We start from the raw sequence: 72,089 nt of genomic DNA, 5'->3' as shown, positions 1-72,089 counted from the left end.
TAGGCTTCAATGAAGTTACTGTGAAAAGCCCCTAGTCGCCACATTCCGGCGCCTGTCCGGGGAGGCTGGTACAGGAATCTAACCGTGCTGCTGGCCTGCTTGGTCTGCTTTAAAAGGCAGCGATTTAGCCCAGTGAGCTAAAGCAGCCTCTGGTTTTGGAGCACTGCTCCGAAAGCTATTGTTTGAACATGTTTAGCATGTTCAATCCACCTACCCTGCACATCTTTGGGTTGTGGGGGTGAAACCCACGCAAACACGGGGAGAATGTGCAAACTCCACATGGACAGTGACCCAGAGCCGGGATCGAACCTGGGACCTCGGCGCCGTGAGACTGCAGTGCTACCACTACGCCACCGTGCTGCCCGGGGAAATCCCATGTTGGGGAGTCAGGGAAGGTGTTGGGAGTGCCCTGGGGGGAGGGGGTTGATTAGTCCGGCGGCGGGGCTCCAGGGTGTGCTGGGTGTCCCGTGTGGGGCTCAGTCTGGGTGTTAGGCTGAAGTTATGCTGAAGTTAGAAGTGTGTTTATTTCTTGTATCTCTTTCTGAGTAACTATCAGTGTAACTCTAGCAGAACCAATCCTAGTTAGCAATTCAAATCACTTTGTCAGATGGTTCCCGGCCAAGCACAATTGTCCAGGGAAAGGTTGCCCTTCTGGACCCTTACCTGGGGATTTCCCAGAGGGATTCCCCTGCACATTTTGGGTTGCCCCCTCTATCCGAAGCTGGGGAGCCAGGAAGTCTTCCCACGTGATGCCAAGGATCTGTTTTAGATACTGGAGATGGAAGTTATTGAGCCTTTGTAGGTTCAAGTTTTTGAGGTTGTGCTACCATACAGCAATATGCTGAGGTTATCAGCCGTGTTAATAAGTATCGTGGTGCTGTGTGACAGTTTGTTGTTTTCCATGTTATCAGTCAAAGTCAGTGGTTGCCCGTCCAATCGGTGTGTTGAGCCCCTTGTCAAGAGACAGGTTGTCTCTAACCATAGATCTCCAGTGGTGTGTTGTTGAGTCTGATCACAGGCAGAGACATCCTGTCCGCCCATAACTACAGTTTTCTTGACACAATTGTTATGGGCCAGGGTTTAGAGAACCCCAAAGTGTGTCATGGAGTTCATCTGACCTACAACTTTTAATAGATTGTGGTTATGGGGAGCACAAGGCCCACTCTACAGGTATGGTACAGCAAAAAATGGACCAGTGGTTCTTAAAACAAAACAATGTTTATTCCATGAACTCAAGTTAACCTTTCTAAAACAAACTGAACATCTTAGCAACCAGTAAATCAAATACACCCCCCAAAAAATTCAAAACTAAGTAATCTGTATGCTGTTCTTTTAACGTCCAAAAGACTTAACAAACCTCAAAACAGGAGCACATCAGGGTTTACATTCAAGACTGAAAACATTTATACTTCTTCTGAATTCACCAAATGATCCATAGATAGTTTTTGGATGGCAGAGATCAACAGCAGTGCAGCTCACAGACATACCTAAGCTTTTCTCAAACTGAAACTAAAAAAGCAGAAGTAGAGCTCAGCTCCATCCACACTTTGATATCACTCCAGTAACATGAGCAGCTCCATTTCTTAAAGGTACATTTCTTAAACACCCATTTCTTAAAGGGACTCTCACATGACACAATGGCAAGAGAGAACATGATACAGGCACAAGTCAGAAGATCTATAAGCCTTTGGAACTGGTCTTTTGTCTGGGCACTGGGTGCCACATTAACATACAGAAATTCTCTGATCAGGACATGCTGCACCTTTGTCTCAGCTTTCAGTTGTGGTGTTTCCCATCTGATAACATATGGAGCTGCACTTTTCCATGTCAGCAAGGAAAGTCAGGGCAGTAAGATAGAGACAACGATGCCACGAGGAGCGGCTAAGTCACAGCCCTGTTTCCTCCCATTCTTGATCTCAAAAGTGTGAGAGTTGGAGGCACGAACTGAGTGTTGCCATGCTTGTTGTCATGGAAAGACTGTGTGAGGCTGCAAAACTTGGGAGGAGAGCCAATTTTCTCTAGTATCCGGTAAAGGCTTATCCTGCTGACGGCGTCAAATGGCGTATGCTGCTCTCTGTGAGCATCTCGTGAGGTTGACGGGGAGAATATCATGTTTCCCCTGGATCTGCCTGTTCTGAAACGTCTACAGCGCTGAGAAAGACACCGCTAGGTAACGGCAATTTGCTGAGTTTTTTGGCCTTGTCAAGGAATGTCCCATCCAAGCTTCGCTTGACATCATTTCCTGTACTGATGGTCTCAGCTTGCCAGTGCAGGATGACGAGTCGTGGATCGGGGCACCATTTTTAAATGCCACCGTGATCTTTTGGCCCCCTCCGCCACCCCACCTCGGCCACCAGACTTTCCCACCGCACTCAACGTACCTCCTATGGGGTGCTTGAGCACCCCCCCCCCCCCCCCCCTCTACTGGAAGAATCTAAAATGTAAGGGGGTCACTAATTAACAATTTAACGTGGGAATGATGGCTGATTTTCTTTTCTCTTCCGAGAGTACGCAAACAACACCAGTTTGTACTTCCCACTGAGAGCCCAGCTCAGATCATTTCACTCAATATAAAACAGGAATTCATTTCTTGACATCTCACGGAACTTCAAGTCCTTCCCTCCAACCACTCGCACCCTGATGTTGGGGATTGTGAGATGTTTGGAGAAACATTAATAACAGATTAACTGATCATTCATCGCATTGATATTTGAAGTAACTTATCCGAATGTCCCTGTGAAGTATTTTTAATGTATGAAATTAAATAAAGTCACCATAATCCCAGATGACCATAAGTCGCTTTCTCCTTTGAGGGGGAGAGATGACTGGTGGTGAATTAACTTGAGGTACACCACACCTCAGGCGAGCTTGAGCCTTCACAAATAAGGGGCGGCATTCTCCCCTACCCGGCGTGACGGAGGGTGCCGGAGTAGGGGAGTGGCGCCAACCACTCAGGGGTCACGCCTCCCCAAAGGTGGGGAATTCTCTTTGGGGGCCAGCCCCGCGCCGGAGCGGTTTGCACCAGAAGACTGGCGCAAACACCCGGCGTCCCCAGCAGCGGGGCAGGCCGAAAGGCTTTCGCCGGTCGGCGCATGCCGCGATGTGGTGTTCACTTCCGCTTCCGCCATGGCGGAGGCCGTGGCGGTCGCGGAGGAACATAGTGCACCCAGGGCACTGGCCCGGCCCCTGATCGGGGGGCCCTGATCGTGGGCCAGGCCACCGTGGGGGCACCCCCCGGGGTCCGATCGCCCCCCACCCCCCCAGGACCCCGGGGGCCTGCTCGCGCCGCTGAGCCCGCCGTTCCAGAGGTGGTTTAAACCTCGGCGGCGGGAGAGGCCTCCCAGCGGCGGGACCTCGGCCCATCCGGGCCGGAGAATCGCCGCAGGGGCCTCTCCGATCGGCGGGGCGCAATTCCTGCCCCCGTCACTTCCCGGGTGGCGGAGAATGTCTGCCACAGCGGGGGCGGGATTTTAGGCGCCCCCAGGCGATTCTCCGACCCTGCTGGGGGTCGGAGAATTTCGCCCAAGGTCAGGCAGTGCAGGATTGTCTCTGCTTTATGAACCAGCTGTCCAGCCAACTGAGCTAAACCAGCCCCCACAGTGTAACTGCTGTTAGAATACAGGAAATGTAAAGTGATGTAATGTAGTTTTTGGGTTCTTCTCATGTGTAAAAGCGGCGTTGCTTTTTCCCTCAGACAATGTAATTTGTTATATGTGAAGGACGTTTCTGAAAGAAGTGATAAGCTCCTAAGTAAATACAATCTCAACATTTTATTCAATGATGGCCCTGGAAGGTCACTCATATGGCTATGGCGTCAGCCAAGTGCACAATTGCATTTGGCTGTGATACAGTTGAGGGGTGCTACAATAATGTATGCTCTAGCAGAATAACTGCCGGGGTGACCACTGGTGACTTCCTGGCTTGTTTCAGCATTTATGCTCAGAGGAAGGTTTTATACACTCATCTGCTTTCACTTTTGATGGGAATCCAAGTAGAAACCCTCAGCTGAACCCCACCTGTGGCTTTAGACCCACTGCATTGACATTGTGCTCCCAGAGTTAAGGAAATTTGCGGAGCTACAAGTTCCTCCCTCTAACCACTTGAACTTTGACGTTGGGGATTGTGAGATGTTTGACGAAACAATGACCTCGACCTGTCCAATTCTAACTCCTCTGCTGCACACCCCACTGTATTTCATTCAAGCTTTGTAATAGGAACATGGCTACTTCTTGGCAATGCTTGCACGGAGGCCAACCAATTTACATAGAGTCACATCCAATAGTCACCCCATCCAGAGTGTAGGGAGGAACTCCTCTGCTAATCTACAATGGCTCCTGGCACTTCAAATCCCCCACTTTAAAATGATCACTCTCATGTTGTAAACTTACCGTGTCTTTGCCCCTCCCGATCTCTGTAATTTCCTCAAATCCTCTTCTGCCCCAAAAGTGCTGTCTTCCTGTTGCTGAGAAGGAGGCTCTGATGATACCAAAATAACTGCAGCATGTCATCACGATGGCTTACACACAGAGGTGCGTGTCTGACACAGAGATCATCATCACGATGGCCTCCACACATTGCTGATTGCAGGGGACACGTTAATTCAGATGTTACTCGGTCTAACGTCATTTAGCTTTGACACCACAGTTTGATCCTCCTCCTTTCCCGCACTTGCAAATGAATAGGCAGAGCCTCAAATTAGTACCCATCATTATCATCAATCCATTTTGCCTCATACGTGAGCATCTGAGTGAATGAGTTAGCAGTAAACTAATGCAGTCTTTCCTATATGACCCCATGGTATGATGTATATATATAAATCTCAGCTGTGTCTCTCATATTTTAAATTCAAATGGCCTTATTGGCTAGAGGGGCAATTAGAGGTGCTGAGTATCTCCAAGAGGCAAGAGCTTCCTGTCCGATGCCAGAAGCAAAGTCAGGGGCAGCCATTTTGGGGGCTGCTGTTGCCTCTTTGCCGGGGTGAACAGGCAGCTCCTTGGAGGGCAGCAGCATTAACAGGGCTGGAGGAGCCATGAAGAAACCATGAAGGTCCTGCACTCGAACTGATACACACTGGTCCTGGAAAAAACATTTTGAACAAAAAGACAAATAAACTTCATTTGCCTCGCGATGAACCTTATGCACACCACATTGCTCAGGTTCGCCAAGACAAAGTTTAAAAATAGAATTCCCCACTGAACACACCACTTACCAAACTCCTTAAGACACTTAATGGGCTGTTATTGGTGGCATGAGAGTTTCCCGCTCCCTCTCCCTTTACCAGTCCTTTGGAATTTACAAACTGTCCCAAACTGAGATTGCAGGATCATGAGATGATCACCAGGACTGGGATTTTGAAAGCCAGCACTGGGTTCTGAATCTGGACCCTGTTGAAAATCAGATTCCATTAATCTCCTGTTTACCCACATGTGCCTTTCCATTACCTAGTCAAGTGCTCCATTGCAGTGCTGTCTGAGAGCCTTGTGTGAGGTGCTATGCTTTACCGAAGGATCTTTCCCCCTGTGTCAAAGCAGTTTGTTGCTGGCATTGAACCACTGCTGGTTGCATTTCTGGAGAGTGCTCCTGAGCAGTCTGCCCACACTGCCACATTTCACTGACATGGTACTCTCAGAGACAAAGGTCACAATGCCTGGAATGAGCTGCTTAGAGACACTAACATCAGCTATGTGTACTCAATTTATTGCCATCCCATTACTGGGAACAGCTCAGTTGTGCTTCTGTTTGCCGAATTGGTCACTGAGCTGCTATCCTCTGGGTCCTGATGGTACTTGACTGGTTATTATTTAGAAGATTGATATCAATTGTGTGTCAAAGAGCCAGCACGGTCATGATGGGCCAAATGACCCCATTCTGTGCTCCATCACTCTCCTATTGTATGAAGACATTCAGTCAAGTTATGTGAGAACAAAGAGTGCAGGCAGAATCATCCTGATTAAGATTGCATAGCATTTTCCACAGAGTTCAACTCCAGCTTTTAAGTAAAGGATTACATTTTAGAACTGTTTGCTATTGCAGGATATGATCAGTATTTTCCTAAACAGTTCAGGAGGGAGAGTCAAATACTGTATACAATAGGCAAAATAAGTGACCACCTCCATGTTTTTGTTCAAACAGCTAAGCAACTATTTGGGATAGAAAACTGGTTGGCAGAGAGGAAACAAAGAGTAGGGATTAATGGGTCCTTTTCAAATTGGCAGGCAGTAACCAGTGGCATGCCACAGGGATCAGTGCTGGGACCCCAGCTATTCACTATATATATTCATGATTTGGATGAGGGAACAAAATGGAACATCTCAAAGTTTGCAGACGATACCAAGTTGGGTGGGAGGGTGAATTGTTACGAAGATGCAGGGATCCTACAGCATGACCTGGACAGGTTGGGCGAGTGGGCAAATCAATGGCAGATGCAGTATAATTTGGATAAGTGTGAAGTTATTCACTTTGGAAGCAAAAACAGGAAGGCAGATGACTACCTGAATGGTTGTAAATTGGGAGAGGGGAGTGTGCAGCGGGACCTGGGTGTCCTTGTGCACCATTCGCTGAAGGTAAGCATACAGGTCCAGCAGGCAGTAAAGAAGGCTAATTGTATGTTGGCCTTCATTGCGAGAGGTTTCGAGTATAGAAGCAGGGATGTGTTGCTGCAATTATACAGGGTCTTGGTGAGGCCACATTTGGAGTATTGTGTGCAGTTTTGGTCTCGTTCTCTGAGGAAGGATGTTCTTGCTCATGAGGGAGTGCAGCAAAGATTTACCAAACTGATCCCAGGGATGGCGGGACTGTCATATGAGGAGACATTGACTCGGTTGGGATTGTTCTCGCTGGAGTTCAGAAGAATAAAGGGGATCTCATAGAGACTTATAAAATTCTAACAGGACTAGACAGATGCAGGAAAGATGTTCCCAATGATGTGTGTGTCCAGAACCAGGGGTCACAGTCTGAGGATTCAGGGTAAACCATTTCGAATAGAGATGAGGAGACATTTCTTCAGCCAAAGAGTGGTGAGCCTGTGGAATCCCTTACCACAGGAAGTAGTTGATGCTAAAGCATTGGGCGGGATTTTCTGATCCCGAGGCTAAGTGTAGACGCAGTCGGAAACGCCAATGCGTTTCTCGACGGCATCAACACAGCCCCAGGATCAGCAATTCTGGCCCCTACAGGGGGCCAGCAGGGTGCTGAAGCGGTTCACGCTGCTCCAGCTGCTGATCCGTTTGTGGAATGAGCGCCGGGGGATGCGCGCATGCGCAGTGGGTCCAGCGCGAACCCGCGCATGCGCAGTGTCTCCCTTGTTCGCGCCGGCCCCAACCCAACATGGCGCAGGAGTACAGGCGCCAGCGCAGAAGACAGGAGGCCGGGAGACAGAGGAGCCGGCCTGCCGATCGGTGGGTCCCGATCGCGGGCCAGGCCACATCGAAAGCCACCCCCGGGGTCGGACACACTCTCACCCCCCCCCCACAGGTCGCCCCTGGACCCTTCAACGCTGAGGTCCCGCCGTCTCAGAGCAGGTTAGAACGGCGCCGTCGGGGCTCTTTTTTTTAAATGGCCGCTTGCCCCATCCAGGCTGGAGAATTGCGGGGGGTCCGCGTAGAGCGGCCCCTGACTGGGGCCACACTGACCACGCCGGCCCCAATGGCACCGCAGAGAATCGCGTCCCAGCGTCGGGGTTGCGTGGCGACATTCGCGCGACTCCCCGCCGATTCCCCGACTCGGCGCAGGGTCGGAGAATCCCACCCATTGAATATATTCAAGGGGTGGCTGGATATAGCACTTGGGGAGAATAGGATCAAAGGCTATGGGGAGAAAGCAGGATTAGGCTGTTGAGTTGAATGATCAGCCATGATCGTGATAAATGGCGGAGCAGGCTCCAAGGGCCAAAAGGCCTCCTCCTGCTCCTATCTTCTATGTATCTATGTATCTATGCACTCTGTTTTGTTACCGAGAGTCAATGACCATTTGTAAATAATTTGGAATGTCAAGCGCCCATATTGACACAAGTCACGGTGGCCTGGTCCGCTATCTGGGCCTACTGATCGGCCGGCGGGCCTGTGCCGTGGGGGCACTCTTTTACTTCCGTCTTCGCCATAGTCTTCACCATGGCGGAGGCGGACATGACCCCCTCCCCTGCGCATGCACGGGATGACGTCAGCAGCCGCTGACGCTCCGGCGCATGCGCGGACTTCCGTCGGCCAGTGAAGTCCCTTCAGCCCCAGCTGGCGTGGCGCCAAAGGCCTTCCACGCCAGCCGACGGAGTGCCAACCACTCTGGCGCGGGCCTAGCCCCTCAATGTTAGGGCTTGGCCCCTAAAGGTGCGGAGGCATCCGCACCGTTGGGGCGGCCCGAAGCCGGAGTGGTTCACGCCACTCCGACACGCCGGGACCCCCCGCCCCGCCGGGTAGGGGAGAATCCCGGCCCGGTGTTCTTTCAGTAGATGTATTATAATCATTTGTATTCAAGAGTTTCAAAGCAGCAATTTTATTATTCTTACCAGGGTCTGACCACGAACCTACTGTTGCTCTCTGACTGATGTTGTTATCATTGAACAATACAACATAAATACTGACTGCAATTGAGTGCAGTTGTAGTAGACTGATGTTCAGGATATTACAGAGGTGACTGACAGTATATAATCTTAACCACTCAAAGGCATTGCTATAATCAAAGAGCACCAGACTGCACTTTACAGTCACCAAATTAAAGTTGGTAATTTTCATATCCTTGTATCACATGTATTTAAAACAAAGAAAGACCACATCAGCCCATAAAGGCAATAGTTTGGAGACTGACCATTATTTTGCTTGACTGAAGAATGTCATAAGAGGACGTTAAATATTCGTGCATTGACATCACATTCATTTGTGCTAGTTGTGGAAATGATAGAAGGTAGGCATAAGAATATAAGAGCAGGATTAGGCCATTCAGCCCCTCGAGCCTGCTCTGCCATTCAATTTGTCTAACTGAACACCACCTTCCCGTGCCATATCCCTTGATGATATCTTTACCATCAAGGAATTTATTGATCTCAGTCTTGAACACACTCAATGATCAAGCTTCCACAGCCCTCTGAGGTAGAGGATTCCAATGATTCGCTGCCCTCTGAGTGAAGACGTTTCTCCTCACCTCAGTCTTAGCTGACTTGTCCCTAATTCTGAGACTATTATACTGGATTCTGGACCCTCCTCCTCTCCCCCCCCATCCCGCTAGACTGGGGAATCATCCTTTGTGCATTGACCCTCTCGAGGCCTGTAAGAATGTTGTAACTTTCAATTAGATCCTCTCTCATTTTCCTAAACTCGAGAGAATACAGGCCCAGTTTCCTCAATCTTTTCACATAGGATAGTCCCATCATCACAGGAATTAATCTGGTGGTCCTCAATTGCACTCCCTCTATGGAAAATCCATCCTTCCTTGGATAAAGAGGTCAAAACTGTTCACAACACTCCAGATGCGGTCTCACCAAGATTCTCTTCAAATGCAGCACGGCATCTTTACTCCTGGGCAGGGATTTTATCCTCCTCTATTCTTCCTACCAAAGTGGATATCCGGTCCTATCTTAACGTATCCGATATCAAGGTTGGATTGGGTTTGTTTATTGTCACGTGTACAGAGGTACTGTGAAAAGTATTTTTCTGCGAGCAACTCAACAGATCATTAAGTACATGAAAAGGAAAGGAAATAAAAGAAAATAAATAATAGGGCAACACAAGGTACACAATGTAACTAAATAACACCGGCATTGGGTGAAGCATACAGGGTGTAGTGTTAATGAGGTCAGTCCATAAGAGGGTCTTTTAGGAGTTTGGTAGCATGCGTGTTCTCAGACTCTTGTATCTCCTGCCCGATGGAAGAAGTTGGAAGAGTGACTAGGCTGGGTGGGAGGGGTCTTTGATTATGCTGCCCGCTTTCCTCAGGCAGCGGGAGGTGTAGATGGAATCAATGGATGGGAGGCAGGTTTGTGTGATGGACTGTGCTGTGTTCACGACTCTCTGAAGTTTCTTGCGGTCTTGGGCGAAGCAGTTGCCATACCAGGCTGTAATGCAGCCAGATAGGATGCATCTGTAAAAGTTTTTAAGAGTTAATGTAGACATGCCGAATTTCCTTAGTTTCCTGAGGAAGTATAGGCGCTGTCGGGCTTTCTTGGTGGTAGCGTCGATGTGGGTGGACCAGGACTGATTTTTGGAGATGTTTACCCCTAGGAATTTGAAACTGCTAACCATCTCTACCTCGGCCCCTTTGATGCTGACAGGGGTGTGTACAGTACTTTGCTTCTTGAAGTCAATGGCCAGCTCTTTAGTTTTCTGGCATTGAGGGAGAGATTGTTGTCGCTGCACCACTCCACTAGGTTCTCTGGATGCCAATCACGAGTGGAAGGACCAACTGCCAAATAATTCATCCTGGCATCCTTCCATTTATGAAAAATCATGGACACACAACAAACAATCCATTTCAGATGGGGTGTCTTCATCTGAAGCACCTTTGCTGATGTCTGAAGAGGATAGTGCTTGACAGGCATGTTCTGTCACAAATGCCACATATGAAGCAGCCAAGTGTGACTGTGGGTTATTGGTTTCGGCGCTGGTGTCTTTGCCAAGCTGCTGTAGATACCGGTCACCGTTATGGTGATGCCAGCTCACAGGAGATGTCACCATCTTTCTCTGAAGTCAGCGAGTGACTCCCAGGTGTGATAATCAACATGGCTTAATGCCAAATACCAGCCCTTCACTTTGTTGCTAAAATGATTGCCACCCACCAAAGGTTCACCAGGACGTGCCGATGCTGCTTGCTATGAAACTTGGTAGTCACTTAGCTCAATCATTGATCTGTCCATGATCTTTCATAAATGGAAGGATGCCAGGATGAATTATTCGGCAGTTGGTCCTTCCACTCGTGATTGTCAGAATTTGGTAAAGGCTGAACCCAGAGCAGGATTGGTTTTAGGCATATTCAGCTGAGGTGACATCTGTCATTGATGCAAAAAACAAAGCCCAGATGATGCACAACATAAAGCCAACAGCTACAACACTTCATGACCAAATAATAGCCAAGACAGTTATGCAGGAGATAGGGAGGTACTGTGGAATTAAACACTTGGGGCGCGATATACTGACAGCGTCCCGCCGGAATTGGGGCGTGATGTGGCCGGTAGATCCTGGGAGAGGCCTCCCCCAGCCTCCGACAGCCGTTACACTTTGCAAGATCGAACCAGATCTCACAAGGTGCCACGATCTGGGACCCGCCCACAATGCCTGAGACATAGTGTTGTGCGGCTAAGTGAGTTTAAAAACCCACTTAGCCGTGCTACTGCCGGATTGAAGAGCCACCCGACATCTAGCGGCCTCGCTGAGGCGACCACAGCCATGCACCACTCAGCACTGGTCCCCACAAACGGGGACCACGCGAACGTCACTTGGGAAGGGGGGGGAGGGGTCTCCCAGGTGATCGGAGGTCTCCGGGGAGGGTGGTACCCTGGCACTGCTAGTGCCATCTGGGCACTGCCAGCCTAACACCTGGCACCCTTGCAGTGCCACCTGGATTGCAGCCTGGCACAGCCGGGGGGGGTCGTGAGATCGGGGCGCCATTTTAAAATGGCGTCCCAATCTCTTCCTGCACCGAGCAGCTCTGCTCGGCAGATCTCCTCAGTTCAGGGAATATACTAAATGCAGCATCGGGGGGGGGGAGCGTTCCCTGGCCCAGCCACCAAAAACAAACTGCCAAAGCGCCGTTAGATAGCGGGGTCATTCCCGGTGCTACAAGCACTGGGAATAACTCCGCTAATCCCACCCAGAACGGAATATATATTTTTTTAGTTTGATCGTGCCCTTGATAACCGTATGCCAAGAAATCCAAACTGCCTCTGACAATGAACAGCTACAGATATGAAGTCATCAAGACAGCGCTTGGTCCTATTGTCGCCAAAGTTGTTCCTCTGACGCCAACAGACACGCAGACACGGGGAGAAAGTGCAAACTCCACAATCATACCTCCTTAATCACCAAGCCCTCACCTTAAGCAAGCTGCCAAAACTCATGGTAAAGCCAAGAGCAGGAAAGGTTCCATAGTAGGATAACAATGATGCTCGATTGCAGCCTGATTATCATATTTTAAAAGTCCCAGCCCACCTCCTTGGAATGGAATTGTTCCCCTGCCCGCCGTCCAGCCTCTGTTACAGCTGGAAATGGATGGGTTTGGGTGGAGAAACAGATTTTTCTGATTCTAACCCCACCCCACCCCTGAACCCTAAACCCACCTATTCAAATTTTGCCCCAAGTGTTGTAACCAAAGAACAGCAAAATTAATTTGAAACATTTTCGAAATGAAACATGAAGCTTTAAACTGTTTGCCAAAGGACATGCCAATGTCAGGACTTCTGTGAACGTTTTTCAAAACTATCGGCTCTTAGTTCTCCTTTCTCGTCTGCAATGAAACAAATCAGGTCCATATGTTGTTTTTTTTTACTCCCCCTTGTAATCTCAGTAACAGCACATTGACTTAAAACATGTTTGCTTGTTAGAAGTTGTGCGTGGCCGGTTTGAGCCGGGGCTGTGGTAGGAGCGTTATAATTGGCCTGAACATCCCTGGATTACGGAGGAGAAAACCAGGCTTTCCTCCTCCAGCTCTTCTAGAAATGCACCAGTGTTGATGTTGGGTGAAGACGGCAGTAGGCTTGGCTGTGATACAGTAAACAGATTGTTTCATGGAAGGACAGGAGTAGGGGAAACGCAGGCAGACTTGACAGGAAAGAAATTCCTTTCATGTATTGAACCAAAACAGACCTTTTGTGAGCTTAGCCCTCAGACAGACGGGTGAACTCTGCCATTGGGCAGGTACATTGTAACAATGAAGAGGACAATTTGACTCGGTAGTAACAGGCCTTTTTTAAGCTCCCCCCACCGCCCCCCCAACTTTTCCGATCCTTGATGGAGTTGCCTCATGTTGTTCGTGACCACAGACGAGTCCGAGGCGAGTAGATAAAGAGAAACCAGTTTCATTGCCAATAGGAACAATCCTCTTCAGATCCCAGTCGGGTCTGAGGTGACGGTTCCAAACCAGGCCCACTTTTATATTAAAGGCTATTAGACTGGTCATGGGCTCCCCGCCCCTCAGTGGGGGAGCTCGTACTCAAGGAAGTTCACGGGGAGACTAATTGCTTCAACCCCGTAGGTCTTGTGCGGGTGTCGAGTATAACAGTGTCGGCCTACGGACCTGAGAATGTTGGGAACTCATCGAAGGGGTCATTTTTCACGTTAAGTGCTTTTGACAGTGTGTTTAGAAAGCTGGTTAACCGGGAGGAACATCGTAGCCACACCTGAACAGGTCTTCACCTGACACCCTTGCGTGCATTATTAAACAGGGGGTCACTGGGCCGAGATCAGGAGGAGCAATCTTGATTAATTTTACCCTGCTTAACACAGGGGCACTTCAGACAATACTACCCTTTTCCAGCTGAGATAAGCTAACACAATGCAGACCAGAAATGAAACACAAAGCTTTTGGGCCTGGATGGCTGACTGATTCACTGGATAAATCCTCAGCCAATATGTTTATGTGCAATATTCTCCTTCGAGCGAGGTCAGAAACCTGGCATTTGAATGGGACACCTCACTGAGAGCTCCCAATATTCTGGAGGACCACTCTGTTGATGTCTCAGTAGGTAAATGCTTTGCACATGGTGCTTATTGAGCCACTGAGTGTTAGTGTTATCCTGGTCAGTGTCGCAGCAGGAGATGCCACCACAATTAGCACCAGTGTCCTCAGGCTGCATCGTGCAGGGGGGGTTATTGGTTGAGGGGGTGTTAAGAAATCCCACCCTTGATTTCTACTCACTGCTCCTTGCTGGAAAGGTACTTGAACATTCGGTGTGGACATAGATCGGTTCAGAGAGTAAAACAGGAGCACCAATTCTCTGTCAATTGTTTTGTGCTGCCGTCCAAGTCATATTTCACCTTGATGGCTGTGAAATTCCTGCGATGGTGCTTACAACTTATGCTCATTGTGGGAAGCCCATCTTTTTCTCTTATTCTGAAATTCACTCGGGCTTGGTGTACCTTCGTCTTCCCTCACCAACCCGCCCCCCCCTCCCAAACCAACAAACAAGGCAGAATTGGCAGCATGATACCGCCTATCAGGGATCTGTCCCATCTCCAGTGTCCATGACTGCATACAGGGATAAGATCCTGATGGATGGGGGCTCGAAATGGGCAGACAGTGCTGACTTCCAGCAGTCAGTCATGGATCAATCCAAGTGACAAGTTAAAATTGCAACTTCTTCCAGTTTTTCAGCCACAATGGGCCCAGAGTGCCCCCCCCCCCCCCCCCCCCCCCAATCCCTCGGCCCCTACTTCCCTAATAAAGTAGGAAGGGGCCAGTGAAAAAAACTGAAAAGACCCGGGTATCAACAAATCAGGCACAAAGAAAGCAACAACGGGCTGTAGCTGGATTTTAAAATGTTACTTTTTTTCCCAAGGTGGCACTGGAGCGCGGCGACTCTCTGCGAGCTCTCCCCTGCAGATCCTCTTCCTACATCTTTCATTCACCTGAGGAAGGAGCAGTGCTCCGAAAGCTTGTGATTCAAAATAAACCTGGTAGACTTTAACCTGGTGTTGTAAGACTTCTTACTGTGCTCACCCCAGCCCAATGGCGGCATCTCCACATTACATCTTTTATAACCGTGATGATAGTATGTTCTATAATTAGTAATTATTATCGTATATTCTATGAATCTCTGTATGGGGCGATTTGCCAGGAATGTACGCAGAACAATACTTTTCACTGTACCTCAGTACACGTGACAATAAATACATCAGTCAATGAATCAATTCTGAGATTTGAAAGGGGAGAGAACGAAAATCCCACACCCTATCCCGAACCCATTCCACCCACCTCTCTCTCCTCAACAGAGGGGACCCAGGAGGTCTGGAACTGACATATGTAGCAATTTTACTGTATATTCCAAATTGCTCTCGAACAAAAGTTCATTCCCAAGAAGACATTTTCCTCACCCTGCTCAATTTCCATCTCAAAATAAGTCTGGAAACCGAATGTAAAAAGAGGCAAATGAATGCAGTGATAATTGCAGCACTGTTAACAGCCGGGCGCTTGAAATATCCCAAAACACTGCACAAACACAATCTGTACTTCTTATTCTCTTGCAGAAACACACCTTCCGCAAGAAAACAGCTGGCGGCAGCTTGAAAGACACTTTGTGGACAGACATGACTGCATCAGCAGATTAAACAGCACTCAAATGTCAGACTCTGTGATCAGACATACATCTCAGAAGCAAGGCTTATAATTAAAACTTCAGTAACAAGCTGTCGAATGGCAGCAACTAGTGAAACAGCTTGAGCCCAACGTATGGGGCAGGGTTTATAAGCAGATATTACAGGCAGCTCCTCTTTCTGGGGGTTTGATTAAGCCAAAATGTCACATCCCTGAAAAGACTTCACCTCGCTGCTCTGTGTGAAGCTAACATGAGAAATCAACATGAAACATGTAATTACTTCTTTTCTCTCTCACTAAAATGCCCTTTCTTCCTTTGTCTGTCAATTTTGTTTGTAATAGGCAGGGCAGCTGTATTGGGGAAGGGATAAGAAGGAGCCTGTTCCTGCCTCTGGGCAGATATGTACAACTACATCTGTCTTTGCTTTGCAACATTATTAACCCTTTTTTAGATGGTAGCTTTCTCTTATTAAAGTTCACTGCTGGATTCTTCGCTTTGCATTTGGCAACACAGACAACTGCTGTTTCTGAGGAGACACTATATCCCTTTGTAGTCTGACATCGACTACCTTCAGTAACAACTAACCACACAGCATCCTCCTCCACTTGTCTCACTTTAAGATCTCACACTGCCAATAAAAGTTAGTCAAAGCAGATGACGGAAATTCTGCAAACATTGGTTGTCATCTTGGTTTAATAGAAATTACACAGTCTTGCTACAAGGAGCAGTGTACACACACTGTCAACTTCAATAGCATTGAAAACATACTCAGTCGATGCATAATTTTTCTTTTGGGGATGATCATCTATCGCAGTTTCGCAGAGAGGCAGTGAGAGAGTGTGTACTCAACTGGTCTATACTGGATACTGTTAGAAATGGTCATCAGTCTCTGCTTGTTGAAGATACCCAGTTCAGCAGCTACTTAAAAAAATCAGTACTCCCACCATACTGCTTCCTTAAAGAATGCTCCAAACTAAAAAAAGCACATCAATGCAAGTCTTAGGTACAAAACAGTTATTTTGATTATGAACACCAAGTTACCAGGATACTCCATGTTAAATTCCTTTCAGATAAACATAGACAGAAGAAACAAATTTGGAAAGAACTACGTTTAATAACATCTTTCATGACTTCAGAATGTCCCAAAGCATTTTATGTGAAAATGCAGTTCAAGAGCTTGAGTGAAAAATAACATTGGGATTAACACAAAACAATTGGCTGTCATTCCATATGAAAGATTAGCTATCATATAATTCTAATTAGCTTTACAACCAACTAAATACTGTTGTAGTGCAGTCACTGTTGTAGTGTAGATCTTAAATTTGCCATTTGGGAGTAAACTGATGACAGCAGATTGGTCAGACATAACTGACTGGACTCTCCGTCCAGCGATGATGAAATTGGGAAATGCGATCATGCGGAGAATAGCACGTCAGCCAAGAATCGAGGCTGGCACCGGGCGCCGACGGAATGCCATGCTCTGGTGCCATGACAGCGGCATCAATGTGTTCCACGCCACACGCTGGTGGGCATGCAAGTTCTACAGTAAACGCCGCTGGCAACTCAGTAACGGGCCTGACACAGCAATTTCCGGGTCTACCGCCTCCGCCAGGAGGAATTACCGATGGTGAGGTTCACCAATTTCATCGTCGCAGGGTGGAGAGTCCAGTCGGTTATGTCTGACCAATCTGCTGTCATTTAAAATCAGGAAACATGCACTGTGGCTACTGAGGACAAGAGGAGGGTTATGAAAAGTGTCCAACATGCTGTACAGTGTGCTGATAGCTGTGCCGGTAGCCAGACCCTTCTGCCAGGGCCGGGGGGCAGTAGCGTAGTGGGTGGCCAGGAGGTGGGCTGTGGCATCGGGGTGGACGGGCACAGACCATCATTGCCACAGCCTACAAGGCAGCCATGTGACTGCCCACTATGAACAGGTCATATGGGTGCCTCCTCAGGACACCCCCGAGGTATACTCTGGCCCCAGCCAACCCATCAATGGGATGGGCGTGCTCCAGCGCAACCAGTGCCATCTTCGTAGCTGGAATGAGGGTTTGTGGGGAGTGGAGTGCCTGTATACAGCTCCTGCTTGTCAGGCTCTCGAGTGCCAATCTTGACTCCAGCGAAGCACACGCCATTGGAATTGCACAAGTTCCACATGGCGCCTGTGCTAGCCCGTTAGGATGTCCTGAATCATTCCGGGACCGACGCAGCATTAGGGACCGTAGAACTCACACAATTCAGTCCCAGCGTCAGCACTTAGTCTCGGAGATGGAGAATCAATGGCCAATATACCACCTGAATTTCCTCTCAACGTGTTCTCAATGGTGAGGGTTATTAGGCAGAATATACCATGGGCAGTTGATTGGCCCACCACCAATGATGACAGTTGTTATCGATCCTCTAGTCTTGGGAGTTACCTTAGATGGATATCCTTTCTTGATATGTGTTAATGATCTAGACTTGGAAGTATTGCGAACTGTGAGAGGATAGTGATATACTTCAAAAGTACCTGTACAGGTTAATTGAATGGACAGGCACATGGTGGATGAAATTAAATGCAGAGGAGTGTAAGGTGATACATTGTAGTGGGAATGAGGAAGGCCAATATAAAATAAAGTGTATAATTCTAAAAGAAGTACAGGAGGGACCTGGGGACATGTGTGCACAAATCATTGTCAACGGCAAGGTTGGGAAATTGGTTAATGAAGGCTTTGGGATTCTGGGCTTTATAAATAGAGGTACAGAAAACATAGAAACAAAGAAAATAGGAGCAAGAGGAGGCCATTCGGCCCTTTGAACCTGTTCCACCATTCATTATGGTAATGGCTGATCATCCAATTCAGTAACCTGTTCCCGCCTCCCCCTACCCCCCCCCCCTCCCACCCCCCAATATCCTTTGATCCCTTTAGCCCCAAGTGCGATATCCATCTCCTCCTTCAAAACATACAAAGTTTTGGCCTCAACTGCTTTTTGTGGTAACGAATTCCACAGGCTCACCACTCTCTAAGTGAAGAAATTTCTCCTTACCTCAGTCCTAAATGGTCTACCTCGTACCTTCAGACTGTGACCCCTGGTTCTGGACTACCCAGCTATCGGAAACATCCTTCCTGCATCTACCCTGTCTAGTCCTGTTAGGATTTTATAGGTTTCTGTGAGGTCCCCCTCATTCTTCTAAACTCCATCAAATATAACCCTAACCAATTCAATCTCTGCTCATAAGTCAGTCCCACCATCCCAGGAATCAGACTGATAAACGTTCTCTGCACTCCCTCTACAGCAAGAACATCCTTCCTCAGATAAGGAGACCAAAACTGCACACAATATTGCAGGTGTGATCCCACCTGTATAATTTGCATAAAGACATTCCTGCTCCTGTACTCGAATCCTCTCGCTATAAAGGCCAATGTACCATTTGCCTTCTTTACTGCCTGCTGTACCTGCATGCTTACTTTCAGTAACTGGTGTACAAAGAAACCCAGTTCTCATTGCACATTTCCCTCTCTCAATCTGTGGCTATTCAGAAAATAATCTGTTTTCCCGTTTTTGCTACCAAAATGGATAACCTCACATTTTTCCACATTATACAGCAGCTGCCATGCATTTGCCCACTCACTCAACCTGTCCAAATCACACTGAAGCATTTCTGCATCCTCCTCACAGCTCACCTTCCCACCCAGTTTTGTGTCATCTGTAAAGTTGGAGATATTATATTTTGTTCCCTCATCTAAATCATTAATATATATTGTGAATAGCTGGGGTCCTAGCACCGATCTTGACGGTAACCCACTAGTCACTGTCTGCCGTTTGGATAAAGGTCAGTTTATGCTTACTCTTTGCTTCCTGCCTGCCAACCAGTTTTCTATCCATCTCAATACACTACCCCTAATCTCATGCGCTTTAAATTTACACATTAATCTCTGATGTGGGACTTTGTCGAAAGCCTTCTGAAAGTCAAAATAAACCACTTCTACTGGTTCCCCTTGGCAACACTACTAGTTACACTCTCGAAGAATTCCAGTAGATTTGTCAAACATGATTTTACTTTTGTAAATCCATACTGAATCTGTCCGCTCCTGCCACTGTTTTCCAAGTGCTCTGTTAATAAAACTTTTTAAATGGATTCTCGCATTTTCCCAATTATTAACATCAAGCTGACTGGTCAAAAATTCCCTTTTTACCCTCTACCTCCATTTTTAAACAATGGGGTTACATTAGCTACCCTCCAATCTCCAGGAACTGTTCCAGAGTATATAGAATCTCGGAAGATGACTACCAATGGATCCACTATTTCTATGGCCACTTCCTTAAATTCTCTGGGATGCAGATTAGCAACCCCTAAGGATTTATCAGCCTTCAATCCCATCAGTTTCCCAAACACCATTTAAAGGTAAAGGTAAAGAATCTTTATTGTCACAAGTAAGCTTACATTAACACTGCAATTAAGTTACTGTGAATCTTCAAATTAGACTCCACTAACTAGACTCCACATTCCGGTGCCTGTTCGGGTACACAGAGGGAGAATTCAGAATTCTCAGCTGGCATGGGAATTGAACCAGTGCTGCTGGCCTCTTTCTGCATCACAAACCAGCTGTCTAGCCTACGGAACTAAACCAGTTTCCCTACTAATACTGATTTTCTTCAGTTCCTCCCTCTCATTAAATCCTTTGTCCCCCAACATGTCTGGTACATTATTTGTATCCTTCTTTGGGAAGACAGAACCAAGGTATGTATTCAGGTGATCAGCCATTTCTTTGTTCCCCTTTATAAATTCCCCTGTTTCTGACTGTAAGGGACCTACACAAATCTTGCTTTCTTCACATAGCAAAAGCAATGAAGGTTTGATGAGCCTTTAAAAAACATTGGTTCGGCCTTAACTGGAATGTTGGGCGGGATTCTCCCGCAACTGGCCGGATGGCCCGACGCCGGCGCCAGGAGTGGCACGAACCACCCCGGCTTCGGGCCACCCGGAAGATACGGCGGCGGAGGGGTTGGCGCCGTGCCAACTGCCGCCAAAGGGCCGCCGTGGGCCCGCGCGAGTTGGTGCATGCACAGAACCGCCAGTGTGTTTCCTGCGCATGCGCAGGGGGTTTCATCTCTGCGCCGGCCATGGCGGAGCCCTACAGAGGCTGGCGCGGAGGGAAAGAGTGCCCCGATGGCACAGGCCCACCCGCTGATCTGTGGGCCCCGATCGCAGGTCAGGCCACCGTGGGGCCCCCCCGGGGCCAGATCCCCCCGCGCCCTCCCGAGGACTCAGTTGGACGGCCGTCAAGCCAGTTCCCGCCGTGATGGACCATGTCCATTTCACGCCGGCGGGACTGGCTGAAAACGAGCGGCCGCTCGGCCCATCGGGGACCAGAGAATTGCCGGGGGGTGCTGCTGTCAACGGCCTCCGACCGGCACGGTGTGATCCCCACCCTCGCCTGAAAACCGGCGCCGGAGAATTTGGCAGCCTGCGTCGGAGCAGCGGGGCGGGATTCATGCCGCCCCCTGGCGATTCTCCGAACCAGCGGGGGGTCGGAGAATCCCGCCTATTGTGTCCAATATTGTGCACCCAACTTTAAGAAGAATATGAAGGAATCAAGGACAGAGAAGGATTCCTGAGAATGGTTCCAGGGATCAGGGATGGGGGTGCAGGTTTCAATTACATAAATAGGTTGGGGAAGTTGGGGCTCTTTCTGTTGGACAACAGAAAATTAAGAGCCGATTTGTATAGAGACCAAAAGACGTAGGAGCAGAAGTAGGCTATTCTGCCCATCGTGGTTCCTCCACCTTTCAATGGGATCATGACTGATCTGATATGATAATCTTCAACTTCACTGTCCCTCCTCGTCACCAAAACCCTTGACTCCATTATTGATTGAAAATATGTCTATCTCAGTGTTGAACATACATCCAGAGGTGAGCAGACTTGTGCAGGATCTGGATTGAGTAGATGTCGGCTGAAAACTGTTGGCATTGCCAAAAGGAGTGAGAAACAGAAGGCACCAATTTAAGGTGATTGGCAAAAGAAGCAACAGCAACATAAGAAATATGTTATTTATGAAGCAAGTGGTCAGGAACTGGAATGAGCTGCCTGAGGGTGTGGCAGGAACAGATGTATTTGTGGCATTCAAAAGGGAATTGGACAATTATTTGAGGAGAAATGTCTAGCAGGACTATAGGGAAAGGGCAGGGAAGTTGGATGAGGTAAATGGTTTCTTGCAGAGATCCATCAACAACAAGATGGGCCAAATGGCCTGTATCTGTACTTGTGCTGTAACTATTGTACAATTCTTGTGTTAGGTGTGAATTGAGCCAGCAGTTTTCAAGACTCAAATTTATTATTTTTTATTAAATGAGAGTATTAAAGTTTATGAGTCGAAGGCAAGTAAATGGCAGGAGATGGTTCTTTTCCCATTGAATAGAGGACCCCTGGAATAGACTACTGGCTCATGCAGTGCACATTGAGTCACTGGATTCCTTCAAGTGAGAGTTGGGCCTGTTTCTGGCTGGGGCAGAAATCATCTGAACAAAAGGTAAGCAAAGGGCAAGAGTGACCTGCTGCATTGATTTCAATTGCCTGAGGCTTGGAAAGAAATGCCCAACTCTTTTTTAAATTAATTGTTCTGTGTTTTTTGCCTTTCCCAGAAGTTCATATGCATTTCAGCTGGAGTGGGGAGTGCATATGTTGCCGTGACTTCGATTTAGCAGTGGTGTGGAACAGGTGAGATGAACCTGCTCGAGTTTATTCCCTTTCCACTGTTGTTTGTATGTTTGCAAATAAGTGTGAAGTGCCGATCAGTCAAGACTGAATTGAACGCTGCAAGACCTGAGGTCTATGTGCCATCTAAAATGCTTCATTGTAAAATTGTTGCCAGATTGATACATTTCTTTTGATAGTACTTCTTTCTGTATAACGTTCCCTCTTCTCTTTTCTCCTTCTCCCAGGTTGATAACTCCACTCCATTGATTCTGTGCTTTCCCCAAGGCGGAATGGTCCAGTGCATTGCTACTACAGGTTATTTTCCTAGGTAGATCCTCCAAATTTCCTGATTGTTTGATCATGGGATCATAGAATATACAGTGCAGAAGGAGGCCATTCGGCCCATCAAGGTAGCACCGGTCCTGGGAAAGAGAACCCTACTTAAATCCACGCCTCCTAACATGCACATCTTTGGACAGTGGGAGGAAACTGGAGCACCCGGAGGAAACCCACGCAGACACGGGAAGAAAGTGCAAACTCCACGCAGACAGTCACCCACGGTCATAATTAAACCCAGGTCCCTGGAGCTGCGAGGCAGCAGGGCTAACCAATGTGCCACCTTACCGCCCTATGATGCGTCTTGTATGGATTTTATAATGTTGCACATGATGAAATGTTTCAGTGAGGCACTGGACGGCACTTTGCACCTTTGGACTATGAAGCAAAAGTCAGAATCCTCAAGAGAAAAGAGGGGAATATTGGAGGACGGGAACTCAAGAATCTCAAGATAGATTTACCGCTTTCTATTATATTGTGGTTCCTTTAACTGAAGATTTATTCCTGATCAGAACAAGTGTGGCTAAAAGCAACGGTTATAGTTACACTGTTCTACTTTCTATCGTGAACTATCTTTTGAAAAAAAATTTCCAACTAAGAGAAAAGTTAGCGTGGCCAATCCACCTACCCTGCACATCTTTGGGTTGTGGGGGTGAAACCCACGCAGACACAGGGCGAATGTGCAAACTCCACATCGACAGTGACCTGGGGCCGGGATCGAACCTGGGTTCTTGGTGCCATGAGGCAGCAGTGCTAACCACTGCGCCACCGTGCTGCCCTTCTATTATGAACTATCAACCTCATTGAGGCTTACCTTGTCTTTCTGTCACATATTGCGCAATTTGCCTTCTACATTTTCCAACATAAGAACTTCAAAAATGGCAGCACGGTGGCACAGTGGGTAAGCTCAAGGCACCAAGGTCCCAGGTTCGATCCCGGCTTTGGGTCACTGTCCTTGTGGAGTTTGCACATTCGTCCCGTGCTTGCGTGAGTTTTGCCCCCACAATCCAAAAATGTGCAGGCTAGGTGGAATGGCCATGCTAAATTGGCCCTTAATTGGAAAAAATGATTGGGTACTCTAAATTTATTTTTTTTAAATAATAACTTCAAAAATGTTTCATTGCCTGTGGCATGCTGTGGGATTTGAGAATGTGAAAGGCACGAGGTAGATACAGGTCCAACATATAATACTCTCTCCCATTAGTGAAAATAAAATGGCAACATTTAAGAGTATTATACTATTTAAACATACAAATACGCAACATTCAAACCGTGAGGCCTGTGGCAGCCATAATAGTGAGAAGTTACAACTGAACAACATGGTTTGTCAAAAACATTTTATCCTGTTGTCTGATACCATAAGGCTCAATAATTTATGGAGTAATATCAGAAAATGTCAATGGGTCTGAAGAAAGTGTTCCTGCACTGTGATATAATGATGGAATATGCAAGGATTTAGTCAGGGTGAATGAAGATCCCACACATGGAACAATGAAAAAATAATCTGTTTGATAACCTGCATGAATAACTTTGGTTGAGTGAGAAATGTTGACCAGGTCACCAAGGAGAACTCTCCCGCTATTCTTTGAATTATGTAGTGGAATGGTTTATATTCTAACGGTGCTGAGGACCTGAGTTCAATTCTGGCCCCGGGCCACTGTTCGTGTGGAGATTGCCACATTCTCCCCATGTCTGAATCATAGAATTTACAGTGCCATTCAGGCCATCGAGTCTGCACCGGCCCTTGGAGAGTGCACCTCCACCCTATCCCCGCCTAACCTTTCTGGACACTAAGAGCAATTTAGCATGGCCAATCCACCTAACCGGCACATCTTTGGACTGTGGGAGGAAACCGGAGCACCCGGAGGAAACCCACGCACACGGGGAGAACGTGCAGACTCCGGACAGACAGTGACCCAAGCTAGGAATTGAACCTGGGACCCTGCGGCTGCAAAGCAACAGTGCTAACCACTGTGCCACCACCACAACCCAACATGTGCGGGTTAGGTGGATTGGTTACACTAAAATTGCCCCTTAATTGGAAAAAATAATTGAGTACTCTAAATTTTTTTTAAAAAGGGATAGATGGGAATAAAAACAGTAATGCTAGGAAACTTCCACGAGTACGGTGTTGAGATAGAGAATCAGCCATGGTCATATTGAATGGCAGAGCAGACAGGAAGGGTCCAATGGCCTACTCCTGTTCCTATTTTCTTTGCTTCTATGTTCTAGGTCTGGCAGCGTCTGTGGAGAGAGAAACAGAGTTAACATATGACATTTTTTCAGAGTAGATTGGATGTTGACTTAATATTTCATCCGAAAGCTGTCACCTCCAGGAGTGTAGGATACTAGGGCAGCACGATGGTGCAGTGGTTAGCCTTGCTGCCTCACAGCACCGAGGTCCCAGGTTCGATCCCGGCTCTGGGTCACTGTCCATGTGGAGTTTGCACATTCTCCCCGTGTTTGCGTGGGTCTCACCCCCACAACCCAAAGATGTGCAGGCTAGGTGGATTTGCCACACTAAATTGCACCTTAGTTGAAAAAATGAACTATGTACACTAAATTTTTTAAAAATAGGTGTAGGATGCATTCTGTACTGCAAGGAGGCGTCAGCCGAGATTAAGTGCTCAAGTCTTTGGAGGGGGACTTGAACCAATTTGACTCAGAATTGAAAGCTTTACCTTTGAGCCATGAAGGGAATGGGTAAGCAAATGGGACTAAGTACTTGACTCTTTCAGACAGTCACCACAGACACAAGGAATTGAATGGCCTTCTCTTTGCTGGAAAACTCTATGGCTCCTAAAACGTTATGCCTTCAACCGTGTCTTCAGCATCCCACTAAATTGTTCCCTTTCCTACACAGTGTCTACCTCTTGACCTGTAAAACGGTCTGATGCATGTTTTTATAAATACCAGCTGGCTGCTTCTGCTGTTTGTTCGAGGACCACTTGGTGAAGTATTCATCATGAGGGGAAGAATAACTGACCTTGCCTGGGTAGCTGTGCTTGGATTTCATCTCCAGTGCACTGTCTGGTGAAGTCTGTTGGCCAGATTGTCTCACAAACCCAGTGACGGAGGATGTGGAATTAGGAATGCAAACGACAACTGAAAAACGCCCCAGCACACTCATTCATGACTCCTTTCGTATTCCTTGCATGGGTTTGTTGCGTAATTGACATCCACTTGTTACGTCTACATTCCTGTCCTTCGCTTAAATATAGTCCCTCAAAACCACATGCCCTGCAGTCAGAAATACCTGTAACATCTATGACTGACTGCAGTAAAGGGGCTGAATGATAAAAAAAATCTTTGATTATGTTGCCCCTCATGCACCTTGTTAAGCCTTGTCCATTCAGCTTTTTTAATAGTCTATTTAGCCACAGGGAGAAGCAGCAGGGCACAGCGCAAACTAGCAAAGACACACAAACATATGGAAGCACTTAGGATCTCTGCAGTAGTTTCTCTTTATAGTCTCAAACAAGGAACAGATTTTTCATTACAATTTGCAAGTCAGGATATGTTAGAGCTAAGGATGGTTCAGGGAATAACAGTTTCAGACTCTGCGATGGACAACAATTCAGCCCTCACACACAAGAAGGTTCAGCAAAGATTTGCTTCAAGATCAGGAGTTACAGCCACAACTGCCCCATTCACAAAATGCCTCTCTAGGTGGAGATCTGATTTAACAATTCCCATTTCCACATATCGCCACATAATTAAATCTCGCTTCAGACTGCCACTTAAGGCACAGGTTTTTCCTGCTCTGAGTCAGATTTTCAATGCAGATTTTACAAATTAACACTTTGGACGCAAGGCTCTGGTGCAGAGATCAACCATTAATTTTATGCTGCACTCTGTATTTGGAGAACTAATTCACACTCTCCCCACATGATCTAGAACAGGGATTTTCAAAGTGCTTGTCCGGGTCACGGGCGGGTGTCGGGAGGGTCGGTCGTAGCGTTCCCGCGATGGTCCTTATCGCAGGAGAAGCACCCATTGGCCACTATCGGCAGTTTTACTGCAAATTGTGGCCATTGCTTCCTTTTAAATGAGAAGGAAATGAGGCTGCATGCAGTCTTCCGACCAGAAGCGGCAGCAGTGAGCACGTCACACGCCCTGCACGTACACAAGGGGGCAATTCTCCGAGCCCCGCATCAGGCCGGAGAATCGCTGCAACCGCGTCACGGCGCCCCGACGCCGGCGCGCAATTCTCCGAGGTGCGGAGAATCGGCGTCATTTGCGCCGGCTGTGGGCCGCTGGAATCCCGGATGGGCCGAGCGGTTGCGCAGATACGACACAGTCCCCCCGGCGCCGTTCACCCCTGTTTGTTGCCGACGGGAACTCTGCGGGAACGGTCGGGGGTGGCCTGTGGGGGGGGGGGGGGGGGGGGTGAGGGCGGCTCCTTCACCGGGGGTGGCCTCCGATGGAGTCTGGCCCGTGATCGGGGCACACTTTATGGCACGCGAGCCCCTGAACACCGACTCCATGTTGAGTCGGGGCCGGCGCAGTACAGAAGTCCCCTGCGCACATGCAGGTTGGCACGGCCCAACTGCGCATGCGTGGGTTGGCGCTGCGGAAAGGAGGCTGGAGCGAGGTGAACCGCTCCAGCGTCATGCTGGCCCCCTGTGGGGGCTAGAATCAGTCGTACCAGGGCCCGGTTCCTGCCGTCGTGAAACGCTACGGCGCTCACGACGACACGGACACTTGGGCTCCATATCAGAGAATCGCCCCATGACATCAAGCACCCGATATGTACATGCTTTTGGCGCCAAATCACAGAGGCAAGCTCCTTCCATTTTCTAGTTGCTAGCAAACAAGGCAAAAGACTGTAAAGATGGATCATTTTGTTGCAAGAAAGAGATGGCCAGAGACACACATAGGCAGAGTACCTACTGGCCAGGACCTCACATCTGAATCTGCTAGAGAGAACTGCACAGGAGAGTCCAGGGCAGGACACAGCTTGTGTTAGCTCTGTACAGAGCTCCAGGGTCTCTGTTTAACAGTCTACAAAGAAGAAATTTGACTCAGGGTCAAAGCGGTATAAAGATATTTTTTGAGGTGTGGTTTTATCAATTGTGCCAATGCAAATGAGGATGGAAAGTCCATGTGTGTTATATGCAGGCAAATGAGAGAGGTTTCAGACTTTGAAAGTGAAGTGGTGGGTGAAGGTTGAGACATCAGAGTCAGTTATTAACTTACAGCTACTCTTGGGTTGGTGTTATTTGTTCTGTTGTTTGTTCCTCTTGAAAACTGGTGTTAAAATTACATCTGCTTTAATAAAATATTTTTTTTGTAAACTTATAGCTGACTCCAAATGAAAAGGCTACACTGCTGTACCTGAGCTGTGACAGCACATTAAAAACGGCAAAAGTCCATGAGGCATGTCCCAGGAGTATCCAGTGCTGAGTAAAACAAGCATTTTGCTGCTATTGCTCTTCACAACGACCTACATGTGCGAGATTGGATATTCTGTTCTCACAACGATGAAGTTGGCACAAAGGAACTGGCTGAAGTCTGCACCTGATGTGTGCATTGTCCTCTCCTCCTGTGAACCTGATCGTAAGGACCAAGCGGACTCACTTTTACATTGAAGGTAAGTGAATGTGGCGTGCATCGCGAAGGTTGGCGGGCATTGTTCCCGAAGGTCAGCCGATTTGAAAAACACTGATCTAGAGGACTCTCCAAAGTAGTATGTCAAGTCTAGTGCATTGTCCAAGCTTCTGTCCTTTCATTTAAACTAAAATCCAACCCACCTGTTCAGTTGGATGTTAAAAGAATTATTGAAAGAAAGGAAGAAAATACGCCTGGGAGGATAATTTTCCAATTTTGCACCACAGGTATGGAGGAACTCTCACCCACTGACAGCTAATGCTAGAAATTCAGCTGCACTGTGCATGATCATTGGACAATTTTAAATAATGGTAAAGTTTCCCACTGTGCGCACAAATCTGGAACATGTTAACCCATTACTGTCTGGTTAAGAATCCATCCCTCCACACATAAACAATCACTCATAAATCCTGAATCCAATCACTGGCACCGCCGAACAACTAAGTTTGCCAGCACAGACCTGGATGGGCTGAATAGATGGCAAGGTGGCACCGTGGTTAGCACAGCGCCAGGGACCTGGGTTTGATTCCGCGTTTGGGTGACGATATAAAGTTTGCACATTCTGCCCGTGTGTGCGTGGGTTTCCTCCGGGTGCTCCTGTTTCTTCCTGCAGTCCAAAGATGTGCAGGTTCGATGGATTGGCCATGATCAATGTGTGGGTTTACAGGGAAGGGGCGGGGGCATGGGCTGAAGTCGAGTACTTTTTCGGAGGGTCGTGCAGACTTGATGGGTCAAATGGCTTCCTTCTGCACTGTAGGGATTCTATGATTCTATGAATGGTCTCCTTTCATGGTATCATGATTCTATGCGAAGTGTTACCTGTCCAACGTGACTGCTCAGCCTGCCTATGGAACTGCATTCACGTTGAGAAGTTTGGGAAAGATAATCAATAAATGTAGAATTCCTGCACCAACATATGAATGGCACAGACACGATGGCCCTCTTTCATAGAACATAGAACATAGAACACTACAGCGCAGTACGGGCCCTTCGGCCCTCGATGTTGCGCCGACCTGTGAAACCATCTGAAGCCTATCTGACCTACACTATTCCATTTTCATCCATATGTCTATCCAGTGACCACTTAAATACCCTTAAAGTTGGCGAGTCTACTACTATTGCAGGCAGGGCGTTCCACACCCCTACTACTCTCTGAGTAAAGAAACTGCCTCTGACATCTGTCCTATATCTCTCACCCCTCAATTTAAAGCTATGTCCCCTCGTGTTGGTCATCACCATCCGAGGAAAAAGGCTCTCACTGTCCACCCTATCTAATCCTCTGATCATCTTGTATGTCTCTATTAAGTCACCTCTCAGCCTTCTCCTCTCTAACGAAAACAACCTCAATTCCCTGAGCCTTTCCTCGTAAGATCTTCCCTCCATACCAGGCAACATCCTAGTAAATCTCCTCTGAACCCTTTCCAAAGCTTCCACATCCTTCCTATAATGTGGTGACCAGAACTGCACGCAGTACTCCAGGTGTGGCCGCACCAGAGTTATGTACAGCTGCAGCATGACCTTGTGGTTCCGAAACTCAATCCCCCTGCTTATAAAGGCTAGCACACCATATGCCTTCTTAACAGCCCTATTAACCTGGGTGGCAACTTTCAGGGATTTATGTACCTGGATGCCGAGATCTCTCTGTTCATCTACACTACCAAGAATCTTGCCATTAGCCCAGTACTCTGCATTCCTGTTACTCCTTCCAAAGTGAACCACCTCACACTTTTCCGCATTAAACTCCATCTGCCACCTCTCAGCCCAGCTCTGCAGCTTATCTATGTCCCTCTGTATCCTATAACATCCTTCAGCACTATCCACAACTCCACCGACCTTCGTGTCATCTGCAAATTTACTAACCCATCCTTCTACACCCTCTTCCAGGTCATTTATAAAAATTACAAACAGCAGTGGCCCCAAAACAGATCCTTGCGGTACACCACTAGTAACTGAACTCCAGGATGAACATTTGCCATCAACCACCACCCTCTGTCTTCTTTCAGCTAGCCAATTACTGATCCAAACCGCTAAATCACCTTCAATTCCATACTTCCTTATTTTCTGCAATAGCCTACCGTGGGGAACCTTATCAAACGCCTTACTGAAATCCATATACACCACATCAACAGCTTTACCCTGATCCACCTGTTTGGTCACCTTCTCAAAAAACTCAATAAGGTTTGTGAGACATGACCTACCCTTCACAAAACCGTGTTGAGTATCGCTAATCAACTTGTTCTTTTCAAGATGATTATAAACCCTATCTCTTATAACCTTTTCCAACATTTTACCCACAACCGAAGTAAGGCTCACAGGTCTATAATTACCAGGGTTGTCTCTACTCCCCTTCTTGAACAAGGGGACAACATTTGCTATCCTCCAGTCTTCCGGCACTATTCCTGTCGACAAAGACGACATAAAGATCAAGGACAAAGGCTCAGCAATCTCCTCCCTGGCTTCCCAGAGAATCCTAGGATAAATCCCATCTGGCCCAGGGGACTTGTCTATTTTGACATTTTCTAAAATTGCTAACACCTCCTCCTTTTGAACCTCAATTCCATCTAGCCTGGTCGACTGAACCTGAGTGTTCTCCTCGACAACATTGTCTTTCTCCAGTGTAAACACTGACGAAAAATATCCATTTAATGCTTCCCCTATCTCCTCTGATTCCACACACAACTTTCCACTACTATCCTTGATTGGCCCTAATCTTACTCGAGTCATTCTTTTGTTCCTGATATACCTATAGAAAGCCTTAGGGTTTTCCTTGATCCTATCCGCCAACGACTTTTCGTGTCCTCTCCTCGCTCTTCTTAACTCTCCCTTTAGGTCCTTCCTGGCTAACTTGTAACTCTCAAGTGCCCTAACTGAGCCTTCATGTCTCATCCTAACATAAGCCTTCTTCTTCCTCTTGACAAGTGCTTCAACTTCCTTAGTAAACCACGGCTCCCTTGCTCGACAACTTCCTCCCTGCCTGACAGGTACATACTTATCAAGGTCACGCAGTAGCTGTTCCTTGAAAAAGCTCCACATTTCGATTGTACCCATCCCCTGCAGTTTCCTTCCCCATCCTATACCTCCTAAATCTTGCCGAATAGCATCATAATTGCCTTTCCCCCAGCTATAATTCTTGCCTTGCGGTATATACCTATCCCTGCCCATTGCTAAAGTAAACATAACCGAGTTGTGATCACTATCACCAAAGTGCTCACCTACATCTAAATCTAACACCTGGCCGGGTTCATTACCCAGTACCAAATCCAATGTGGCCTCGCCCCTTGTTGGCCTGTCTACATACTGTGTCAGAAAACCCTCCTGCACACACTGCACAAAAACTGACCCATCTATAGTACTCGAACTATAGTATTTCCAGTCAATATTTGGAAAGTTAAAGTCCCCCATAACAACTACCCTGTTACTCTCGCTCCTGTCAAGAATCATCTTTGCAATCCTTTCCTCTACATCTCTGGGACTATTCGGAGGTCTATAGACAACTCCCAACAGGGTGACCTCTCCTCTACTGTTCCTAACATCGGCCCATACTGCCTCAGTAGACGAGTCCTCAAGCGTCCTTTCTACCGCCGTAATACTTTCCTTGATTAACAATGCCACACCCCCCCCTCTTTTACTATCTTCTCTGTTCTTACAGAAACATCTAAATCCTGGAACCTGCAACAACCATTCCTGTCCCTGCTCTACCCATGTCTCCGAAATCGCCACAACATCGAGATCCCAGGTACCAACCCATGCTGCAAGCTCACCCACCTTATTCCGGATGCTCCTGGCGTTGAAGTAGACACACTTCAAACCAGCGTCCTGCTTGCCGGTGCCCTCTTTCGAACTTTTAACCCTATCCCTGACCTCACTACTCTCAACATCCTGTACACTGGGTCTACAATTTAGGTTCCCATCCCCCTGCTGAATTAGTTTAAACCCCCCCGAAGAGCACTAGCAAATCTCCCTCCCAGGATATTGGTACCCCTCTGGTTCAGGTGAAGACCATCCTGTTTGTAGAGGTCCCACCTACCCCAGAATGAGCCCCAATTATCCAGGAAACCAAAACCCTCCCTCCTGCACCATCCCTGTAGCCACGTGTTCAACTCCTCTCTCTCCTTATTTCTTACTTCGCTAGCACGTGGCACGGGTAACAACCCAGAGATAACAACTCTGTTTGTTCTAGCTCTCAGCTTCCACCCTAGCTCCCTGAATTTCTGTCTCAAATCCCCATCTCTCTTCCTACCTATGTCGTTGGTACCTATGTGGACCACGACTTGGGGCTGCTCCCCCTCCCCCTTAAGGATCCCAAAAACACGATCAGAGACATCACGAACCCTGGCACCTGGGAGGCAACACACCAACCGTGAGTCTCTTTCGTTCCCACAGAACCTCCTGTCTGTTCCTCTAACTATGGAGTCCCCAATGACAAGTGCTCTGTTCCTCTTCTCCCTTCCCTTCTGAGCAACAGGGACAGACTCTGTGCCAGAGACCTGCGCCCTATTGCTTACCCCTGGTAAGTCGTCCCCCGCAACAGTATCCAAAACGGTATACTTGTTATAGAGGGGAACGACCACAGGGGATCCCTGCACTGCCTGCCGGTTCCCTCTGCCTCCCCTGACGGTAACCCATCTACTTTCTTCTTTTACCTGAGGTGTGACTACCTCCCTATAACTCCTCTCAATAACCTCCTCCGCCTCCCGAATGATCCGAAGTTCATCCAGCTCCAGCTCCAGGTCCCTAATGCGGCTCTCGAGGAGCTGGAGTTGGGTGCACTTCCCGCAGATGTAGTCAGAAGGGACACGAGAGGTGACCCTTTCCTCCCACATTCTGCAGGAGGAACATTCAACTGCCCTAGCCTCCATTCCCACTGAACTAACTTCCCAACTACTGAAAAATAAAAAATAAAAAAAACTTGTTAGTTTAGCAATCCAACGGACAGAGCTTTTTTTTTTGGTTAGAGGAGGAGGATGGGTGGGAGACACTACGTAAGTAGTGTTTCGGGTAAAGCTGTCACTCGAGAACAGCCCCTTCACAAACCACCTTCAACTTACGCTGACCGCACTGCACGTATGCAAATCTCCCCGGAACAGCCAATCAGAAGCTCTGCTCTGCTGCCCTCTGCTGGATGCTCACCTTCCGTCGAACTCCTCGGGTCACTGATGCAGGTGCACCTTCAACTTACACTGACCGCACTGCACGTATGCAAATCTCCCCGGAACAGCCAATCAGAAGCTCTGCTCTGCTGCCCTCTGCTGGATGCTCACCTTCCGTCGAACTCCTCGGGTCACTGATGCAGGTGCACCTTCAACTTACACTGACCGCACTGCACGTATGCAAATCTCCCCGGAACAGCCAATCAGAAGCTCTGCTCTGCTGCCCTCTGCTGGATGCTCACCTTCCGTCGAACTCCTCGGGTCACTGATGCAGGTGCACCTTCAACTTACACTGACCGCACTGCACGTATGCAAATCTCCCCGGAACAGCCAATCAGAAGCTCTGCTCTGCTGCCCTCTGCTGGATGCTCACCTTCCGTCGAACTCCTCGGGTCACTGATGCAGGTGCACCTTCAACTTACACTGACCGCACTGCACGTATGCAAATCTCCCCGGAACAGCCAATCAGAAGCTCTGCTCTGCTGCCCTCTGCTGGATGCTCACCTTCCGTCGAACTCCTCGGGTCACTGATGCAGGTGCACCTTCAACTTACACTGACCGCACTGCACGTATGCAAATCTCCCCGGAACAGCCAATCAGAAGCTCTGCTCTGCTGCCCTCTGCTGGATGAGTCTTTCAGTGCTGTAAAACTCAATAACTCTATGACTCTATGTGGAGGAGGGTGGGAAATTACCACCATTCACCATTTATAATGCCAAGTTTAGAATTTCGATACAAAGCAGAAGACTTCCCTCAGATTTCTATTCGAAGGGCAGCAAAAAGGCAGACAAGTTCTGGAGAAAGGAGAGGGTAAATGACACAAATCAGATGGATGTTTCTGAGGGCCAGCGGACGCACCTTTAGTTAAATGGTCTTGGGCTGTGCTGTAAAATTCTGTGGCTCTGAAATTCCATGGGAATTTTCAACATAATTCTGACTGGAAACTGGTGGAATCTGTGAGTAAAATGGTTAACTGGTTGAAATCAGCCCAGGACACAGCCTGAGGGAGCAGTTGGAGGGAGGCTGAGGTTGTAGTGAGAGTCAATGCTGGAGCACAGAGCAGATGATAAGTTAAACATATTCTCATACCACTCATCAGTGTGAGTGGAGGTGCAAAGCCTGGCAAGAGGCAGGCATCAAAATAGTTGCTTTCAGAGGCTTATCACTTTGTAAAATAGATTGGTCTCCTCATTATATACGAGCAGTTTGACTCCAGAGTTTATATCCTCTCAACCTTAAAACCTGCAGCTTCCAATGGAGAGCTGACTAATCCTACAATTAAATTGTGGATGGGCTATCAGAGATTTACATTGGGTGAAGTCACTGGTTGTTGAGAGACAGGGTTATACAGAACATGAATGGTTCCAGGGCTTTCTCCTTGATATGCGCTAAGTTAGTTGGTCTCAATTGGGTCTGTAGTTGGGCCTGCTAGAGCTGGCTTCAGGTTCACCGGTCTAATGAGAGGGAGAATTAACAAGGGTTTCCTCTATTTTTCTTTTCCAATTTTCTCCCTTCCCTTGCTGCTAAAAGAGCTGCAATACAATTAAAAAAGATAAAGACTTACGTTTATGTACTGCCTTCAGGGCATTCGATTGGTTACAGCCAACGAATAACTTTTGAAACATTGGGCGAGATTCTCCATTTGGGAGACTATAGGCGGGATTCTCTCAGCCCACGCTGGGCTGGAGGATCGCCGGGCTGGGCGCGAATGCGCGACGTCGCCCCGACGCCGGTCTGCCGATTCATCCAGGGGCAGCCTGTTGGGGGGTTCCGAACCCCGGGGGGTGGGGGGGGGGGGGTGGCCTCCGGCCTGGCCCTCGATTGGGGGCCTACCGATTGGTGGGCCGGCATTTCGGGCTGGGGGCCTCTTTTACTCCGCGCCGGACCCTGTAGCCCTAAACCATATTGCGTCAGGGCCGGCGCGGAAAAGCGAGCCACCGTGCATGCACGCAATCGCGCCGGTAGCACTGCGCATGTGCAGACCCTTGGCACCCATCTGACTCCGGTATCGGCAGCTGGAGCAACCTGCATCACTGCAGTGCCGTGCTGGCCCCCTGTAGGGGTCAGAATCGCTGCACCTGGGGCCAAGTTGACACCGTCGTGAATCGCGACGGCATTTACGGCGGCGTCAACACTTAGCCTCAGGATCAGAGAACCCCGCCCTATGTGCTGGACTCTCCGTTTCGGAGACTAAGGGCTGGGTTCCACGATTTGGAGGCTATGTGCTGATGCCAGCAAGGGAACTGTGGTGTTTTCCCACTCAAAAATCAGCGCTGAACCCTCACCCATCCTGCAACCAGTAAGGAGCTAGCAGCCGCACCACATAAATCTCTCGGCTCCCACGACTAAAACGGCTGGGGAATGGCCGGGTCCATGGCCATGCATGCGCACGCCGATGGCTTGCAGAAGCCGCGCTGTAAAACATGGCGCCGGCCATGTGTAGACCTGACTTGCCATATACTGCCTCCCTGGGCACCCCCTGGCCACCCCCCACCAGTCCCCCCAGTCCTCGCGGAAGCCCCGCCGGCCAGCAGCATGGCTTCCGGCAGACTGTGGCGGTCCTGACTGCTGAGAGCACACGTCAACCACGTGGTCGGGAACTCAGCCCATCAGGGAAGGAACATCGGGGATGGCATTCAGTTGACATGCTAATGTTATTCCAACGGCGTGCCGTGTGTGGCGCGCGATGCAATGACGCCATTTTGGAGGAGGTGGAGGTTAGAAAATTGGCACGAAACCGCCGCCACCCCCGATTTGGTCGGCGGAAGGGATTCTCCGCCCGATCGGCGATCACAGTATTGGTGTCAGGCAATGGTGAATCCAGCCCTAAGTGTTTTCGACGATACAGGATTCCTGGGCTTTCACGACAACAAAACTGGTGCCAAACCTGGGTCGATTCAGCAACTGTGGAGGGGCTAGCACTGGTGCCACATGGAGCACAATCGATTCCAATGAACAACTGCGGGATTCACCGGGTCTGAGATTGACACTCGGGAGGTTGATAAGCTGCAGCCGCACATACACATTACACTGCACAGACACATCATCCCAGCCAACAAGTTGGCACTGTTTGTACTGGAATGTGCCTATATAGCTGATGGGTCAGCTGAGGTTAGAGGATAACTAGGGGGTGGCCTGGGGGGACACCTATACGACCTGTGGCACTACGTTCACAGTGGGCAGTCAGCGGCGTGTATAGCTGCATGGCTGCCTTGCCGGCTGCAGCAATGGTGTTCTGTGCCCGGCCACCCCAACCCCACAGCCCACCTCCTGGCCACCCACCACTACTGCTACCAGCACTGGCAGAAGCTGCCCAGCCAGCAGCATAACTATCAGCAAACTATGGCAGTGCATGGAGTTTGCACATTCCCCCATGTCTGTGTGGGTTTCACCCCCACAACCCAAAGATGTGCAGGTTAGGTGGATTGGCAACACTAAATTGCCCCTTAAATGGAATGAAAAATAATTGGGTACTCTAAATTTATTTTAAATAAACTATGGCAGTGCTGGAAACTTTCCGTACACCCTCTCTCTCCCTCAGCAGCCACGACGCCAGTTTCACGATTTTTAAAAGCACAAGTAGAACCATTCTGTCAGGAATCCGGCCCATCGGAGGTGGAGCATCGCAGAGGCCCCGGAGAATACCGGGTCAGGCCTGCTAATGATATGCAAATGGTGTTTTCTGCTCGTGTGTTCTGGACCACATTGACGCCTCTGTTGAGGTGATGGAGAATTGTGATTTGGCCTCAAATTGGTGCCAGTCGCGACTTTGCCATTGCACCCTATTCTGTCCCCATCATAATATATACCAATATATCATGGTGCAGACACACACTGATGGACACACACAGGGACCAATCAACATGTCCAAACACCACAGCCAATCACCAGTTAGAATACAGACACTATAAAGGCAGAGGGCACTACGGTTCCTGCTCATTCTGGGTGCTGCCTCTGAGTGTAACAGGAACTTATTCAGCCCAGCACGGACTTACAACATGTGCTGAGAGAATCAACTGGTTCGGACAAGGCTTAGGTCTCTAGTTCAAGTTAGCATTATTTAGACCCACGGTCATCGTGTGTTAGTTAGTTAGAAGTAGTTAATAAATCCTGTTCCAGTACCTCCCCATCCTTATCCCGAAGGCCTTTTTCAGGTGGCTTAACAGGAGCATTACGGGATTTGTGTGGGTGCACGGGACCCCAAAGGTGAGAAGGGTGTTCTTGGAGCGGGGCAGGGATAGGGGGGGGGGGGGCTGGCACTGCCCAACCTCTGTGGGTATTATTGGGCTGCCAACGCAGCGATGGTGCATAAGTGGGTAATGGACGGGGCAGGGGCAGCATGGAAGAGGATAGAGATGGCGTCCTGTGTGGGCACGAGCCTGGAGGCGCTGGTAACGGCGCCGTTGCCGCTCCCTCCAACGAGGTATACCACGAGCCCGGTGGTGGCGGCTACCCTCAAAATGTGGGGACAATGGAGACGGCACAGGGGGGAGGTGGGGGCCTCGATGGGGTCCCCGATACGGGGAAACCACCGGTTTGTCCCGGGTAGAATTGATGGCGGGTTCCTGAGTTGGCACAGGGCAGGTGTTAGGAGGTTGAGGGACCTGTTTGTAGACGGGACGTTTGCGAGCCTGGGTGAGCTGGAAGGGAAGTTCGGGCTCCCCCCGGGGAACAGCTTTAGGTACATGCAAGTAAGGCCGTTTGTCAGGCGGCTGGTGGCGGAGTTCCCTCTGCTGCCGCCGCGTGGGGTCCAGGACAGGGTGCTCTCGGGGGTGTGGGTTGGAGAGGAGAGGATCTCGGCAACTTACCAAGTGATGCAGGAGGTAGACGAGGCCTCGGTGGAGGAGCTGAAGGGTAAATGGGAGGAGGAGCTGGGTGAGGAGATTGAGGAGGGGACGTGGGCGGACGCCCTAGGAAGGGTGAACTCCTCCTCTTCTTGTGCGAGGCTTAGCCTCATACAGTTTAAGGTGCTGCATAGGGCTCACATGACCGGGACAAGGATGAGCCGGTTTTTTGGGAGCGAGGACAGGTGTATTAGGTGCTCAGGGAGCCCAGCAAACCATACCCATATGTTCTGGGCATGCCCTGCGCTGGGGGAATTTTGGAAGGGCGTAGCAAGGACGGTGTCGAGGGTGATAGGATGCTTTCTATGGTGCATCTGTAAAAGTTGGTAAGGGTTAATGTGAACATGCTGAATTTCCTTAGTTTCCTGAGGAAGTATAGGCGCTGTTGTGCTTTCTTGGTGATAGCGTCGACATGAGTGGACCAGGACAGATTTTTGGAGATGTGCACCCCTAGGAATTTGAAACTGCTAACCATCTCCACCTCGACTCCATTGATGCTGACAGGGGTGTGTACAGTACTTTGCTTCCTGAAGTTAATGACCAGCTATTTAGTTTTGCTGGCATTGAGGGAGAGATTGTTGTTGTTACACCACTCCACTAGGTTCTCTATCTCCCTCCTGTATTCTGACTCGTTATTTGAGATCCGGCCCACTATGGTCGTATCGTCAGCAAACTTGTAGATGGAGTTGGAACTAAATTTTGCCATGCAGTCGTGTGTGTACAGGGAGTAGAGTAGGGGGCTAAGTACGCAGCCTTGTGGGGCACCGGTATTGAGGACTATTGTGGAGGAGGTGTTGTTCATTCTTACTGATTGTGGTCTATTGGTCAGAAAATCAAGGATCCAGTTGCAGAGTGGAGAGCCAAGTCCTAGGTTTTGGAGCTTTGATATGAGCTTGGCTGGGATTATGGTGTTGAAGGCGGAGCTATAATCAATAAATAGGAGTCTGATGTAGGAGTCCTTGTGTTCGAGATGCTCTAGGGATGAGTGTAGGGCCAGGGAAATGGCGTCTGCTGTGGACCGGTTGCAACGGTATGCGAATTGCAGTGGATCAAGGTGTTCTGGGAATATGGAGGTGATGTGCTTCTTGACTAACCTCTCGAAGCACTTCATTACAACTGACGTCAGGGCCACCGGGCGGTAGTCATTGAGGCATGTTGCCTGGTTCTTCTTTGGCATCGGTATGATGGTGGTCTTCTTGAAGCAGGTGGGGACCTCGGAGTGGAATATAGAACATAGAACAGTACAGCACAGAACAGGTCCTTCGGCCCTCGATGTTGTGCCGAGTAATGATCACCCTACTCAAACCCACGTATCCACCCTATACCTGTAACCCAACAACCCCCCCCTTAACCTTACTTTTAAGGACACCACGGGCAATTTAGCATGGCCAATCCACCTAACCAGCACATCTTTGGACTGTGGGAGGAAACCGGAGCACCCGGAGGAAACCCACGCACGCACGGGGAGGACGTGCAGACTCCACACAGACAGTGACCCAGCCGGGAATCGAACCTGGGACCCTGGAGCTGTGAAGCATTTATGCTAACCACCATGCTACCGTGCTGCCCCCGCAAGTAGGGACAGGTTAAAGATGTCCGCGAAAACCTCTGCCAGCTGGTCCGTGCAGGTTCTGAGTGCACCACCAGAGACCCCGTCTGGGCTCGTCGCCTTCTGATGGTTCACTTTCAGGAACGCTGATCTGACTTCAGAAGCTGTGATGGTGGGTCTGGGTGAATTATGGCCTGCTGGGGCACTCAACAGCGGATTGTTGGTTACCTGCTCGAACCGAGCATAGAATGCATTGAGTTCATCGGGGAGGGATGCGCTGCTGCCAGAGATACTGCTCGGCTTTGCTTTGTAGCCCGTTATGTTGTTTAGTCCTTGCCACAACCGCCGAGAGTCTGTCTGTGACTCTAGCTTGGTTTGATATTCTCTCTTGGCGTCTCGGGTGGCTTTGCAGAGGTCGTACCTGGATTTCTTGTATAGGTCAGGGTCGTCTGCCTTGAATGCCTAAGATCTGTCCTTCAGTAGGGAGTCAATCTCACGATTGAGTCATAGTTTCCGGTTGGAAAACGTACGTACTGCTTTCATTGGCACGCAGTCGTCCACACATTTGCTGATGAAGTCTGTGACGGTGGTGGCATATTCATTTAAGTTGGTCACTGAGTTCTTAAATATGGACCAGTCCACTGTCTCTAAGCAGTCACTTAAGAGCTCACGTAAGAGGATGTGAACTGTTTGACCACATTACACACCAAGTTGTAATTATATTTGGAACTTTTGAGTTGTTAAGTGAAGATTATTCTTGCTGTTTATACTCAAAATATTCACGCTCAGTTCAAACCATAGTCGCCTCGATGGAAGCAAATGTTGTAAATGCTAGATGTTTCTTTTGCAGAAAGACACCCACTCATGGGATCTTTCAGGTGTTGAAAAAGTCCAGCTTTACATTGCAAGATTGTTTCAAGTACACATGCTTCCGTGATAGCCTTGGCTGCTGTTACATTTATACTGTACATGGATTAGATAAAACTATACAGCATATCCAGCAGTACAGCAGGTCATTGGCCTAACTTGCCTGTGCTTATGTTTATACTCAATGTGATTTCCTCCTATTCCATCTTCTTCATCCCAGCCTTTCAACTTATCTTTCTGTTCCCTTTTCTCTGAAAGCCCTATCTAGTAAGCCTTTTGAAAGCACCTCAGCTATTCTCCTCACCCACCTTCTGTGGAAGCAGGTTCCACATTCCAACCACGCAGTAAAGTAATGTCTCCTTATTTCCCTACTGAAATGAAATGAAAATGAAAATCGCTTATTGTTACAAGTAGGCTTCAAATGAAGTTACTGTGAACAGCCCCTAGTCACCACATTCCGGTGCCTGTTCGGGGAGGCTGGTACGGGAATTGAACCGTGCTGCTGGCCTGCATTGTGTAGTAAAACCCCTAGTTTTGGATTTCCCCACAAACGAATCTCTACATTTACCTTATTCGATCCATTCTTTAAATCTTCTCTTTCTCACGTGCAAAAAGCCCCAACCTGTTCAACCTTTCCTGATAACTGTAATCACAGTTCTGGTACTATCAGTTTTATATGCCCTTTTTATAGTATGGAGACCACTACACCGCCTAATCGGGGTCCCAAAGACATTCAACATAACTTCACTAGTTTTGAATTCTATACCCCTTGAAATAAACATCTGTCGCTGCATTATAGGAAGGATGTGAAAGCATTGGGAAGGGTGCAGAGGAGATTTACCAGGATGTTGCCTGGTATGGAGGGAAGATCTTATGAGGAAAGGCTGAGGGACTTAAGGCTGTTTTTGTTAGAGAGAAAAATGTTAAGAGGTGACTTAATTGAGGCATACAAGATGATCAGAGGATTAGATAGGGTGATCAGTAAGTGCCTTTTTCCTCGGATGGTGATGGCTAGCACGAGGGGACATAGCTTTAAATTGAGGGGAGATAGATATAGAACAGATGTCAGAGGTAGGTTCTTTACTCAGAGAGTAGTAAGGGCGTGGAATACCCTGCCTGCAACAGTTGTGGACTCGCCAACATTAAGGGCATTTAAATGGTAATTGGATAAACATATGGATGATGAGGGAATAGTGTAGATGGGCTTTAGAGTGGTTTCAAAGGTAGGCACAACATCGAGGGTCGAAGGGCCTGTACTGCGCTGTAATGTTCTATGTTCTATGTTCTATTTGCCTGTGAAGTGTTTCGTTTGACCATCAGCATCAAAGAAAAAATGTCAAGGTCCAGAATGTTGCCATCCATCAGAATTGATAATGTGATGCTGGAGGTTGTTGATAGCTCCACATATCTACATTCCACAATCACCAGAAATCTGTCACTTGACGCTGGAATCAACAGATAGGGGCTGGTTTAGCAGACTGGACTAAATCGCTGGCTTTCAAAGCAGACCAAGGCAGGCCAGCAGCACGGTTCAATTCCCGTACCAGCTTCTCCCGAACAGGCGCCGGAATGTGGCGACTAGGGGCTTTTTACAGTAACTTCATTTGAAGCCTACTTGTGACAATAAGTGATTTTCATATTTCATAGATACATCACAAAAGGTGTTGAGGTGAATTCTCCACCTCCCCAGCCACACGTTTCTCAGTGGCGTGCTTCCGTTCCCGCCGCTGGCCAATGGGATTTCCTATTTATTTTAATGAATTTAGTGCACCCAACTCATTTTTTCCAATTAAGGGGCAATTTAGTGCTGCCAATCCACCTAGCTTGCACATCTTTGGGTTGTGGATGCGGAACCCACGCAAACATGGGGTGAATGTGTAAACTCCACATGGACAATGACCCAGAGCCGGGATCGAACCTGGGACCTCGGCGCCGTGAGGCTGCAGGGTTAACCCACTGCGCCACCGAGCTGCCCTTGGGATTTCCTGTTGTAGGCACTCCATGCCCTGGGTGCACTGCTGGAGGAACGGAGAATCCTTCTGGTGGAGAATCCACTCTGCTGTGTCTAAAGTCAGTGAGAGTGTTGAACATTCCAACTGGAAATGCCACACGATGAGTCTACCAAGCTTGCATCCTCTGCACAGGCCTCTACAGTGGTGAGACCTAGATAAGATGTGCTATGCAGGATGAAAGGCTGATCAGGTTCCACCTTCACTGTCTTAGACATACCCTTAGCATCTCTTAGCAGGAAATCTTCACCAACTCAGGGGACCTGGAGCATGGTAATTCCGTCAACATACACTCATTGCTAAGCTAATGATATTGGTGCTGTCTCAGCCATGTTCAAAGGATAGGTGATAGTCATACACTCAAGAACCTTCTGTATGGTGAATTGGCCACTGGATCAGACCTCCTGGATGTCCATACCTCGACTACAAAGCATCTGCAAGTACAATATGAAAATGGCAGACCTAACAACTGGGAGACAGTTGTTGCTGGCCATGACCTCTGGACGTTGACTGCTTGATAGGGCATTTGGAAAGCAGAAATTAGAAGCTTGGCTGGCTGCAAAGAGGGACCAGGGGAAACGGGAGCCAATGGATCCTGTGCCTCCTCGGTGCAGTGTTTTACTCGAGCAGACAGAGATTGCCATGCCAGATTGAGGCTCTTGAGTTACACCAGGCAATGATTATGTTACAACCTAGTAAGGAGGGTCGAACCGGCACAGTTTTATTCAGCTTTTTCGTTTGATCGCGACAACGGTTTTAAAATTTACTTTCCATGTAGATGCCTTTCCCAATTCAAACTATTTATTTTTTAATGAGGAGCCAATCAATCCCTGTTTTCTTGGGGCAAAGAAAGTGCAATTTATTCATCTAGTAAACCCGAAGAAAAATGACATACCATGCAGATACCATAAGTAATACAGGTTGGTGTCCAAATAAAAGTTAAAAGAATATGTAATTAAGTCATTTGCTTGTCCGAGAGGCATAGATTATAGTCATAGGGTCACAGAAGTCTGCATCACAGAAAAGGCCCTTCAGCCCATCGTGTCTGCGTCAATCAAAAACCACCAACTAACTATTCTCATCCCATTTTCCAGCTCTTGGCCCATAGCTTTGTGTGCCTTGGCATTGTAAGTGCACATCTAAATACTTCTTAAATGCTATGAGGGGTTCTGCCTCCACCAATCTTTCAGACAGTGAGTTCCAAACTCCCAACATCCTTTAGGTGAAAACGTTTCTCCACACATCCCCTCTAAGCCTCCGGCTCTTACCTTAAATCTAGGCCCCTTGATCATGGATCCCTCCACCAAGGGAAAATGTCTCTTCATGTCTGCCCTATCTGTGCCCCTCACAATTTTGTGCATCTCATTCATGTCCCCCCTCAGTCTCTTTGCTGCAAGGAAAACAACTTTGGCATTTAGACAGGCAAGGGCTAATTAGGGAAAGTCAGCATGGCTTTGTAAGGGGAAAGTCATGTCTCACCAATTTGATTGAGTTTTTTGAAGGGGTAACCAAGAAGGTAGATGAGGGCAGTGCGGTCGATGTTGTCTACATGGACTTTAGCAAGGCCTTTGACAAGGTACCGCATTGTAGGTTGTTGCAAAAGGTTAAATCTCATGGAATCCAGGGCGAGGTAGCCAATTGGATACAAATTTGACTTGGCGACCAAAGCCAAAGGGTGGTTGTGGAGGGTTGTTTTTCAAACTGGAGTCCTGTGACCAGCGGTGTGCCTCAGGTGCTGGGTCCACTAAGGGCCCAGCACTCACTAAGGGCAATTTATCATGGCCAATCCACCTAACCTGCTTGTCTTTGGACTGTAGGAGGAAACCGGAGGAAACCCACGCAGACACGAGACGATGTGCAGATTCCGCACAGGCAGTGACCCAGCGGGGAAATCGAACCTGGGACCCGGGCGCAGTGAAGCCACGGTGCTATCCACTTGTGCTACCATGCTGCCCATAAAGCACATCTTCAGCTGCAATGGTCTCATTCACACAAGAAGCCATTTCTAAGCACACAACATGGTGTGTTAAGACACAATCCGCTCTGAACCCAAGTGAATGTCTGTGAATCCCCCCCACATGATTGTCACATGTGAGTTTCCAAATGCCGCTCTCAAAATCACACTTTAGATTCTTCTCATAAAAAAGCTTTCCCTTTTCTGAAATCTCGACCAGGTTTTCCAAATTACACTTTAAAGCAAAGCTGCCACTCCACTTTGAACAGTGAATTCAGTCCAGGATTTTATACCAACCCTTTTAAGATATATTTGTCTTGCAACTGCTCACAGTTGCTTCAACTCTGCATTCCCAGAGTGTATTAAAATGACATCAAATATTTCATCTACCTCTGAAGTCTGCTGTCCCATTTTAAATCCAGTTATTGTAATTGTCTCTTTAACTCAGAACACTGTTCATTCTTCCTTGAGTTCTTCTGAACAATACCTGGGTCTTTGTTCTCTTGCCTTGGTGTCTTAAATGATCTTTCTGTCCCAGTTCCCTGGTTATCTGGATTGTACCCTGTTCCTGAAGAAACTTGCATTTTTGCAACCCTTCGTTCTGGCCAGCTTCTCTTGACGATGTTGAGAGCTGTTCACTCCCCGGTGTATTTTCTTCAACTGCTCTGGCTTCCACTTAAAACTAAGAATGAAGGAAACCCTTACCTCTGGAACATGGCCTCCTGTTGTTAAGCACCAATTTACTTCTATTTACTCCTCGTGTCGTAACTCTGTCTAAGCACAATAGAAACACAGTTGGAACTTAACCAACCCCCAGACATACAAACACCTTTCTCCAGCATGAATCTAGCTATAGGTTTTATCCTTCCAGGCACAGAAACATTAAATTAAACCCACTTAAAACTATACCTTATTTCTAATATTTACAGAGACAAATATATATCCCGTAAAACTACTTTTAGTTTCCTAACACAGGAGATGGGGTTACTTTATCCCCAATAGAGGGGTTTGAATATCTGGTGGGTGTATCTGGCTAGTTAGCAGTTCCCATTGTCTTTACTGTTGGTTAAAGTTCAGCGCTTCACATTTTTAATCTCTTTCATAGTTAGAGTGTTGGATTTTGATGCCTGTCGGTTTCCTTTGAAATGTCTCCCTCTTCACACTTCCTTTGAGGGGGATCTTGTTTGCTTTTCTCACCTGGAAGGTGACTTCGCCTGTTTGCTGTTGCATTTTTAAAGTACTGAGTTTCCAGACAGTTGAAAGATTTTAAAAACTAATTTTTTGAAAATCATTTTCTTGACACTTCATGAAGTCTTGATCGATTTGGTGCAAATTATCATCTGACAAGATTGAAGGGTTCCATCAAGTACTACTTATGGACAGTGTGAAAAAGGTATCTGGTATACCAGTGCTGTTCAAACGTTTTTTCCGGGACTCATTTTTACCAATCGGCTGACATTCGCAACCCATACCAGATGATCTTCGAGACCCACACCGCCCAAACTTCACGACCCACCATTCTCGCTTACCTTTAATGTGATAAGTGAGCTTGTTTGGGAGCATCTGCGATGTGGAGAGTGTTGTGGATCGCACATATAGAGAAGTGATCACACTGCAAGCTAAGACTCCACAGGCAGAAAGGGAATGGGTGCAGAGCAAGAGGACTGGGCCGGCACAACCTCTAGCGACAAGAGTCCTGTGAGAGGAGGTTGAATGAGTGGAAAATAACTGCCTTTTCCTATTATTGCTCCAACAAGCGACGGGGTGGGAAGGGGTACACTGGCTGTGGAGAGGATAAGCCCAAGCCCTCCAGTTAAGTGTCCACCTCCTGGAGAATCATTGGCAATATAAATATGTCATAGAGCCAGAGAGCCATAGAGTACAGCAGAAGCCCTTTGCCCCTTTGAGTCTGCACTGAGAAAATTGCAGTAAATCTACTTGAATCCCACTTCCCAGCACTTGGCCCACAGCCCTGAATGTTACAACATTACAAATGTTCATCCATATACTTTTCAGTGGTTGTGAACTTTCCCACCTCTACTACCCTCCCAGGAATATAAGAACATAAGAACTAGGAGCAGGAGTAGGCCATCTGGCCCCTCGGGCCTGCTCCGCCATTCAATGAGATCATGGCTGATCTTTTGTGGACTCAGCTCCACTTTCCGGCCCGAACACCATAACCCTTAATCCCTTTATTCTTCAAAAAACTATCTATCTTTATTTGAAAAACATTTCATGAAGGAGCCTCAACTGCTTCACTGGGCAAGGAATTCCATAGATTCACAACCCTTTGGGTAAAGAAGTTCCTCCTAAACTCAGTCCTAAATCTACTTCCCCTTATTTTGAGGCTATGCCTCCTAATTCTGCTTTCACCTGCCAGTGGAAACAATCTGCCCACATCTATCCTATCTATTCCCTTCATAATTTTATACATTTCTATAAGATCCCCCCTCATCCTTCTAAATTCCAACGAGTACAGTCCCAGTCTACTCAACCTCTCCTCGTAATCCAACCCCTTCAGCTCTGGGATTAACCTAGTGAATCTCCTCTGCACACCCTCCAGCACCAGTATGTCCTTTCTCAGGTAAGGAGTCTAAAACTGAACACAATACTCCAGGTGTGGCCTCACTAACACCTTATACAATTGCAGCATAACCTCCTTAGTCTTAAACTCCGTCCCTCTAGCAATGAAGGACAAAACTCCATTTGCCTTCTTGCACCTGTAAACCAATTTTTTGCAACTAATCCACGAGCACACCCAGGTCTCTCTGCACAGCAGCATGTTTTAATATTTAATCATTTAAATAATAATCCCTTTTGCTGTTATTCGTATCAAAATGGATAACCTCACATTTGCCAACATTGTATTCCATCTGCCAGACCCTAGCCCATTCACTTAACCTTTCCAAATCCCTCTGCAGACTTCTGGTATCCGCTGCACTTTTTGCTTTACCACTCATCTTAGTGTCATCTGCAAACTTGGACATATTGCCCTTGGTCCCCAACTCCAAATCATCTATGTAAATTGTGAACAACTGTGGGCCCAACACTGATCCCTGAGGGACACCACTAGCTACTGTTTGCCAACCAGAGAAACACCCATTAATCCCCATTCTTTGCTTTCTATTAATTAACCAATCCTCTATCCATGCTACTACTTTACCCTTAATGCCATGCATCTTTATCTTGTGCAGCAACCTTTTGTGTGGCACCTTGTCAAAGGCTTTCTGGAAATCCAGATATACCACATCCATTGGCTCCCTGTTATCTACCGCACTGGTAATGTCCTCAAATATTCCACTAAATTAGTTCGGCACAACCTGCCCTTTATGAACCCATGTTGCGTCTGCCCAATGGGACAATTTCCATCCAATTGCCTCGCTATTTCTTCCTTGGTGATAGATTCCAGCATCTTCGCTACTACTGAAGTTAAGCTAACTGGCCTATAATTACCTGCTTTCTGCCTACCTCCTTTTTTAAACAGTGGTGTCACGTTTGCTAATTTCCAATCTGCCGGGACCACCCCAGAGTCCAGTGAATTTTGGTAAATTATCACTAGTGCATTTGCAATTTCCCTAGCCATCTCTTTTAGTACTCTGGGTTGCATTCCATCAGGGCCAGGAGACTTGTCTACCTTTACCCCCATTAGCTTGCCCATCATTACCTCCTTATTGATAACAATTATCTCAAGGTCCTCACCTGTCATAGCCTCATTTCCATCAGTCACTGGCATGTTATTTGTGTCTTCCACTGTGAAGACCGACCCAAAAAACCTGTTCAGTTCCTCAGCCATTTCCTCATCTCCCATTATTAAAACTCCCTTCTCATCCTCTAAAGGACTAATATTTACCTTAGCCACTCTTTTTTGTTTTATATATTTGTAGAAACTTTTACTATCTGTTTTTATATTCTGAGCAAGTTTACTCTCATAACCTATCTTACTCTTCTTTATAGCTTTTTTAGTGGCTTTCTGTTGCCCTAAAGATTTCCCAATCCTCCAGCCTCCCACTAATCTTTGCCACTTTGTATGCTTTTTCTTTCAATTTGATACTCTCCCTTATTTCCTTAGATATCCACGGTCGATTTTCCCTCTTTCTACCGTCCTTCCGTTTTGTTGATATAAACCTTTGCTGAGCACTGTGAAAAATCGCTTGGAAGGTTCTCCGCTGTTCCTCAACTGTTTCACCATGAAGTCTTTGCTCCCAGTCTACCTCAGCTAGCTCTTCACTCATCCCATTGTAATATCCTTTGTTTAAGCACAAAGCACTAGTGTTTGATTTTACCTTTTCACCCTCCATCTGTATTTTAAATTCCACCATATTGTGATCGTTCCTTCCGAGAGGATCCCTAACTATGAGATCATGAACAATCCTGTCTCATTGCACAGGACCAGATCTAGGACCACTTGTTCACTCGTCGGTTCCATTACATACTGTTCTAGGAAACTATCGCGGATACAGTCTATAAACTCCTCCTCAAGGCTGCCTTGACCGACCTGGTTAAACCAATCGACATCTAGATTAAAATCCCCCATGATAACTGCTGTACCATTTCTACATGCATCAGTTATTTCTTTGTTTATTGGCTGCCCCACCATACTGTTACTATTTGGTGGCCAATAGACTACTCCTATCAGTGACTTTTTCGCCTTACTGTTCCTGATTTCCACCCAAATGGATTCAACCTTATCTTCCATAGCACCGATGTCATCCCTTACTATTGCCCGGATGTCATCCTTAAATAACAGAGCTACACCACCTCCTTTACCATCCACTCTGTCCTTCCAAATAGTTTGATACCCGTGGATATTTAACTCCCAGTCGTATCCATCCTTTAATCATGTTTCAGTAATGGCCACAAAATCATCGTGATTCACGATGATTTGCGCCATCAACTCATTTACCTTATTCCGAATACTACGAGCATTCAGGTAAAATACATACATTGTGGTATTTTGTTACTATCTTGACGATCTACCACTATTTACCTTACCATAATTTTGAAGACCCCGTTAAGTCAGTCTTTAACCTTACCAGCTCATCTGAAGAGCCTAAAGTTCCCAAATCTCTCTTCATAACTAATTCCACATCCCTGTTTCCAGAGCCCATTTCACTAGATGGGTAAGTGCTCCCATCTCTGAAGGCACAGATGTGAAAAGCAATGAGAAGCAGCTCAGCTTCTAGAATTCAGATGAGACAACATTCCCTCGAAAAGATGCTGACTATCTGCGTTTATTTTTATGCAGTCTTGTTTTAAAGGAACTGCAACTCTTTGCTTGAGAATAAAATGCATCTCCTCCCCATCATCAACTACACTAAAACCAAAAAACAGAAAGAGAGTGTTGGGAGTTCACAGTATTAATCCTGCCTCAGGCAGACTGACAAAAATGGCTTAATGACACAACTTGACACATTGGTGCAAAAAGCCTTCAGAAAGGTGTGAAAATTCCCTTAAAGTGGTTGTTGAACTATTAACTGTGTGTTAAATATTTGAAGAGCATTAGATAGCAGGCTTTTCTGCAAATGAAACAATACCCATTACGGAAGCCCTGTGATACTCTATAAAAACACAACAGGCCAACTTCTATCATTGTTTAGGAATTAGCTTGCATTTCAATTGCCTCTGAAATAAACAGCAAGCCAACACTTATCCCACTGAATCGAATATGTTAACATGCTCGACAATATAATAAACTAGAAATAAATGCCCATTTGACAGGGGTTTAATTCTACTCCAAGTCCCCACTCAGTTCACTTCTATATTCTGGAATTCTTCATCCAGGTCAAACAACTTCCATCACTCTTCAACCACAGTGAAATAAATGCTGTACCAAACACTAGTCAGGCCACATCTCAGGCACAGCATAATAATACCAATATACTTTATTAGTGTTACAAATAGGCTTACATTAACACTGCACTGAAGTTACTGTGAAAATCCCCCAGTTGCCACACTCTGGTGCCTGTTCGGGCACACTGAGGAGGAATTTAGAGATGCTTGTGACCCATATGCGGCTAAAAACATTATCCCTCTTGAGAATGTTCAGTGCCAGGCAGATCGCTCTGTTACAAGCGATTATTCGCGACATACCAGTGTCTCCCAGTCTTTAAGCTGGCACAGTCCTCACAGAACCCAGGAAAGGCCCACAGGTTTGCATGTTTGTGCGGAGTCTGCATGTTCTCCCCGCGTCTGCACGTGCTCCGGTTTCCTCCCACATGTCCTGAAAGATATGGGGCGCAATTCTCCGCACTCACGACGGTGCGGAGAATAGCGGGGGTCGTAAATTTTTACGGCCACGCTAGTCTAACGCCCTCCCGCTATTCTCCCCACCCCCCTGCGCCCGACTCCCGACACGAATCGCTGCCGCCGTTTTTTTTACGGCGAGCAGCGATTCTCAGCTGGCCGATGGGCCGAAGTCCAAGACCTTTACGGCCGTTTTTACGAACGGCAAACACACCTGGTCTGGCCGTTCGTAAAAACGGCCGTAAAGTTCGGATCTTGGCAACCATGGCACCGATTGGCACGGAAGTACCACGGCCGTGCCAAGGGTGCCATGGGCCCGCGATCGGTGGGCACCGATCGCAGGCAGCGGGTCCGATTCCCGCGCACTCTTTGTCCTTCCGCCGCCCCGCTGTATCAATTTGCGGGGCGGCTGAGGGGCATCCCGGCCCGCGCATGCGCGGGTTTTGCGCAAATGCGCGATGACATCACCCGCGCATGCGCGGGTTGGAGTCTTCCAATCCGCGCATGCGCGGCTGACGTCATGTGACTCGTCAGCCGGCGCAAACTCTGGCAAGCGGGCTTAACGAAATTTGTTAAGCCCGCGATGCCGGAGTTCACGGCCGCGGCATACTAGCCCCAACCGGGGACCAGAATCGGTTCCCGGTCGGGGAGGGGGAGGCGGGCGTCAAACCCGCCCGTTTTTGACGCCAGCCTTACGATTTCTCCCTGTTTGGGAGAATCTCATAGAAACTTACAACATTCTAACAGGATTAGACAGGGAAGATTCAGAAAGAATGTCTCTGATGTTGGGGGAGTCCAGAACTAGGGGGTCATAGTTTGAGGATAAGGGGTAAATCTTTAAGGACTGAGGTGAGGAGTAATTTCTTCATCCAGAGAGTGGTGAATCTGTGGAATTTGCTACCACAGAAAGTAGTTGAGGCCAAAACGTTGTGTAATTTCAACAAGGAATTAGGTGCAGCTCTGGCGATCAAGGGATATGGGGGAAGGCGGGATCAGGATATTGAACTTGATGAACACCCATGATCATAACGAATGGCTGGTCAGGCTCGAAGGGCCGAATTGCCTCCTCCTGCTTCTATTTTCTACGTTTCTATGAGTTTGAGGAGTTCACTGCCAACAACTCCAATTGTACACACCCCAACGTGCTTCCTCTGCTAACTCCTTTCTCCCCAAAAACAATTAAGGAGGGGAACAACCACCAGCAAATATTAATCTCCATGCCCATTATGGACTCATTTAAGGAAAATCTGTTGAACCATTTAAATAAATGCAACCATCAACTGCATTCATTGTACATGTCTTGTGAAAATTCTCTCATGGAAGACTACGGAGAGAAACCTGACAATGTTTCACATACCAAGTCCAAAGAATTGCAAAATATCCAATAAGGTATTACCGAGTATTGACCCACTTTGTGTCCCTCCAAATGGCCTTTTTCCTCCAGCAGCCAATGACATAATGGTCCAGATTTTGTGACAAGAATAACTGTGAGGTTAATCCATGTAATTGTGGAGTTAATCGTGCAGCAATATTCAATGCCACACATGCACAGTTAAAATGTTGAAATCTGCGAGTTCCTGTCCCATTTGCTGTTTCTCCATAAACTGTGTTAAGCCAGTACCTTCTCGGGTTAAACCCAAACTGGCATGAGGTTGTGATATTTATTCACTGGATTACCCAATAAACATGCCAGAAAGATGGCCCCTTTCAACTGCCAAGCAGCCTCTCTGTGGAACCCCATTTCTTCAGATGTTAATTATAACTGGAGGTTTAAATATAAATTATATTATTTTGTTTACCTTATTCTTTCTGTCTCTCCCAGCTAATCCCATCTTTCTTTCCCTAATTAAATATTCAAACTCATACTTCCTTGTTCAGACTCATCTTCAATATGGTTCAAGAGACCCACCATGACTTGCCATGTCCACAAAGGTCCCAGGTGTCCATGTTTTCCTGGGCGGCGCACCCTCACTGGCAGCGGGGTCTCTTTTCCCGCAACCTGCCAATGGGATTTCCCATTCTGGCCACCCCATGCTGAAAAACTCGATCAAGTTAGTGAAACATAACCTCCCCTTCACAAAACCATGTTGCCTGTCACTAATACGTCCACTTATTTCCAAGTGGGAGTAAATCCTGTCTCGCAGAATCCTCTCCAATAATTTGTCTACCATTGACATAAGGCTCACTGGTCTGTAATTATTTGGATTTTCCTTGTTATCCTTCTTAAACAAAGGAACAACATTGGCTATTCCCCAATCCTCTGGGATCTTTCCTGTAGCCAGTGAGGACACAAAGATTTCTCTCAAGGCCCCAGCAATTTCCTCCCTTGCCTCTCTCACTATTCTGGGGTATATCCCATCAGACCCTGGGGACTTGTCTACCTTAATGTTTTTCAAGGCCCCCAATACCTCCTCCTTTTTGATCTCAACATGAAACAAACTATCTACGCACCCTTCCCCAGACTCATCATCCACCAATTCCTTCTCTTTGGTGGAAACTGACGCAAAGCATTCATTTAATACTTTAACCATTTCCTATGGCCCAACACATAGATTTCTTCCCCTGTCCCTGAGTGGGCCAACCTTCTCCCCGGCTACCCACTTGCTCTTTATATACGTATAAAAAGTTTTGGGATTTTCCTTAATCCTGCTGGCCAATCACTTTGTGACCCATTTTAGTCATCCTGACTCCTTGCTCAAGATTCTTTCTACTTTCCTTGTATTCCACACTTGCTTCGCGTGTTCCCAGCCCCCGAGCCTTGACAAATGCTTCCTTTCTCTTTTTGACTAGGCTCACAATATCTCTCGTTATCCAAGGTTCCCGAAACGTGCCATACTTATCCTTCATGCTTACAGGAACGTGCCGGTCCTTAATTTCTATCAATTTATAGAGTATAGAGAAATACAGCACAGAACAGGCCCTTCGGCCCACGATGTTGCGCCGAACTTTTGTCCTAGGTTAATCATAGAATTTTGGACAATTTGTCATGGCCAATCCACCCAACCTGCACATCTTTGGACTGTGGGAGGAAACCGGAGTACCCGGAGGAAACCCACGCAGTCACGGGGAGGATGTGCAGACTCCACACAGACAGTGACCCAAGTCGAAATCGAACTTGGGACCCTGGAGCTGTGAAGCAATTGTGCTATCCACAATGCTACCGTGCTGCCCTTAAGAAGTTAACCTACACTCCCTTATTCTACCCTAATCCAAGTACCTATCCAATAGCCGCTTGAAGGTCCATAAATTTACCGACTCAACTACTACCACAGGCAGTGCATTCCATGCCCCCACTACTCTCTGGGTAAAGAACCTACCTCTGACATCCCCTCTATATCTTCCACCATTTATCTTAAATTTATGTCCCCTTGTAATGGTGTGTTCCACCCGGGGAAAAAGTCTCTGACTGTCTACTCTATCTATTCCCCTGATCATCTTATAAACCTCTATCAAGTCGCCCCTCATCCTTCTCCGTTCCAATGAGAAAAGGCCCAGCACCCTCAATCTTTCCTCGTATGACCTACTCTCCATTCCAGGCAACATCCTGGTAAATCTCCTCTGCACCTTTTCCAAAGCTTCCACATCCTTCCTAAAAATGAGGTGACCAGAACTGCACACAGTACTCCAAATGTGGCCTGACCAAGGTTTTGTACAGCTGCATCATCACCTCACGGCTCTTAAATTCAATCCCTCTGCTAATGAACGCTAGCACACCATAGGCCTTCTTCACAGCTCTATCCACTTGAGTGGCAACTTTCAAAGAACAATGAACATAGACCCCAAGATCTCTCTGCTCCTCCACATTGCCAAGAACCCTACCATTAACCCTGTATTCCGCATTCAGATTTGTCCTTCCAAAATGGACAACCTCACACTTGTCAGGGTTAAACTCCATCTGCCACTTCTCAGCCCAGCTCTGCATTCTATCTATGTCTCTTTGAAGCCGACAACAGCCCTCCTCACTATCCACAACTCCACCAATCTTCGTATCATCTGCAAATTTACTGACCCACCCTTCAACTCCCTCATCCAAGTCGTTAATGAAAATCACAAACAGCAGAGGACCCAGAACTGATCCCTGCGGTACGCCACTGATAACTGGGCTCCAGGCTGAATATTTGCCATCCACCACAACTCTCTGTCTTCTATCGGTTAGCCAGTTTGTTATCCAACTGGCCAAATTTCCCACTATCCCATGCCTCCTTACTTTCTGCATAAGCCTACCATGGGGAACCTTATCAAATGCCTTACTAAAATCCATGTACACTACATCCACTGCTTTACCTTCATCCACATGCTTGGTCACCTCCTCAAAGAATTCAATAAGACTTGTAAGGCAAGACCTACCCCTCACAAATCCGTGCTGACTATCCCTAATCAAGCAATGCCTTTCCAGATGCTCAGAAATCCTATCCCTCAGTACCCTTTCCATTACTTTGCCTACCACCGAAGTAAGACTAACTGGCCTGTAATTCCCAGGGTTATCCCTATTCCCTTTTTTGAACAGGGGCACGACATTCGCCACTCTCCAATCCTCTGGTACCACCCCTGTTGACAGCGAGGACGAAAAGATCATTGCCAACGGCTCTGAAATTTCATTTCTTGCTTCCCATAGAATCCTTGGATATATCCCGTCAGGCCCGGGGGACTTGTCTATCCTCAAGTTTTTCAAAACGCGCAACACATCTTCCTTCCTGACAAGTATCTCCTCAAGCTTATCAGTCTGCTTCACGCTGTCCTCTCCAACAATATGGCCCCTCTCATTTGTAAATACTGAAGAAAAATACTTGTTCAAGACCTCTCCTATCTCTTCAGACTCAATACACAATCTCCCGCTACTGTCCTTAATCGGACCTACTCTCACTCTAGTCATTCTCATATTTCTCACGTATGTGTAAAAGGCCTTGGGGTTTTCCTTGATCCTACCCGCCAAAGATTTTTCATGCCCTCTCTTAGCTCTCCTAATCCCTTTCTTCAGTTCCCTCCTGGCTATCTTGTATCCCTCCAGCGCCCTGTCTGAACCTTGTTTCTTCAGCCTTACATAAGTCTCCTTCTTCCTCTTAACAAGACATTCAACCTCTCTTGTCAACCATGGTTCCCTCACTCGACCATCTCTTCCCTGCCTGACAGGGACATACATATCAAAGACACGCAGTACCTGATCCTTGAACAAGTTCCACATTTCACTTGTGTCCTTCCCTGACAGCCTATGTTCCCAACTTCTGCACTTCAATTCTTGTCTGACAGCATTGTATTTACCCTTCCCCCAATTATAAACCTTGCCCTGTTGCTCACACCTATCCCTCTCCATTACTAAAGTGAAAGTCACAGAATTGTGGTCACTACCTCCAAAATGCTCCCCCACTAACAAATCTATCACCTGCCCTGGTTCATTACCAAGTACTAAATCCAATATGGCCTCCCCTCTGGTCGGACAATCTACATACTGTGTTAGAAAAGCTTCCTGGACACACTGCACAAACACTACCCCATCCAAACTATTTGATCTAAAGAGTTTCCACTCAATGTTTGGGAAGTTGAAGTCGCCCATGACTACTACCCTGTGACTTCTGCACCTTTCCAGAATCTGTTTCCCAATCTGTTCCTCCACATCTCTGCTGCTATTGGGGGGCCTATAGAACACTCCCAACAAGGTGACTGCTCCTTTCCTATTTCTAACTTCAACCCATATTACCTCAGTAGGCAGATCCCCCTCGAACTGCCTTTCTGCAGCTGTTATACTATCTCTAATTAACAATGCCACCCCCCCACCTCTTTTACCATCCTCCCTAATCTTGTTGAAACATCTATAACCAGGGACCTCCAACAACCATTTCTGGCCCTCTTCTATCCAAGTTTCCGTGATGGCCACCACATCGTAGTCCCAAGTACCGATCCATGCCTTAAGTTCACCCACCTTATTCCTGATGCTTCTTGCATTAAAGTATACACACTTCATCCCATCTCCTTGCCTGCAAGTACTCTCCTTTGTCATTGTTACCTTCCCCACTGCATCACTACGTGCTTTGGCGTCCTGACTATCGTTTACCTTAGTTGCTGGACTACAGATCCGGTTCCCATTCCCCTGCCAAATTAGTTTAAACCCTCCCGAAGAGTACTAGAAAACCTCCCCCCCAGGATATTGGTGCCCCTCTGGTTCAGATGCAACCCGTCCTGCTTGTACAGGTCCCCCCTTCCCCAGAATGCGCTCCAATTATCCAAATACCTGAAGCCCTCCCTCCTACACCATTCCTGCAGCCACGTGTTCAACTGCACTCTCTCCCTATTCCTAGCCTCGCTATCACGTGGCACCGGCAACAAACCAGAGATGACAACTCTGTCTGTCCTGGCCCTTAACTTCCAGCCTAACTCCCTAAACTTGTTTATTTATCTGGCTCCAATTAAACCCCTGACAAATGCTCAAAAGTCCACAAAATGTTTGTGGGCAGCTGTAAGTGAATGAATGGTAAGCACCATACATTTTTAAAAACAGAAATGAGGAGGAATTTCAGAGGGTGGTGAATCTGTGAAACTCTTTGCTACAGAAGGCTGCTGAGGCCAAATCACTGAGTAATTAAGACAAAGATAAACAGGTTCTTGATTAATAAGGGGATCAGGGGTTATGGGGAGAAGGCAGGAGAATGGGGATGAGATGAATATCAGCCATGATTGAATGGCGGAGCAGATTCGATGGCCTAATTCTGTTCTTATGTCTTATAGTCTTCTGCTCTTATTTGTCACTGATGGTAAATCCCAGGACACAGACCAAATACAGGAAGATGGGATTAGAATAGATAAGTGAGGGCAGCACGGTGGCACAGTGGTTAGCACTGCTGTCTCAAGGCCCGAGGTCCCAGGTTCAAGCTTGACCCCAGGTCACTCTCCATGTGGAGTTTGCATATTCTCCCCGTGTTTATGTGGGTTTCGCCTCCACAACACAAAGATGTACAGGAGAGGTTGATTGGCCACACTAAATTGCCCCTTAATTGGAAAAAAATGAATTGGGTACTCTAAATTTATACTAAAAAAAAGAATAGAGAAGTGCTTGATGGCCGACACAGACACAATGGGCCACAAGGCCTCTTTTTGTGCTGTAAAACTCTGACTCTATGACTCTCTGAATCATCTGGGACCACACAAAAGATATCAATCTTCTTGTGTAAATGTACATAGAGAGTCAGCAAGTCATTCAAATGATCCAAAACAGTTGTGTGTGTGTGGGGGGGGGGGGGTGGGGGGGTTAATTTAGAGTTAAATATAATCTTGTTCTTGTCCAGAATGATGACAAAAAAACAAGTAGTGGAACTAGAGTTCATTATTTAATATCTTTTTGTCAGCAATGGAGAGGGTACAGCCACCACTGACTGTGATTTAATCTGCATATTTACCATTTTATGTCGGTGTTGCTGTGCCATCGAGTGCCAGCTCCACCGATGACACAGTGACAAACAGATTCTGGAGACAAAGCAGCAAGTGTAATAATTCCTGTGAACTTGAAACTCTTTTTATCATAAACTGAAAACATGTCCCTTAAAGTCTGTCTTCAAGTCATTGACTTAAACTGTTTGAAGTGGAGTTGTCACCCCGACATTGGATGGTGTCCCCTCACCAACAGTGATCTCTCCCTCCCTCACCCAAAATATGCTCAACCCACTCCCTCAGCCCCAGATAGTGCTCACCGCCTTAGGGTTCACCCCCCCCCCCCCCCCGCCCCCCCGAATTGCGAATTGAAGTGGGTCAAGGTGTTCCAGGAGTATGGAGGTGATGCGCTTCATGATCAGCCTCTTGAAGCACTTCATTACCACTGACGTCAGGGCCACCGGGCGGTAGTCATTGAGGCACGTTGCCTGGTTCTTCTTTGGTACCGGTATGATGGTGGTGTTCTTGAAGCAAGTGGGGACCTCGGAGTGGAGTAGGGATAGGTTAAAGATGTCTGTGAATACCTCTGCCAGCTGGTCTGCGCAGGCTCTGAGTGCACGACCAGGGATCCCATCCGGACCCGTCGCCTTCCGCAGGTTCACTTTCAGGAAGGCTGATCTGACTTCAGAAGCTGTGATGGTGGGTATGGGTTAATTATGGGCTGCTGGGGCACTCGACAGCGGATTGTTGGTTAGCTGCTCGAACCGAGCATAAAATGCATTAAGTTCATCGGGGAGGGCTGCGCTGCTGCCAGAGATACTGCTCGGCTTCGCTTTGTAGCCCGTTATGTTGTTTAGTCCTTGCCACAACCGCCGAGAGTCTGTCTGTGACTCTAGCTTAGTTTGATATTCTCTCTTGGCATCTCGGATGGCTTTGCAGAGTTCGTACCTGGATTTCTTGTTTAGGACAAGGTCGTCTGCCTTGAACGCCTCAGATCTGTCCTTCAGATGGAATACTTTGTGCGTTTTGGTCTCCTTATCTGAGGAAGGATGTTCTTGCTCTCGAGGGAGTGCAGCAAAGGTTTACCAGACTGCTTCCTGGGATGGTGGGACTGACGTACGAGGAGGCGATTTTATTCGCTGAAGTTTGGAAGAATGAGGATGGATCTCGTACAAGCTGATAAAATTCTAACAGGGCTAGACAGAGACGATGCAGGAAGGCTGCTCCAGATGACAGGAGTGGGAGGAGGGGGAGTCCAGAACCAGCAGTCACAATCTGAGGAAACGGGGTAAACCATTTAGGACTGAGATGAGGAGATATTTCTTCAGACATTAGTCGGCCTGTGGAATTCACTACAACAGAAAGCAGTTGAGGACAAAACATTGTGGCCAGGATTCTCTGTCTGAGAGATAAGTGCTGACGCTGGGACTGAATCACTAGTGTTCTACATTGGCGAAAGTGGTGCCAGTCCCGGAGTGATTCTGGACAGGTTAAAGGGATAACACCTATGCCACGTGAAACTAGTGCGATTCCGGCTAACGCCGGCTTCTGATTCGCTGGATCGGGATAGACAGTGCTGCAGCCGCATATAAGCACCCCACTCCCCACACACACACTCATTCCAGTCAAGATGATGCCATCTTGAAGAGCGGCCCCGTGATGGCATGGAGGAGAGGTGGGACATCCTGTTCATTGGGGTGGGAAGGAGGTTACCACCCGCAGACGTATACCAGGCCTGGACGCAGGTGGCAGAGGCCATGAGCGCCATAGGCCCTACCGCTAGGACCAGACAGCAGTGCACAAACACCTCAGGGCTGCCTGGGTGAGTCAGCACCTCCATGCCCCTGGCACCACCCTTGTCCAAGCAGGCTGGCAGGCAGCGCCGAGTGAGGATGAGCAACCTCCCAGAACAGCCAGGATGAGCCGCCTCCATCACCGTGCCCTGGCACCAAACGCAGTTCCACACACCACTACCCCCACCACTTAGTAGCAGCACTACCCCCTCCACTTAGGGGGCGATCGAACCCCACTGGCAGGCAGCCCATGCCCACCCCACCCTGCACCACATGCAAACATCCATACCACCCTCCATGATCGGATGCCTTGCATACACAGGCCACTAGCCACGGACCCGCTGTGCTGCCTGCACCTAATTGCCTCACACTGTGCATTGTCTGTCCCCACCCCCAGGAGAAAGCGGCCCACAACCGCAGGGAGAGAGGAGGAGACCGCTGGACGTGGGGCCACTCACCGCCTCAGAGCAGAGGGTGTTCGACCTGGTTGGTGGGCTCAGAGAGCGGGCAGTCGCCGAGGAGGAGGTTGGCATTGGTGAAACAAGTGAGCCCCCGATGGATTGCAGTGCCCCTACGGCATGTGATGCACTCCCCTCCTTCCCCCCAACTACCCCAATCCCAGCAGCCCCACTGCCCCACACTGCCCCACTACCCCAACCCCCCACCACCCCCCACCACCTCCACACCCTCACTAGCCAACCCTCCCCTCACTCCAATCCCCCATCTCTCTCCCCCCCCCCCCCCCCCCCCCCCCCACAACCCGTGACTAACCATGTGTCTCATCTTTTTGTTTTAGAGGATCACCCGGCCCTTCCCCTGGACTGGGGTGTCAGAGAGGGAACCCCAAGACTCATCTGTCGACGCAGCGGGGTCTGCTGGTGATGCAAACTCCGAACCACAACCCCAGGACACCCCGGAGGACCTGCCTGGGGGCAACACCAAATTCTCGGCACTGTTGTCACCGGGTGCACCCTCCACCACCCCAGACACTCACCTCGGTTGGATATGTTAATGAAGAGGCTCCTGGGGCACTATCTGGGCGCACCACACACGGGCTGCAATACATCAGGTGGAGGTAGGAACCCCTGAGGGGATGGACGGTTGGAGGGCGGGCGGGCAGATGGTTGGGAGTGCAACCGTTAGCAGGAGTCCCTGTGCGCGATGGCCATGGTGCACAGGCCCCATTCCCTGCCCACCCTCACCCTCCTCTGCATCGAACGAGCCTGGCATTCATCCTTCTCTCCAGCATGTCGCCCTTCTGCTGCACGGTATTGTGGAGGACACAGCAGGCCACCACGATGTGGGAGACCCTCCTAGTGCTATACAGGCACCTGAACTACATCTTCAGGACACCAATGCACCACTCGATCACACCCCTGGTCACAGCATGGGCATCGTTGTAGTTGCTCTCTGCGTTGATCTGAGGCCTCTGGATTGGCATTATCAGCTATGACCTCAGTGGATAGCCCCTGTTGCCCAATAGCCAACCCCTCACCAATGTGTCAGGTACCAGTGAGTGCTCCAGGTTGAAGGCATTGTGCAAGCTGCCTGGATATTGGGCGCAGACGTGCATGGTGAGCAGCTGATGGTCACACAGCAGCTGTATGTTATCGAGTGAACCAATTTCAGTTTGTGAAGACCAACCCCTCATACAGCAGCACTCATAGGGGGGCATGCGTCCTATCGTTCACCCCCTGGATCTGGGGCATCCCGGTAATGGTGGTGCACCCCGCTGCAACCTGGTGGGCTCGGTCCATATTCAGCCTGATGTATTGTGCTGCCCAAGCATAGAGGGCCTCCATAACAATAAGGATGCACCTGTGCACTGAGGTCTGTGAGATCACCGACAGGCCCCCATTCAATGCCTAAAAGGACACCATTGCATAAACATTTTGGGCGACCATCACCGTGGCGGTCACCGGGAGCGGCTGTCTTCCCCCATACCACCATGGTTCCAGGTGCGCCATGATGTGGCAGAGAAGTCACAAGGTCTCCCTGCCCAGCTGGAGTCTTCAGCGACACACTCGGTCCGCCAGCTCCTTGAATAACTGTCACTGCCGGTATACTCAAGGCCTGATGCAGCACCACCTTCCCACCTCCCTCTCAGCCTGTTGGACGGCCTGCTTGCCATCCTCACCAACTGGCCCCTGCTCCTTTTGGGCAGTTTTCTGTTCTTCAAGGACCTCCCTAAGCAGCTCCTGCTCGCACAGCATCAGTGCGTTCGCCAGGGCTGTGATGTCCAGGCAGATGTCAACCTTTTCTGATTGGATACCGAAATCCATTCTCATGTTGGTATGGTGGTTACCCCATTACCCAACCAGGTCCAACAGGCTACATGGTACCCCGTCCTGCACTGCGACCCCTGCCCCGCATGCCCCCTCTCCTGCCATCCCCCAACCAAGCCAGTCCGCAGGACATATTGCCCTCCGCACCGCACCCCAGGCCCCATCGGTGCCTGGGGTTGCTCTGACTCCGGCACCTGTCGCTGCCAGCAAGGGTATTGGGGGTTGGCGTTACCTATGCCAGCTCTGTGGCCCTGTTCTGCACACTCCCATGGAATCGACTTTGGGTGTCCCCCTTGGGTGGGCCAGCGTGGTGCCTGGTTGTAGAGTCGCCGAGGTCTTTGAGCTCCTCATTGTCCGGTGTTGGGGGATTCATGCTGCATTTGGAGTATTGCGTACAGTTCTGGTCACCACATTATCAGAAGGATGTGGAAGCTTTGGAGAGATACAAAGAAGGCTCACCAGGATGTTGCCTGGTCTCGAGGGTGTTGGCTATGAGGAGAGGTTGAATAAACTAGGATTTTTTTCACTGGAAAGGCTGAGGGGATATCTGATTGCGGCCTGATTGCGGTCTACAAAATTATGAGAGGCATAGACAGAGTGGATAGTCAGAGGCTTTTTCCAAGGGTGGAAGTGTCAATTACAAGGGGGCACAGATGAGAGGGGGAGAGTTTAAGGGAGATGTGCGGGGTACGTTTTTCATGTAGAGAGTGGTGGGTGCCTGGAATGCGCTGCCAGAGGATGTGGTGGAAGCAGGCACATTAGCAACATGTAAGAAGCATCTGATGGATACATGAATAAGGAGGAAATAGAGGGATACGGACCGAGTAAGGGCAGAAGGTTTGTTTTAGTTTTGTTTTAGGGCATCATGATGGACACAGGCTTGGAGGGCCGAAGGGCCTCTTCCTTTTCTTTGTTCTTTCTTCTTTGTACACATACGGCCAGTGGTGCTCTGCGCAACTACGGGCCACGGTGGGTGTCAGTGTTGTGCGCTGCAAGGTGGCTGCCTTGTAGGCTGTGGCAGTGGTGGTCTTTGCCTGGACACCCCATTCCCAGGGGTTACCCTGACCCTACGGACCATCCCCTAGTCTGCCCCCGCTACTTTCCCCGGCCATGACCGTTCCCCCCCCTCCCCACAGCGTGGCCAGCAGCAGGGCTTACAGCCCACGGCTGCGCCTTTGGAAATATGTCTTTACCTCCTCTCTCTCCCTCAGCAGCCACGGCGCCTGTTTTCCAATTTTAAATACCACAAGTGAACCTCGCCGTCAGTAATTCCTCTTGGTGGAGGCGGAGCATCGGTGAGGACTCGGAGAATATCGGGGCGGGCCCATTAATGATATGCCAACGCATTTACTGAACAATTTCCAGCCCACGTGGCAGAGAACGCATTCACGCCGCTGTTGAGGCACCGGAGCACAATCGTGCTTTGCGATTCTGGCGTCGCTGGACGGAGAATTACGTCCGCATGTTTTCAAGAAGCATTAGATATGACACTTGGGGTTAAAGTGACCGAAGGATATGGGTGAGGGCCCGGGGGGGGAATGGGAACAGGTTGGATGATCAGCCATGATCATAATGAATAGTGGAGCAGCCTCAAAGGGCTGAATGAAGGCCTCCTGCTCCTATTTTCTATGTTTCCATGTTTCTAAGTGCACTACGCCATTAAGAAGTACAGACTGCCTTTGAAGGCATCAGTAATGTGTGATATTGATGAACCGCCTCCACCAAACCCCAAACAATCGGTGAGTTGCCAATAAACAATTGCGTTGCTAGCCACCCACCTTAAGCTAATCAGATGGGTCGGTTTGGGGGCTCAGTTCTATCCAAGCCCAGCGTGTATTTTGTTCCAGAAAACCCCGGACTATCTGCCTTGTCATGTCTCAATAGCGTGTCACAGGAATCACAGCCCATTTCAATCGTTAGTCCATTTCTAATTTCTTCTTCAGGCTCAACCTCCATTTTGTATCCTTCGGTGAAGCACCTTGAGGCAAGGCGTGATTTAAATACAACTGCTGTTCCTTAAACTTTGAAGAAAGAGAATAATGATTATAATGGAAGGAACCCTTGCTAAAAGGAACCAAAGTTATGAAGAATGCTGATTTCAGTGCAGCTGTTTGAGCTGTCCCATGATCTGTGTGGAATACATTTCAAGGACAAAAGCAAGATTAAGATAGCATGTGCAAAGAATTCATTATGCGGCTAAAAATCACACAGATAACAGATACAAGAGTGCACACAGAGAGGCACAGTCTCTGAATGAAAAAGTCTTGATAATTTTAATGTCAACCTCCTGAAGAGAAATTGAATGAGATGTTTTTCAGATCAGAAGCTGAGGCAGGGTGCAAGGGCCTCGGATGGCCAGGCTTCCCCCGGCAAATTGAGGCTCTTATGTAGGCAATTAATGTCCGGTTAAAGGCCTCCTCCGACCATTGCTGGTATTTTCCGGCACCTCGTGCATTCTTAATTCTTGGTCGAAATCATCCGTCCTTGTTCATGGTTGGGATTTTCCGGTGCCGCTCAAAATGAATGGGGTTTTGGCTGGAATGGCAAGTTTTCCGTTCTCGCTTGCATCCGGACCCATCACGGACAAGACAGGAGAATCCCGCTCATAGTTTCTCCGCCTTTGGTGACTATGCCTTGAGCTGCCCAGGCTCCAAACTCTCGGATACCCTCCTTACAGCTCTCCGTCTTTCAATCTCATTTTCCTCCTTCAAAACATTCCTTAAAACCTCCCTCTTTGACCGTGCTCTTGGATCTAATATCTCTTTACATGGCAGACCTTTGTGTTTTGACATGCTGTGAGGTTCTTTGGGATGTTTCATGACATTAAATGCACCATATAAACATAAGTTGTCGTTGGGCTCTTTCCAGGTGAGCAGTAGCTGGGAACTTGCAGCAGGACAAAGAGATTGCACTTGCATTATTGTCCAGGCCACTGGCTTCATGACATCACCATAGCACCTATGAGCATTTGACAGAACTGCTGGGTGGCACGGTGGCACAGTGGTTAGCCCTGCTGTCGCACAGCGCCAGGGACTTGGCTTCCACTCCGACCTCGGGCAACTGACTGCGTGAAGTTTGCAATTTCTCCTCGTGTCTGTGAGGGTTTCCTTCGGGTGCTCCGGTTTACTCCCACAGTCCAAAGATTGGCCATGATCAATTGCCCCTTGATGTCCTGGTAGCATGGGGTGGCCACAATGGGCAATCCCATTGGCCAGAGGTGGGAATGGAGAATGCCGCTGCCAGCGACAGTGCGCCGCCAAGGAACACACGGCTGGGGAGGCGGAGAACACGAGAAATTCCCAGGGAATCCCGCTATCATGCCGCCATCATGAGTGGAAGGCCTGATAGCAAGGTCCCGTGGCTGGCCAACCTCCCCTCCACCGCAAGTTGGCCCCGGCCCACCCACCCGCAAATCAACCCGGTGGAGTAAGGTGGTGCAGTGGGTTAGCCCTGCTGCCTCACGGCACCGAGGTCCCAGGTTCGATCCCGGCTCTGGGTCACTGTCCCTGTGGAGTTTGCACATTCTTCCCGTGCTTGCATGGGTTTCGCCCCCAAAACCCAAAGATGTGCAGGGTATGTGGATTGGCCATGCTAAATTGCCCCTTAAAAAATGAAATGGGTACTCTAAATTTATAAAAAGAAATCGTGAAACCAGCGTGGTGGCTGCTGAGGGAGAGAGAGGGGGTACAGAAAGTGTCCAGTATCATCATAGTTTGCTGACAGTTGTGTTGCTGGCCGGGAGGATCTGCCAGGGCCAGGGGTGTAGTGTGGGGTGGCCAGGAGATGGGCTGTGGGTTCGGGGTGGACAGGCACGGAACACCATTGCAGCAGCTGGCAAAGGAGCCATACAGCTGCGCACACTGTTAACAGCCCACTTTCAACGTAGTGCCACAGGTCGTATAGGTATCTCCCCAGGGCACCAGTGCAAAACCAGTGCCATCTTGTTGGCTGGGATAAGTGTGTGTGGGAAGTGGAATGTGTGTGTGCGGCTGCAGCTTTTCAGCCTCACGAGTTTCAATCACGGACCCTGCAAATCCGACACCATTTTTCATTGGAATCGATTGTGTTCCACGCGGCACCAGTGCTAGCCCCTTAATAATGGCAGAATCTGTCCAGGTGCGGCGCCAGTCTTTCTGTGAAAGTCCACAAATTCTGCGTTGGCGTCAACACTTAGCCTCAGAAACCGAGAATCTCACCCAGTATATCCGATCGTGGTTCACATCAATCTAATTCGCTGACGGGGCAGCCATTTGATTTGGAGTTAGAGCATAAGTCTTTAATGAGCGCTTATAAGATGCAAACGCTTGCAAATGCAGTTCCCAACGTGGATCGGCGGGCAACCTGACTCACCATGAATCACAGGAGTGGAAATCTGGATACTGGTGATGTGCCTGTTGATATTATTACATGTACTCAGCACTGAGACCTCCCACCAGCAGGTGGCACAAAATATCAGTCAGGTGACATCCGGCCAGTCTCAGAATATTGTAAGGCGTACACAAGGGCAGTCTCATACAAGTCAAGTTCCAGGAGAGTCTAGAGAAACTCTATAATAACTTAGTATGTATAAGATTTGTATCATTACTAAACCACGTGTACATAAAGAAAATATCGTTCTGACTTAATCACCAGCAGTCCAGATGCTTGTCAATGGGATTTCCCATTGAAGCCACCCCACACCTTTGGGAAACCCACGGGAGGGGAGTGCGCTGCCGGCGGGGAAAGAGAGATGCAGCAGTCAAAGAGAATGGGAATATAGTAAAGAAACTTATGTTCAATGAGGTGTGAGTGAATACAGTGTTCAATTCCCAACTTTACAGCCTCCAGACACAGAGACAAGGATAGAACACAGAACGAGGCCATTTGGCCCATCGAGTCTGCACCAACCCACTTAAGCCCTCACTTCCACCCTACCCCATAACCCAATAACCCCTCCTGACCTTTTTGGTCACTAAGCGCAATTTCCAATGGCCAATCTACCTAACCTGCACATCTTTGGACTGTGGGAGGAAACCGGAGCACCACAGACAGTGACTCAGCGGGGAATTGAACCTGGGACCCTGGTGCTGTGAAGCCACACTGCTATCCACTTGTGCTACTGTGCTGCCCAAATAGGGGGCAGCTGTCAGCAAATAGAGGCTCGCACTTCGATGACAAATAAATAGTCAGGCACAATGTTCAAAACAAAGTTGGTACATTTACTTTATCTGCTGGGTGGTGTGTGCATGGTGTCAGCTTGATTTGGTACTGCATTACCACTGTGTCTGTGCTTTGTTTCAGAATTGTGACATTTAGCTTGCTACAGCCTCCAAGTCCGCCCCTTGTGTGAGGAGTATGCGTGCTCGCTGTGTGCTGGCATGCTGGAATTTTGTCGACTCTGATTCTCCTTGGATTGTGTGAGGACACTGCATGCCAATCCCCTCCCATTACCGCTGTACCAAATCCAAAATTAGGAGTGTCCCTCTTGCCCGTGACTCCTCACAGTACAGATTCAAACGAGTGAAATCTGCCTCTCTTCATTCTGTTGTGCTGGCCTCCCCTGTGTTACTTGAGCTACTTAAATTCCTCTTGGTTATGGTTGTTAATTCTAATCTAATCCACTTTGACAGGATTGGATCAGCCACCCATTTTGCACCCTGTCCAACTTCGCTTTCCGTTTACTTCTGAAAGTATTCAGCCTCGTTCACATGCTTACCACATCCTTCTGATTTCAAAGCAAGCATGCTACCAATCAAGTAAATCTTTCACTAGAACAGTACAGCACAGAACAGGCCCTTCGGCCCTTGATGTTGTGCCGAGTATTGTCCAAAACCAAGATCAAGCTATCCCACTACCTATCATTCTGGTGTGCTCCATGTGCCTATCCAATAACCGCTTGAAAGTTCCTAAAGTGTCCAACTCCACTATCACAGCAGGCAGTCCATTCCACACCCTAACCACTCTCTGAGTAAAGAACCTACCTCGGACATCCCTCCTATATCTCCCACCCTGAATCTTATAGTTATAAACGTGCCCAAAACAAGACTTGTCCCATCAAATCATCTCCATTATTACACTTTGGATGCCTTGCCTGGAAAGCTGTACCACTTTCCATGTTAGTATAGCGTATAAACTTCCCAATCCCGAGAATGAATAGGGGCAGGATGCTCCCGCCCCGCTGTGCCACATTTCTGCCTTACCATGCCGGCGGGATGCTCCGTTACGCCAGCGAGTTTCCCATTGTGGGGTAGCCCCACGCCGTTGGGAAAGCCCTGGGTGCCAGCAACACAGAGCATCCTGCCGGCGGAGAATCCAGCAGTAGATTTTTGTATTCATGACACTGCAACATCCAGTATACTTGGTGAGAAACAGGGCTCAGCATCCACTTTTCTAAGGAAGTGTGAGTGCCCTTAAAGCTCCAAAATGGCACCACAGCCGTACACTCTTGTGGGAGAATCACATTGGTCACAATAGATAATGGGGGAGGGGGGGGGGGGGGGGGGGGGGGGGGGGGATTTTCTGCCCCTGTTTGTGGCAGGCAGGAAAGCCAGTGGAGGCCGAGAATTGAATGGGAGTCCCCAAACAGCTTTTACCCCTGCGGGATTTCCCGTTGACAGTGTCCCTGCCCCTCGCCATTGGCTCTGGGTGCTCTGGTTTCCTCCCCCATCTACAGATGTGTGGGTTAGGTGGATTGGCATTGCCAAAATTGCCCCTGAAAGATGAGCAGGTTAAGTGGGGTTACAGGGATAGGCTGGGGGAGTGGGACTGGGTAGGGTGCTCTTTCAGAGGGTGCAGACTTGATGGGCCAAATGACCTCCTTCAGCACTATAGGGTTTCTATAGACATAATGGGGTTCCTGCCATGAACAATTAAATATCATTAGTAGGCTCCCCCACTGCATTGTTCCCCCCACATTAGGATTTCTCTCACAACTTCTGTTGGTGCAACATCAGGCAGACGGGGTTTACAACAGGTCTGGACCGATGGGGACCTGGCGAACGGTCCTCGCCGGGGGCCGCACAGTTACGTACAGTCCCCAGGGCGAGAGGGTAATGCCTAGGCAGTACACATGGACGAGGCTGCTGGTTTGACCAGCCCTGCAAGTATGATGTCATGGATGTCGACCCTTCCATTTTTTTCCCAAAGTGCTTGGAAATTTGGCGGGAAAAGCCAGAGAGGCCGCTAATAATAATAATCGCTTCTTGTCACAAGTAGGCTTCAATGAAGTTACTGTGAAAAGCCCCTAGTCACCACATTCCGGCGTCTGTTCGGGGAGGCCGGTACGGGAATTGAACCCGCGCTGCTGGCCTTGGTCAGCCTTACAAGCCAGCTGCTTAGCCCACTGTGCTAAACCAGCCCCTTCGCTAAACCAGCCCCTTTACTAAACCAGCCCCTTGGCGGCCTGCCCTTGATTTTCAAGCCCAAGATGACACTTTGGAAAAAAGATCATAAATTTCCACCCAATGCTGTCAAACACTGTGAAATGCTTATTTCACATAAGGCGGTGTCGAGCTCAACTAATACTATTCCGTAACCACACACAGCTAATCATATGTTCAGCAAGAGTAAATGCTTCAGAAAGAGATCACCAACTACTTACAGTTTGTTTGCTGGCTGGCATCTTCTGGCCGTTGCGACTACTGTACAGGTGTTTGGTGCTTTCCATAGTCTTTTCAAGTTGCAGATGTCCACAGCAGGTGGAGTGATGGGTCCTGAAGGAATGTTTGCCAGCTTCAAGACTTCTGCACAAACCAGTTGCACCCAGGCATGAGTAATCATACTTCTTGGATACAGCATGCCTGGGAGAATGAACAGAGGCCACTCAGAGCTTGATAAGCTGCTGGAAGATGGAGGAGGAGCAGGGCTGTCAACAGGAGGCCACATCCATCCAAGGTGTTCAAAGGACAAATATAGAGAGATAATATAAAATAAAAGGCACTGGCCATCATTTTCCAATCTACCTCAGACTCAAGGGTGGTGCTGGAGGGTTGGAGAATTGCAAATGTTACACCCTGGTTCAGAAAAGGATGTAAAGATATGTCCAGAGACAACAGGCCAACCAGTTTAACCTCAGTGGTGGAGGAAGTTTCTAGAAATTATAATTCAGGACAAAATCAGTCATCACTTGCCAATGCAGATTAATAAAGGAAAGCCAGGATGGAATTGTTAATGGCAAATCATTTTGAATTAACTTTCTGGAATTATTATTATTTTTTAAAATTAAAAGTGTAAAAAAAGAGTACCCAATTATTTTTTTCCAATTAAGCGGCAATTTAGCATGGCCAATCCACCTACCCTGCACATCTTTTTTGGGTTGTGGGGACGAAACTCACGCAGACACGGGGTTGCTGGAATTATTTTGATGGTATGGACAGGAGGGGGTTAATATAAATAGCCCTGATTTCTCGTCTCATCACCCATCCGTGAACAGAAAGCTGTTTTGATTTTCTTCCCTGTTTATTGAGTTTCTCAACGCCTCAGTTTTGGTCTGATCCAATTTTTTGTTAATAATCCCACAGCAAACTCGAGGCAGGATGAACTCAAAGGGTTAATTTATTTTCACAGGCTTAAAACTCAGGAAGGGGGTCAGCGCATAGCCCCCTTTGCACTCATTCAGTAAAAGAGGGATAGACCAACAAAGATTTTCAGGGCAAAGACTACAGAGAAAAGAATTATTGTTTCACATGGGTCCCAAATCAAAGTTCGATGGTGTACTCCTTTACAGAGGTTAACAGGCGTAGCTGATGCTGAATAATTCACTTTTGCAACAGAGTTGACATTCATGATGAGATAAGCACACAGAAAGAAATCAGTTTTGTGGGTGATGGTACGGATGTTCTAGTAGATACAGTGTAGATGGGTCCAAGTATTCAGCTGGCAGAGTCCCTTTTCTGCATTGATGCTAGGTAGATAGAAACATGGCAGATTGACGCTTCTTAGGACCACAAGGCAATGTTACTGGTTCCACTAGCGAGGGGGTCCTGTCACATGACTTCCACCTCTCCACTTTGGCTTTGACGAAGGGTGTGTGACCATTTGTTTGTGCCCCTGAGATTTTTAATGTTCCAACCATTAGGTTTTGAATGGGAAGTTGCGGGGTCCTTTGTCCTAGCAAGCAAATTAGCTCCGGTTGACCAGGTTTTTCTAACGTTCCCTTTGAATTTCATCTTTGCAGCCCACAAGGGGTTGTTAGATTCTCTTCAGAGATAACCAAGGTGTCAGTTCCTGAGAAACTGCTATATTAGCTGGTATTGTTTGACGATCATAGACAGACATATATTTAACCATTTCAAAAAGAGTCTTTGTCCAGGGTCTTAAAGGAAGTAGCAGTGGAGACAGTGATCCATTGGTTATAATATTCCAAAATTCCCGGGATGTGGGAAAGGTTCCAGTGGATTAGAAAAATGTTGATGTAGCATCATGATTCAAAAGGCAGGGAGGCAGAAAGTAGTAAACTATAGATCATTTAATTTAACATCCGTCATTAGGAAATTGTTAGAATCCATTATTAAGGAAGTAATAACAGGATATTTAGGAAGTCAAAGCACTATCCATCAGAGTCAGCATTGTTTTATGAAGGGTAAATTGTTTTTGACTAATTTGCTAGAAACAAGCCCAGTGGATAATGGGGATCCTGTAGATGTAGTATATCTGGACTTCCGGAAGGCTTTTGATAAAGTCACGCACAACAGGTTAATACACATGATAAGATCACGTTAGGTTAGGGGTGATTTATTAACTTGGACAGAAGACTGGCTAACCGACAGAAGGCAGAGAATCAGGATAAATGGGTCTATTTCTAGTTAGCAGATGTGACTAGTGGGGTGGCACAGGGTTCGGTCCTTGGGCCTCAACTATTTACATTCTGTATTAATGACTTGGATGTAGGGATAGAACGTACTATAGTCAGATTTGTAGATGACACTAAAATAGTGCATAGTAGTGGATAGTAAGTTGCAATGATGGAATAAGAAATTTACAAGTGGATGTAGATCGGTTCGGTGAGTGGGCCAAAATGTGGCAGATGGAGTTTAATGTGGATAAGTGAGAGGTTATTCATTCTGGTCAGAAAAATGGAAAGGCAACTTATCTAAATGGAGAGAAACGTCAGAGTGCTTCGGTACAAAGAGATCTGGGTGTCCTCGTGCGTGAATCACAGAAAACTAGATTGCAGGTGCAGCAGGTTATAAGGAAGGC

Source organism: Scyliorhinus canicula, chromosome 5, assembly GCF_902713615.1.
Source record: "Scyliorhinus canicula chromosome 5, sScyCan1.1, whole genome shotgun sequence".
In the NCBI taxonomy this organism is placed as follows: domain Eukaryota; kingdom Metazoa; phylum Chordata; class Chondrichthyes; order Carcharhiniformes; family Scyliorhinidae; genus Scyliorhinus; species Scyliorhinus canicula.
Note: the sequence above shows the minus strand (reverse complement) of the source record.